The sequence below is a fragment of the Monodelphis domestica genome, chromosome 3 (genome assembly GCF_027887165.1).
Source record: "Monodelphis domestica isolate mMonDom1 chromosome 3, mMonDom1.pri, whole genome shotgun sequence".
Classification (NCBI taxonomy): domain Eukaryota; kingdom Metazoa; phylum Chordata; class Mammalia; order Didelphimorphia; family Didelphidae; genus Monodelphis; species Monodelphis domestica.
Window position 1 is genome coordinate 516,373,312 of NC_077229.1, and position 72,089 is coordinate 516,445,400.

The 72,089-nt window shown below is 36.5% G+C and overlaps 1 non-coding gene across 1 annotated transcript; it reads left to right on the top strand.

Moving 5' to 3' along the window:
- The first annotated feature begins 42,320 nt into the window (after nucleotides 1-42,320).
- On the top strand, nucleotides 42,321-42,422 carry LOC130458566 (U6 spliceosomal RNA). The gene has a single exon (XR_008917982.1). It is a non-coding gene; the product is annotated as a U6 spliceosomal RNA (small nuclear RNA).
- Nucleotides 42,423-72,089: the final 29,667 nt, after the last annotated feature.

A 72,089-nucleotide genomic window follows, 5' to 3' on the forward strand; every position in this document is an offset into this window, starting at 1 on the left:
GTTATGCCTCACTCTTCATGACCCCATTTAGGATTTTCTTGGCAAAGATACTGTAGTAGTTTACCCTTTCCTCCTCCAACTCATTTTACAGAAGAGGAAATTGAGGCAAAAAGGATTAAGTGATTTGCCCAAGGTCACATAGTTAACAAATATCTGCAGCCAGATTTGAACTTAGGTCTTTCTGATCTCAGGCTTGGCACTCTATCTAGTGAATCACCTAACTGCCAGATCTAAGTTTGGTTGGTGATAGTGAGTCATTGAAGATTTTTAAGTAGAGGGGAAGATTGATAATACTTAATGTATAAAAGAACATATGCTTGGAAGGGCAATGAAGAGTGGATTAGAGGAGAAGAGTGAAGTTCTGTTTGCACGATTACATTTATTCTTTTGGATTAGGGTTCTATCTCTGGGAACTCTTTAAAAATTTGAACCTTTTACTGACATGAAAGAAGCATTTCCAAGCTATTCGCTCCAACTAACATTAACAAGGACTTGTTTATGAGATTTACTGTCACTAGAAAATGACTCTGAAATAATGGGACACAAGATCTGGCAAATTTTGATGGTGGTAAGGGGAAAGTTGAAGGTAGGAATATAGATCATGGGGCATTAGCTTGGTAGATCAAGTCTCTAATGGGGTGCCGTGGAGAAGAATGTTCTCCTGGATAGTCTCAGAATAACATAAACTAATAATAATATATGGCACTTGAAGGTTTGGAAAGATCTTTTAATATGTTAACTCATGTGAGATAGCTTAAAGAAAAGGAATGCAGTGAAGAAGTGGGTTTGCATAGACGAAAGGGGAAATGGAAGGAATTCAGAAGATAATGAAGATGAATTTTAACTTCTGAAAATTGTTGTGTTGGGTTCAATTCAATTCAAGAAGTCAACAATTCCTGCCGAAAGGTGCCTATACCCTACTGGGGGTTTGGGAGAACGTTCCTGATCTGCTGGGTGACCCCCATCTGTTTCTAATTTTCACAAACCTCTTCATGCTCATGGAGAATTATTATACATCCTTCTAGGGAGAATGAAACCACGACTCCAGTACCTATGAATGGGGCCAACCTCTCTGAGTAACATTTCCTGCTTTATTAGAAGTCACTTCTTTGTCCATCAATTCCTTTTACCTGTAATCCAGGAAAAAAAGGTTCTACGTCATAGCATTATTGTTTTATTACTGAAATAAACGACTGGATCCTATGAGCAATGTGAAATGACCAAACCCATTGTTGGTGGCTCTTTCTAGTCTGAGTTTTGCACCCTCATTTCATTTCAGACTGTCTATGAAATAATCTCCTCATGGTTCAGGGCTCTCAAGGTTTCCTTTGCTCCCAACCATTTGTTTTCTATCGTTGCATAATGTTCTTGGGTTAGTGTTTTTTTGCTTAAAATATAAAATAGGTGTTCCTGCCTTCCTATTTCCTGGTAAAATGTTGCCAAAAAAACTAGTCCAAAGACCTTTGGACTACGTGTGTGTATGAAAGACATTTTTGACTTCAGAACTCCAGGGCAGCACAGCTTTTTAAGCTCAATTTTCCTAAAACTTCCTGGCAGACTTCAGAAATAATGACACACCAAGGCTGTGGTGGGGGCAGGGTGGCCCAGGGTGGTGCAGGCCTGGCAGCCTTGTTTCCATTTGAGACACTCCCTGTCTCAGTACAGCAAGTGCTGATGAAAAGCAATTTTCAATTGCATTTCTGTTTCCCTTGACCTGCAATGTGAATTTTTTTATTATTTAAAATCTCTTAAATATCTTTAATAATGACTGCAGAACAAATGGCCTCTATTATTTTCCTCATCTGTCACATGAGTGAATCGTACTAGATTACCTAGCCCCTTTTAGCTTTAAAGATCTATTTCTTTGGAAAGTTAGGTCTAACCTTCTACTCAACTGCAAAAGTGGGGTGCCATGGATGTGAAACATTGTATATATTTTCAGATATTTTTATGGTATTTTTGCTGATTTTTTTCTCTTCTTTTTCTTCAGAAAAAGTCTTTGTTTTAGGGATGATTTTCTGGCAGAAGGAGGAAGATGTGGGGAAATTTAGACCATATAAAAACATAACATATCAAGAAAATAAATTTTCCAAAAAAAGTTATTCAAGTAAGCTTCAAAGAACATTTTAGATAAAAACTCCTGGTGTCTTTTAACACGACTGTATCATGGGACACATTGGCAAAACCCCCAAATTCCCATTTTTTTCTAATATATACAGAAGCACAGATATTTATGGTAGGTAGACACATATCATTGCTGTATTATTCCCTATTCTTCCAGGGCATAAATTATTCTCTCAGAATAAGATACTATGAATACCTTGAGTACCTGGTCCATGTCAACTTGGCCCAGTTTCCTCTTTTTGTATAATTTCCTTCCTTATGTGCCACTCCACCTTCAACTTCAGATGCTCATGCCATTGAAATTATACCAGGTCATTTGTAATCTGAAACTCTGTTTGTAGTGAAGAAAACAAAACCTCGTCCACATACAAGTGTGTATATAATGCTCTGAGGCAGTTTAAACTCTTAAAGATGGGAATTGTTCCAAGCCTTGTTTCAAAGACAGTGCCTTGAATAGAATATGTGCTCACGAAATATTAGTTGCATTCAATTCCACAAAATGACAGTGGCATGGGACCTAGGGTTCCCTTCTGAACATCCCAAACTCCAGAAGTGTTCCAGGTCAAAAAGGACATAGGAAATGCCTTTCTGATTCCTGAGAGGAACCCCCCCACCCCTTGGACTTTCCCCTAGATCTTCAAATAACATAGATATGCACCTCTCAGTTCCACCTTGATAAACATTGGGTGGTACCTAATCTAATCATCCCCTAAATTCCACAGATCACCCCCAATCCAATGAATTACCTCATTTCTGATTCAACCCCCCCCTTCACTCCTTTCTTATTCTGTAACCCCTGTTGTCAAAGGGGTATAAATCCCCCAGACTCTACCTCCTCCCCAAGACAGTGTTTCACTTGCACAGTAACTCCCGGCCATTCAATATTGCTTCCAAACGAATTTCTTTCTTTTTTTTTAAGCTAATTTTTGGACTCTTGCATTCTTGCAAAAGGACAGAGATAAGAATTGTCAGTAAAAATCAGATCCTGTTCCCTTATTGCAGAGGCCTTGTAAAGGTCAGGCTTAATAATAGATATTAAATGTCCAGGGGTTAAGACTGGGATGGTTGCAGGGGTTTTAATGGCATCTCAGTGACTGATGAGTGCTTTCACCCTAGAAACAACTAGAGAAGTGACAACATTACAAATGCAAGGTCCACGTGTCCCATAGGGGAGTAGTCAAAACTGGAGTGGATGACAATCTCCCTGAAGCCTCAGGTTTTGAGTAAGCCTCAGAGGCACTGAGACCACAGACTGGAGGCCTGGAGTTCTCTCCTCTTCAGGACACACCCAACAGTCAGAGGGACCTGCTTTGGTTACTGTTTCTCCAAGTAGAATCAGAGAATTATCTGTCCAGCAGGCTGGATGTGCATGATTAAAAAACAGGAAAATACAAGAAGTGTAAGAAAAAGGATAGTTATGGTTAAAGCAAGGAAGATTTAAGATAACAAGGAGGAAGGGGGAAGGAGACTACTTGTTCCAGAGTGTCCTTAGGTTTGTTTTTTCAGAAAAGGAATTTGAGGTCTTCCAGTGGCTCACAGGAATAAGTGGCTTCTATTCCCCTTTCACCACCTGTTTCTTGAAAGATAAAGGTTTAATACAATAGATACAAGTCCATGTATTCTGCCCCTTTAATTTCACAGCTGTGGAGGTGGATAGAATGACTTCATGGGGCCCCTCTCATTGAGGTGTTAGCTCCACATTTTCAGGTATACCAAACCTCCTGTTTGGGAAACAGTTTAACCTGGAGGAGGGGATCCTGAATTGAATGTTAGTTCTGAGGAGGTTTGGGGAGAGGAAGACTGTAGTTGAAGCTCAGCTGGTAGGGGAACTGTTATCTCCCCTCTCCTCTAGAAGGCAAAATTCCCATTGAGTGCTGAATCATCCAAAATGTCCTCTTGAGGGCTTTTCTCAGTAGGGATCAGCAAGGATGCAGTAATCTACACGTGGCAAGCACTCCTAATATCAGGATTCAGACTGAGTTTAATAAATGCTGAAATATAGAGTTGTCCTGTCCTTTTCTCTTTCCTCATGCAAAACAAGTCCAATTGTCGGACAGAATTATAATTTAGGGTGCCATGGAGGCCATGCCTCTTGCTTTTCAAGGGTGTAACATGGCCATTTAACATTACAAAAAGAAATTAGTTTCACTTTTTTTTCAAGTTGTATAGATCCAATTTTCCCCAATTTTCAGATATATGCTCCAAAGGGGAATCTTGGGGGTACACTCTGTCTCTTACCCATTTTGATGCAGAATGCAGAATGGCCAATTCCACAACAAGGGTCAACAACTGTGTGTCCACAGAGGTTGCCCAACCTACCTTTTGCAAGGATGCAAGACATTGTCTTGCTGTCCTCCTGAGAAGCAACTCTACCACCCATGCTGTTCGCCCTAGGAGACAGGCTTCCACCTATGCTGCCTCCTGGTCAGATTCAATATTACTTTTCAAATTAATAAATTTCTCTTTATTTTTAAGCCAAGTTTCGGAGTCTTCTTACAAAAGGTACCCTTCCCAAACGCCAGAGGTTCACTTCTGAACCCCACAACAGAATTTTAGCCGGCACTTAAAGGAAACCAGGGAAGTCTCTTATTCTTTCTTATCCAGCATCCTAGAAATGTGCTTCCTGACACTGTTGCAGCTCCAACATGTATGGGACAGGGGATTTTAAGCCTGTTTTGTGCCTTTAAACCCTTTTGACAATTTAATGAAGTCTATGAACCTTTTGTCAAAATAATGTTTTTTCAATGTATACATGAGGATAGCAGGGAGGGAGTGGTGATAGAAGTGGGGGTCCCACATGTATAGTGAGGCCCATCTGTGTCAAGGGATGCCATCATTGGGTGTGGCTCAAAAGGTAGGAAGAATAAAAATCTCTGCTTTCTTCTCTTTACTATTCACCAAAGGAGAGGTCCATTCCTGTTGTGAGGGGAAGGAGGAGTTTGGGGCCAGAGATCACTTTGCTCTCCTGAAAGAAAGGCAGCTGGGTGGTGCAATGGATAGAATGATGAGTCCAGAGTCGGGAAGGCCTGAGTTAAAATCTGGCTTCAGATACTAGTTATGTAACCCTGATGAAAATTACTTAACCCTGTTTGCCTCAGTTTCCTCATCTGTAAAATAAGCTGGAGAAGGAAATGTCAAGCTAGTTCAGTATCTTTGCTAAGAAAGCCTAGTATGGAGTCACAAAGTCAGACATGACAGAAAAGATTGAACAGACAACACCAGGCCAGAAGTATATCTTTCTGCTCCCTTAAATATTTTCTGTCTAGGGGATATTATTGGGTTCCATCTAACTTTTGATTGCTTTGTCATTTTGGGGGGAAGAGGGAGCTCAAGTGCTATATCCATGATTTCACTGCTTTCCCCAACTGATAGCTGTTCCACAAAGAAGATACACAGTGAAGACCAAAGAAGCCCATTTATCCAAATTGTAGCAAAGTAGAAACCAGAGAAGGTACACATAGGAGAATATATAACAGAGAATACAAAATGAAGGAGCTCTTCCTTTGGGAGCAAGCTTACTCAGCTCAGTCAAGAGAGACTCCTAGATCTCACTTAAGGGGAAAATTCTCAAAAGTCTCTAGAATAGTAAACTGGGAATAGAGTCATGATTAAGATTGTGTACTCCTCTCTTATTTTACCAAAGTCAATTCCTTTAGGAACCTAATTTGGAGTGGGTCCCTTCCATCTCCTCTCTGGGAGCTAGAATCCTACTCCCTAATCTTGAAGAAGACTCTGACTTGGAGAATCCCCAAAGGAGGACCATCGGGAACTCTTGTCAACTGTGTCTCATCCCTCATGTAGGGCAGGATGTTCAGGGTATTCATTTCCACCAATAAGAAGACAGTGGACTTTGGGGCAGGGGTTACTGATAAAAACTATGCATTGAATTACAAAGGAAAGCATTTATATTGAAATAGCCAAATATTAAATGAAGAAACAAACAAGATGATGGCCCTCAGGTTGAGAACTCTTAGCCTAGAGTCATTGCAGAGCTCTCTTTACGTTTTCTTCCCTTCAAATGCTTCTTTGTCCAACCACGTGATGAGGACTGTTCCTTACTTAAAGGGTTGAGAATAGGAATGGGAATAATAAAAGACTTAGAGCTAAAAAGAAATTTAGAAATCATCTTGCTACTCCTTTATATCACAAATGAGGAAACTGAGACCTAAAGATGTAAAGAGTCTTGACCAAGATGACATAAATAATAAGTAGTAAAGTTAAAATTTACATATAGATCCTGTGACACCTAATCTAATACTCTTTCCACTGTATCATACATATTAATTCCCTTCCGTATCACTGAAAAGGAAAAAAAAAATTTACAGCCCTTACTCAAATGAGATGCTCAAGTGTTTTTTTTTTAAAGTTTTAAAAATTTGTTCAAATTTTTGTCATATCCATTCCATTGCTCACAAGATGGAAAATATAGGATGGGGGTGGGAGTGGTAAAGATTCTTAGAGATTAATGTGGAAGAGGTAGGGATTCTTTATTAGCTCTCAATGTCCTTAATTAAAGTAACTAGAAATGGAATAGCTATTAGGCATTCCAGAAAATAAACTGTTTTTCATCTTTAGAACTAGATCTTTTACCAGGGATAATTATCTAACTTTTTTTAACACTTATTTACATCTTAATTTTTTTGTTACTTATATTAGTATTCCAGATAAGATTACATTGCTATTTTTATAACAGGAAAAAACATATGGAAATTGATGCATAATAAAATGCAAACACCATGGAATTTCATTTCTTAGATACTTAAAAACAAATGTTTTATAAGATTTTTAGCAGTATTAAGAAGAATATTCTCTCATGAACTAATGCAAAAAGAAATATTCATGTTTGACAAAAGAGCTGGACTGAGTTTGTTTTTGGGAGAATGTCAAAGTAAAGTCACATTTTTTGTGTGACGAGGATGATTGCTAATTCAGTATTATGTTGGACTTGAACATCCATATAGTCCTTGGTTACTGATTTTGGAAGAAGTTGACACGCCAAATCACCCATAAAGAAGAGCACTCTAATGTGTTTGGTCATGAACCAATGCTGTTATCCTAAGTTAGCAAATTTATTCAATACACGAATAGCAGCTATAATGCTAATATGCAATTGAAGCTTTAATAATTAAGGAGACTTCAATACCTTAAAAAAGAGTGTCAACTGTTAAAGAAATGAGTCCTGAAGCAATCAGAGTCAAGGCTGGGTAGTCACTGATGCAAGAAAAAGAAAACAGGAAACCAAAGTCAGTGATCCTACCCTGGAAAAACCTGTCTGGATCCAGGACCCAGTTATGTCATGGTTTTTTAAGAACGAAAACTGTCTGTCACAAAATCTCATGGTACATTTTATAGTATTACTGAAAGGAAAAAAAATAAAGTGAGAATGTTATAAGAAAAAAAGTCTTCAACCTCAACTGAACCCAGTTTTAGGAAGTATTTTAGGATTTTTTTTTTCAGATTGCTCCTGCCATTGTTAAGTATGAAACTGGCATTTTATTATTATGAAAAGAAAGGGAAGGCAAGTATTTGGTTCTCTGAGTTCTTACATAATTCAGAAATTCGTGTCTTACCAACACTGAATACATGAAGGAATTAACATTTTCCTCTTTCACGGTAATAAAGGTCAGTTTTTGTGGTCAAATATTACATTTCTATTCCATGAATCTTTTAAGAATGAAAAACTTGTGTGGTTTCTAATAACATTCATGTTTGTAAATGATTTTAAACCACATCAAAATTCTTCTAAGAGCTACAGGGATGGGACTGGTGGAGAATGATTGCTACCACAAGTCTAAACTGATATGGTCAGCTATAATACTATGTCTATATAGTAAAGCAATTTGAGCAATCAGTACTTGGAGCCCTCTGCCATCACATTGCTTTGTAGATAGATTGTAGCAAATAGATTTGATGGAAAGTTAGCAGTTTGAAACAATCTTGTAGTCGTTTTGTTGCATATAGATAAGTATCTGGGGGCCTTTTAAGGAGAAGGAACGAAAGATAAAATATTGTTGCTTGGCAAAATTTATGTGCTCGGTGCTTGTAAGACTTTTGTCTTTTTGAATGATATGAAGTTCTATTTGTGAAGTTTTCATTGAATAGGAAATATTCCCCCAATGGTTTGTGTTTTTGGACTTACTATGTTTTGGGGTATTTTATTTAATTGCTTCTGATTCCTGCTAGAAAAACGAATGGAAATAGTTTATAATAAATAATATGATATGATGTAATATAATATAATATGATATGATATGACATGACATGACGTAACATAACATAACATAACATAATATGACATAACATAACACAACACAACACAACACAACATAACATAACATAACATAACACAACACAACACAACACAACACAACATAACATAATATAACATAATATAACATAATATAATAAATATAATATAATATAATAAATATAATAAATATAATATAATAAATATAATAAATATAATATAATATAATATAATATAACATAACATAACATAACATAACATAATATAATATAACACAACATAACATAACATAACATAACATAATATAACATAATAAAAACTATAATGGCAGTGATGATAGTATATCTAAAATCTTAAATGCATATCAAAGAACAATAGAGACAAGACTATTCTTTTTTTTTAAATTTTATAGTATTTTATTTGATCATTTCCATGCATTTTTCATTAAAGACAAAGATCATTTTCTTTTCCTCCCTCCCACCCCCTGTGGCCGACGTGTGATTCCACTGGTATCATATGTGTTCTTGAGACAAGACTATTCTTGAGTCCAGAGGTAACACTGAACTAATGGATGAAGGCCATTTTTACAAATGGAATGACCCATCAAATAAATATCCATCAGAAATCAAAGCTCCCTGGGAAGAATGCATCTGAAATAATTAACAGCTACTCAGTGTCTATCAACATACACTTTCAGATCTGTCAAATGGATGAAAACAAATTTGGAAATGATTTACATTTAAAAAAATTAAAAGTGTGGAGCAGTGGCCAAAGCAGGAGTTCCAGCTTCGCCTATAGCAGGCTTAAATGTGGAATGGGTGCCCTATATTTGACACAACCATATTTAACAATGTATAGAATACTCCACTTGTAAGACATATGAGGGGCAGCCCCAATTCCATGAAGAATGATGACTTTATGGGAGGCTTATCTTTCACTAGGCTTATGTTAAATCCTTAAGGGTTTATCTCTCGTCTAAGTATATGTATATATGTGTGTTAATGTATATAAACAGAGATATATGTGATATATGTGTGTATATACACATACCAAATACAAGTATGCCATATATACATATGTAATGAGCATATAGTAAGGTATAAATATATATGTATTTAGCCATCTTGCTTCTATTGCTTTTGGAACTTCCATATGAGATCAGAGTTTAGTGTGGGAGTGGATTAAAATTGTATGTTTTCTTCTGTCTTTCCCTCCTTTAACCAAGGAGAAAGCACTCTGACACTATTATTAGTTAAATCATCTCTTCCAAGTACTACCATCCTGCCATGCCATATGCCATCAGAATCTTAGATAAGAGGAGCAGTAGAGCGGATGTCTAGAAATCAAATATGACTCTATGCTAGAAGGACGGGACTCTTCTGGTTTCCTCTTCCCAATCTGAAGGAGAGATCCCCAAACTAGTGAGTTTTGGGATAGCATCTCTTTGAATATACCATCTCTATAACAATGCAATGTAGGTAGGCAGCCCTAGAAGCTAAGGAGCATTAATCTAGTTCTATACAGCAATCAGGAAACACAAATTATTGACTGGTTAGCTACAAAATGATGCACATTTCATTGTCGTAAAAATGAAAGAGTATTGACAAATGTACCCAAAGATCCTAGTGAACAGATTTTATACACACATATATAATCGATATCTACATGTATACATATATACACATATGTGTGCATACATATATACATAAATATTTTGGGAAGGACTAGAGATCACTTTACTAAGAAATAGTAAAAGCTGATATTAGTTAAGCACTCCTGAAGCGAGAGAATTTAATCAAAGGTGTTTTGTCTTTGTAAAAAGTTACTTATTTATGCCTGTACTACAAATGTAGACCTCAAAATATCCTTGAAAATTCAACAGATAAACTATACTGGACTGGGTCTTTTTTAGAGAACTATCACCCACTATTATTGACTGGGGACAATATTGATCCATATACATTTTTTAAAAAATAGCTGTCATAACAAATACTTATAATCTTCAAGTTATGGAGGGGAAAACAAATAAAGTATTTATCATAGCAACCTAACAAGAGGTATCAAAATCATTCAGGAACAGGAGGAGGCACCTATCATCCCTGTCATCCTATCTGCTATTAGATTTGCCCTTCAAATATTTGCAGTGAGCCTATAGAGGTTTATATCTCAATATTTGTATTCAGTGATTCAATTTTTTTTTATCCACAGTAGAAAAATACAGGGAACAAAGAATACTGAAGGCTAATACAGCAAGAGAGTGACTTATCCTTCACTCTGTTGCATTATGGGAAATGAATTGGGAAAGGAAAGTATCCAGACTATATGTTATCACTAGTGTTGCCTTGTCCCATTAGTAAACTAGTCCTAATAAAAGAAAATTCAAAAACAGGAAGAAACATCAGAAATGAAATCTCAGTAAACAAACAAATTTGCCTCATTTATAACTAATTACATTTGCAGAGTTTAAGGGAAACTCCTATTCCTATTCAGAAAACTATTTGAAAGTCATTAAAAGTCACCCATGTGATTCTGTCCTTAAATAACCTTCTATTTCAAGGGACTTTGAATTGCTTAGAATTATCATATACTGATAAAAAAAAAAGGAAATAAAGGATAACGATGAAATTTGACCAGTCAAGCTATTAATATTTTGTGGAAATTAGCAGATTAAAATCTGTGAAGCTGGTTGAAACAGAAACCCAGACAGAGGGTATTGATTCAAGGAGGTCCATGTTGTAAGGTAAACTGTTCTTTCTAGACAGCATTTTAGCCCATTTCCTTTGCTGATCATCTCAACAGAACCTATTGGTCACTTAACTGATTTCCACAGATATATAGGGTCATAAATCTAGAAACTAAGGGGATTTAAAGAAGTCTACTCTTTACAGAGGAGGAAAGTGAGGTATTCAGAGAATAATAGGCTTGTTCAGGGTTTCATATCTATTATCTATCTAAGACTGGGTTTGAGCCAATGTCTTATTCCTGGTTCAGTACTCCATGTGTCATATCACACTGCTCCCCTTCAGGAGGCCTATTCTGCTTTCTCAGGTTTTCTCTTGGCACTTCACAGTCTTTGCACTGAAATGTTTGTAGACTTTTGGAGGAATTCTGGGTAAGTATGGATGAGCTGCTCAGAGTCAAAAACAACAAAAAATGGCCCAGTGCAGAATTTAACACCGAGGACCTTTTGAGAGTGTTAGCTATGTGCTAAACTAGAATTTTAATTCTCATCCATCTGGAGTAAATACTTGCAAAATGCAGGAATAAATCTTTAGGAGACATCTGTTTCCTGTTCATTGTGCACATCATGGTGCAAGCTTTTGGAATGAAAAATGACGTTTGGTAACCTCAAGAAATGACAATAGCAATTAGGATGATTTTTTTCAGCTCTTACCTCAAATGTGGGAACTGATTACTTATCTTGAAAGCTTTATTGTGTGTGTGTGTGTGTGTGTGTGTGTGTGTGTGTGTGTGTGTGTGTGTAAATACCTCACAAATACTACTTTCAATAGCAATAAGTAGTTAGCAAAGGTCTGGTTGACTTTAAAAAAATCTTACATTTTTTGCATTCTTAATCAGGCTGTTTTCGTTAATTTTATGATGCTGTCAGAAATTGATAGATGAATGTATGTAGAGTGCATGTTATCCCAGTGCTAAGGATTTTTTTTTTGCCTCATCATCTATTTTAAGTACCAGAATACACCAACTAAAAAATATAAACAATTTGATAATAATCATATATTTTGAGCAAGATTTAACTTGGAAGGTTTGGGGAGTTAGTCTATGGGCAGCTTACTTTTGCATTCCACTCAAAAATATTCCTATGTACTATGCTGAAAATTAGAATTAGCTTTAGTGAAAATGAGAAAAAAACTGTAGGAAATCGCAATCATTATTGTATTGTTTGAAATGTATTTATAGATTTCAAGCTCAGTTATCTATTTCCTCTCTCCCTCCCCATCCCCCACTTTATAAAGATAATGAAACCCAGAGAGAGTGTCTAAACTCACACAGATAAAAAGCAGAGCTGAGATTTGAATGTAGGTATTATGACTCCAAATCCAATTTTATTGACTGTGCCAAGCTTATTGCTTTAAAACATGGGTAGATGTCAATTATTTTGAAATTTTTGCTTTTATAAAGTGAGAATCTTATATACTAATCAATATGTACCTTCATGGATTGAATGGGCATGAAACCAGAGGACCTGCACCTATATAGCGTGAGAATATCTCTGTTCAAATCCAGATTCTGACACTTTAAATGTCTGTGTGACCTTGCGGAAGACATTTATTCTCTATGGTCCTAAATTTGTTCATTGGTAAAATAAGGGATTTAAATTAGATGACTTTTAAGGGATTTTCCAGCTCTAATCCATGATCCTATTTAAGTAGAAGTCATAATTGTTTTAGAGAAACAGATTATAAATAAAAGCTGTCATTTGTGTGACTCTTGAAAGTCTTTACAAAGTCCTTCACATACACTGAGTCTAGACATAACCCTGTAAGATAGGTGCTACAATGAATTTTTAAAAATTATATCTTATGAGATCAAGACAAACATTTTGAGTAAATGTTTTGATAAAACATTTCATAAGACAGACCAGTCTCACTTCCTGAGAAACAAATCACATTGCCAAGACTATCATGTATAATTAGACTAAAATGAAGGCAATTATATCAATTATTAATAAATATTGAGAGGGGGAAGCTAGAGTGCCAGGTCTGAAGTCAGGAGGACCTGGGTTCAAATGTGGCCTCAGACACTTCCTAAGTACATGCAAGGCACTCCTAAATGTTCGCTGCAGACAAGGTGCTGAACTATAGTGATAGAGAGAACTTTGGCTATACCCACCAAAACATAAGATATTATTAATACCAAGAACAACCATTATTATCATTAATCAATCTACTTCTCCCATCTCTTAAAGACTGCATAAATTCAGCTCCATGGGTATCCATGGACCAAGGATATGATCAACACAAACTATTCACCACTGAATTCTAATTTTTAACAGTGTTGACTCATGTAGCTTCATGGGTGGAAGAATATTGATTAATCTTATTACCACCTGTGCATGCATCTAGAGTGACTTGCTACCTGCCAACGTATTTAAAACCAGCCAACATTTAGGTTGTTGTTGATGTTCAGTCATGTCTTCTTTGTGATCCCATTGGAGATTTTCTTGGCAGACACTGGAGTGGTTTGCCATTTCCTCTTCCAGCTCATTTTACAGATGAGGAAATTGAAGCAAATAGGGTTAAGTGGCTTGCTCTGGGTCACACAACTAATTAGGTGCTTGAAACTGGATTTGAACTCAGGAAGATAAATCTTCTTGACTCAAAGTGTGGCATTCTATAGATTGTACTGCTTGGCTGCCCAACAGTTATTTAAGGAAATAAAGTATTGACGGAGAAATGTTGCTATGAGTTCACCAAAAGAAGGCTAAAAGGAACTTGATTATCCTCATGCTGAAGGAGATTTCCATCAGATCCTGTGACTGGCTTACTCTGTTTATCAGAAGTTATCCTGGAAAGGAAGGTTAAAGTGAGATCAGATCTCATATCCAAGCCCCTCTACTTTTTTTTTCAAGACAAATGAAAGAAGATCATGACAGATTATCATGATGGAATAGAGATATGATGCTTTCCTCCTAGCTACTGAATCTACTGGTCAGAAAAAAAGGTAAAGTTATAAATCTGAGTTTCTTTTTTTAAAAACCTTTATCTTTTGCTTTAGAATAAAAACTATGTATTGGTTTCAAGGCAGAAGAGCAGTAAGGGCTAGGCAATGGTCATTAAGTGACTTGCCCAGAGTCACAGAGCTCTGAAGTGTCTATGGTCAGATTTGAACCTGGGACCTCCCATCTCTAGGCCTGGCTGTCAATCCACTGAGCTACATAGCTGCCTTGCTGAGTTTCTTTTGATTAGACTGATGAAAACCTGAATAAACAGAGGAGGAATAACTGAGTAAAGGATTTAAATTTATTTAGAATAGTTTCCCGTGGTTACATGATTCATGATCATGCCCTCCCTTCTCCCAACTTCCCTCCTCCTTTACAGAGCTGACAAGCAATTCCACTGGGTTATACATGTATCATTGTTCAAAACCTATTTCCATGTTATTCATATTTGCAATAGAGTGATCATTTAACATCAAAACCCCAGTAACATCTCCATAGGACCATGTGATTGATCATATGTTTTTTCTTTTGTGTTTCTACTCCCACAATTCTTTCTCTGCATGTGGATAGTGGTTTTTCTCGTAGATTCCTCCAAGTTGTTCAGGATCACTGCATTTCCACTAATGGAGAAGTCAGTTACATTTGATTGTGCTACAATGTATCAGTCTCTGTGTACAATGTTCTCCTGGTTCTGCTCCTCTCACTCTGCATCAATTCCTGGAGGTTGTTCCAGTTCACATGGAATCCCTCCAGTTCATTATTCCTTTCAGCCCAATAGTATTCCATCACCATTAGACACCACAATTTGTTCAGCCATTCCCAATCAATGGACACTCCCTCATTTTCCTTTTTTTTTTTGCCACCACAGAGAGTGCAGCTATGAATATTCTTGTACATGTTATTTTCCTTATTATCTCTTTGGGGTACAAACCCATTGGTATGGCCGGATCAAAGGGCAGCAGGCATTCATTTAAAGTCCATTGCACATAGTTCCAAATTGCCCTCCAGAATGGTTGGTCCAATTCACAACTCCACCAGCAGTGTATTAGGGTCCCAATTTTGCCACATCCCCTCTAGCATTTATCACTTTCCTTTGAGCAAAGGATTTAAGCAGAAATGATGTTGCAATCAGAAAGATGAGCTCAACATGGAGAAATTTTTCTGTGTTTAAAGTTATTTGAGAAATGTGCCTGACCTGCCTCATAATGAATGCAGGTGAGGTCTTGAGTCATTTAAAGGAGGTAGTCATGTGAAAATTTAAAATGTTTGGTCTGAAATAACCTTTAATTCTGCTTATCAAAAAAAAAAGATAGGTTATATTTACAAAAGCAGATAATGTTCAGTAACCTGAGAAAAAGACTGCAGAAATGAGAATGCAGGGAGGAGTTAAGGTAGGAGGCTCAATAACAACATAAACCAGAGCCTTTCTTTTCCTCCCTTGGAACATTTTTTCTTTTCCTTTAGGACTAGGGGGGCAATTTAACATAGTCAAGTGGTCTTTGGTTCTAGAGTTAGAAGTTTTGAATCCTTCCTCTGACTCTTATGGCCTGTGTGAGAACCAACTTCCTTAGGCCTCAGTTTCTTTATCTGTAAAATAAGAGAATTGGACTAAATAAGATCCCTTCCAATTCTAGATCTATGATCTTATGAACTTTCAATGTTAGAGGACCCTTTCATTCCAATGATTTTAAAAATATTGTTTTGTGATGTTAAAAAAGGGAAAGAACTATCCATGTATGTGGTACAAAGATGTCAGAAAAAGCCATGACCTGTTCAGAAACTTTTGTACAGCCTTGCAACAACAGAAAAAAAGCTCAGCCTTGTAAACAAGGATTTCTGGAAGTTCAATATACAAAGTTCTCCACCCTTCTTCCTGTCATACAGGATGTAGTCGTTTTTGTTGCAAAATAGTTTGATACTGAATAACTGGGTATCACTAAATGTGTTGTCCTTTATTCAGATCATTCTGGAGAGCTAATCTATCTCTTTGTCAATAAACATTTATTAATTGTTCACTCTGTGCCAGGCACTGTGCCAACAACTGTGGATACAACAAAAAGCTGAAAAACATTTCTTAATCTCAAGAACCTCACATTCTAACAGGGGAGACAACATTCAAATAAGTATGAACAAAAAATCCTATATGCAGAATACATTTGAAATAATCAATAGAAATGAGTTTAATGACTAATTCAATAATCTTTAAAAAGTGGAATGTAGGGGGCAGCTGGGTATCTCAGTGGATTGAGAGCCTGGCCTAGAGATGGGAAGTCCTAGGTTCAAATCTGACCTCAGACACTTCCCAGCTGTGTGACCCTGGGCAAGTCACTAACTTCTATTGCCTAGCCCGTACCACTCTTCTGCCTTGGAACCAATACATAGTATATGGAAGGTAAAGGTTTTAAAAAAACTGGAATGTAATGTTAACAAGTTATGTAAAATAGAGAGATGTGATAACATTTTTTAATGAAATTTTCTGGAAATTTAAGAAAAATTTCCAGGAAATATTCTTATGTCATACACCAGGTGTCAAGTTTGAAGAAACTTTTTCCTCATAGGATTTATATCTTAAATCTATGAAAAATACTTTTTCTGAAAAATTATATCTTAATTTTTTTCTCTCTAAAAAGCACGTTTCAGTTTTATAAACTTTTAAAATGCCTCTGTTTTTTCTTAGTATGTAAAAATTCTTTTATATAATATATATTTTATATAATATATATAATATATATAATCACTACTGTAAAATTTTCTGTCATGAAAATGTATCTAAGCCATAGTAATGTACTTCAACAATGTTTGATGCAACCTCTCTTACAGGGTTATTGTATCAAATGATATTTATATGCATCACTCTACAAACATTAAAGCACTATATTAATTCTAGTTATTATTATGCAAAATAGAGATACAACAAAATAATGTAGTTAGGCCCTTAGAGTTACTTGTAGTGAAATATAACCTGAATTCCTAAATACAGAGGAACTTATAATGCTTGGATTTGGGGGGGTTATGGCTTTATAGACTAACAGAAGAGTCACAAGATACTAACCTATAAGATACTTCAGAGGAAATCTAGTCCAATCCCAATAAAAATCTTCAAAATGGTTGATCCAGCCTTGGCTTGATGATCTCTGCCTTCTGAGCAGCCCATTTCACTTTTGGATAGATCTGATTTTTAGGAATATTTTCCTTATAGTTGACCCTCAAACCTCCCCAGAACTTCTGTGCATCACGAGAAATTCTGCTTTCTGGAACCAAAGAGAAAAAGTTTCATTTTTGCTATACAAAGTGGAAATAACCATGTGCCTATGAGTCTTCTCACACCACAGTCTCAGGAGAATCAAAAGACTGGTTAAATCAGAGGACAATGGAGAGATGCCTAGCAGGTGCAAGCCAGTTGAGTGCACTACTAATGATATCTTGTCATCAAGAAGTGGTGAAAAAGATGCCATGCAAGAAGAGAGGCCAAGCCTGAGCACTACACAAGGATTGATGGCAATATAAAAAAATCTCTAGGAAGGCCTCCAGCACAAGGATCAGATTCTCTGTAGAAGATTTATGAGAGAAAGTAGATAAAAAATGGATAAGCCAAGAAGGCATTTTGTGATAGGTACCTTTGGAGGCATCTATCTATCTATCCATCCATCCATCCATCCATCCATCCATCCATCTATCTATCTATCCATCTATCTATCTATGTCTGTCCGTCCATCTGTCCATCTGTCTGTCTATATCTATCTATCTATCTATCTATCTATCTATCTATCTATCTATCTATGTATCTATGTATGTATGTATGTATCTATCTATCTATCTTATCTATCTATCCATCCATCCTTCTCTCTCTATCCATCCACCTCTCTCTCTCTCTCTCTCTCTCTCTCTCTCTCTCTCTCTCTCTCTCTCTCTCTCTCCTCTCTCTCCCTCCCTCTCTCTCTGTCTCTCTGTCTCTGTCTCTGTCTCTCTCTCTCTCTGTCTTTCTCTCTCTCTCTCTCTCCCTATCATTAGAAATAATAATTATCTCCTATGTTTTTTGTCTGTCTATCTATCTAATCTATGAACCCCTGTAAAGGACATGCCAACCAAGGCATTTTGGGGGTAGAAATGGTAGCCACAGAAGTAGCATTATTTTTTTTCCAAAAAATCAAGAAAAAACACTGAAGAGTCCCATTCAGTCATGAGATGCCATATTTGGAGTCTCAATTCAGAAAAGTTGTTAGTTTCTGATTTCTTGTTGAATATAAAATGAAGCTAGAAAAAAATCAACTGGGCCATGCCAGATTGCATTCATTAAGATGCCAGGCAAATTCCTGAAAGCAGAATTGTCCAGGGAGATAATTTTTAAAAGCAGAGGAGGAAATAATTCAGGACATTTTGTAGAACCATTGAGAGGATATTTTAATCTCTGCTTCCAAGTTATATGTATTCAACTTTTCTGATTAGAAAGGGTAATCAAGGAAAGGTAAATGTTTTTCAAGGTTTAAGTATAGGAATGGAGTTGGTTTCTGCTTGTGTCTGGGTTAAATTTTTAGTATTCAATGCTAAATCAGTGCATAAAATGCACTAAAACAATGCATAAAATGCAATTGTGCATAGTAAACTCTTGAATGGAGCATGTTGCATTTTTAAATGGCCATTGATGGAGAGTTCCTTGAGGGTGTAAGATTTAGAATTGGTTTGACTAAATATATGAATTAAAATAGTTGAATTGTGGTTGCTGTTTATAAAAATAATTAAATTCTCCAATCAAAATGACTGTAAGCAGCTTTGATTTACAACTGGATAGAGATATGAAATACAGGAACTATTTCATAACAATACACAGAGCCTAATACACAGATGACACACAATGAATATTAATTGATTAATTGACCTACTACACCAAAGAAATCCAAACTAATAACAACCTTATTATCATCTAAATATCCTCTAATGGAAAAACATAATACCCTCTACTCTTCTCCTGAAAACAGGGGACAAAGTTAGTTGTATTTCCACAGTAGGTAGTACAAACAAGAAATGGGAGATAAAAACTGTAGGATACTATTCTTGCAAAGGACAAAAAGGACTGAGAGAGGTACAGTCCATAGTTCAACCCAGAGCTGGAGAATAGAAATTGGTTAACTTTGACCAAAGAACCAAAACCCTAAGGGTCAGAGCTTTGGTAGAGATGTTATGGATCAAAATGGTATTGATGACACTGGCACCTGGGAAGAAAACATCTAGTGCTTTAAGCAAGTGAAACAAAAGCAAGTATGATTTTCCTTCTGGTTTTTGCTTGTGACATAAAATTAGTTGCACCCTGCAACTTAATGTGTGGCACAATAATGGACAGTTTTAGGGAAAGAGTGCTGGAAGAATAAATGGGAGAAGGAGGTGTAGGTAAGCTGTTATCAATGAAATCTTGTGCATCAGAAGTGACTTAAGAGATATCATCAAGGACATATATTAGCCCCAAATGAGGTAGGCTGGTCTTCCAGTAAAAGGGAAAGTAAAGGTCAACCAACCAAAAGACAGTCAGAATGGATGCACTGATATCCATGAAAACTATTAAAATTAGAGGTATCAGGAAAATTTCTTGCACGGTTGATTGATATTTTATGGAGGATTTATGGAAACATATGCATGTGAATTGCACAAGATAAGAAGATATGATTGGATGCTTATTTGTACTAGTGAAAAGTATCAGTTTTATACCAGAGAACCTGCATGAATTAGATCATGGATCTGCAAAAGCATAGGGGACCTTCAAGTTTAGGAATGAGTCACATAAATAATCATTTGATACTGATCAATGAATGATATTCATGCAGAGATCTTTCTCTATGCAATAGCTGTAAATAAGAGCACAAGCTCATGAAATATTGAATGAATACAATAGAATATAATTTGGGGGCAGCTAGATGGTACAATAGAATAAAGACCAGATCTAGAGTCAGGAATATTCCTCTCATCAGTTCAAATCTGGCCTCAGAAAGTTACTAACTATGTGGTCCTGGGCAAATCAGTTTGCCTCAGTTTCCTCATCTGTCAAATGATCTGGAGAAGGAAATGGCAAATTCCTCTAGTCTCTTTGCCAAGAAAACCCCAAAAGAGGTCACAAAGAAGCAAAATGCCTGAAAAATGACTAAATAACCACAACTATAATTTTAGTAGCCTTCATTATCTGAATAATTATATAAACATTCTCAGTTTTGTCTTGATCCTTAGTACCTACAGGAATAGTTGTTACATGTTAACATTAAAAAATTTCCTTTTTTTTTTAATTTCAGAGGAGATATATGAAGTTTTTATCCCACCTCTGACCAAATCAGATCCAATATCAGTGGGATACACCATCTTTTCAAAATGAAAGTGAAGTTATATATATTTCTTAATTGGACGTGAGAAAGACAGACATTTGAAAAAATGATTAAATTATATGGGTTGCTACAACTCAGTTGAAGCTTTTCAAATAACCTTTTCCTGAACTTTAAAAAATAATGTACATTTTGGAGGAAATATATTCCACATGTTTTGATTTATTTATACTTATACTTTCAACCCTTTGTTTGAAGAGAGAGACGATGTTTGAGAAATCTTTAGGGATTTTAAAAATGAAGCCTTAAAAATTAAACAGGAAGTCAGATTTTTGTCATGGGTAAATGAATATGAAAACACTAAAGTTTTTAGTTTGTTTCCAAAGATTAAATTTGTGATTTTAGAGTGGGTGTTAAGCTTGGCAAGATGAGCCCTTCCTTTTCTAAGATTTAGCCCATTCATTGTTGGATTCCATTTCCAATGTAATGAATGCAGGATAATGTTAGGATATTTTTCAGTAAAGCAGTTTAATTATATTGTGTTAATAAAAAGCATGAAGGATGAAAATATATCAGTTTGACCACGAATTCACCTACCTATATATCTATATTCCAGAAAGTTCTAATATAGCCAACAACTGGTTTAGTCAGATTAATTTAAACAATGTTCTCCTAATCATAATCCATTTAGTTAACTTTATCTAATGATAATTATATATGCAAATAATTATACATATAATTATAATATAATATAATATATAATATAATAAAAATTAACTTTATCTAATAATAATAATATCTAATGTATGCCAAGTAATCAAATTTTCCAAGTCAATGTCCTTGAGATCAAAAAGGGGATATAGCTGTTTGGGCCTCCCTATGATTGATGCACCCCCATCTTCCTCCAATATCCCCTTCCCTCTCAATCGCTGTGAATCTACCTAAAAATAATATTTAGCTATAAGGAAAAATATCCAGAATTCCGACGTCCTGATCAAAGACAGCATACACTGATGGTACTGCTTTTGCTTGCCCATGGTACCGAAGGGCTGAGGAGTTATCTATTTGCATGTCTGTAAGGAACAAACTTCTTAGACTTGTCATTCTTTAAGTACTTGTGTTTCCTCTTGATATCTCACCCATCATCTCCTCACAAAGATCCTGCTGTGCTTGTTTGTTGATCATGGAAAAAAAATCAATTCAGTATAACAAAATATTGTCTTATAAACTTTCTTACATCAAGTTTTCTCCTCTGTATAAATCAAGATCATTTGAGATTTCTTGGAAGATATAACAACAGATATTACTGTTTGATGACTCTTGGATGAAAAGCATTAGTGAAGGCACTAAACAGTGAGAAATATGCTTGTCAAATATATCCACTGTGTTAGAGATCCAACACATAGTCCATGTTAAAAAGGGATTTCCTAGTTTTGATTGATATGTTGATTGTATCAAACTCTAGTCCATTGCAAAACCTTCTGAAATATATTTGTTATCACTCAAGAGTTTGGTCTCTGCATCCATACAGGAAAGACCAAATGGATGAAAAAAATCTATTACTCAGATTTCAGCCTGCATTTGAATGGACACTCCAAATAGCCCATCTAAAAACATGTAAACCTGGGAAAGAAGTACACAATGAATTAGGCCTCAAACCAAAAAAATTGAGAATGGACTAGATTATTTTTAAAGAATTGAAAAGATCTTTTACTGACTCTAAGCTCTGCATAAAAGCATAAGTCCACATCTTTTGATTACTAATGTTTTCCAATATTGCTATATGTCAGCAAGGTGTGGAACAACATTGCCTCCCAAGAACCAAAGATGAGTATCACACAAAGGACAATGGAGAGATTCATGATTGGTGTGAACAAACTATAACACATTGTCAATAAGAAATTCCAAAATACAGGAGAATAGAGCATCATCAAGGAATTGTTTGATAGAAAAATAAAATGGCCTTATCATGTAGCAAGAGCACAAAGGATGCTAGATAGTCATAGTACATCACTGGTAGACTTGTCTCAAGTATGTTGGGAGGATGTTCTATTGAAAACTTTTGGGAGAACATGGATTAAAGTTGCTGAGAATGCATAGTTATGGATGTGTTATTATGTTGTAAGGGGAACTTCTGAATTGATGGATCATGATCCTTTGGAGTAAAATTAAAGTATGGGATACACAAAATATCCAGGTTCATTTGGAAGACATATTTTTGAGACCACGAAAATATTCCATCATTTTCATTTTCAGGAGAGAATACAGTGAACTTTAACTCAGACTTCCTAGCAGAGTTGCCTACTGATGCCAGATGAGGAACCCTAATTAAGACCTAAAAAATTGCTGTAATCTTTTGGAAGGTTCCTGGGATCATACTGGGAATACAATGAGGCTTAAATTTTTTATTTAATTAATTAATTTTGAATATTTTTCCATGGTTCCATGATTCATTTTCTTTCTCTTCCCTCCTTCCAACCCTCTCCCATAGTCAATGTGCAATGGGAATACAATTAGGGAATGTATGACATTTCATTCTTGCCTTTTAAATGTAAGGAAAAAAAAAAGATTTAGATTTAGCACCTCATCAAGGTCTCTTGTCCACCCAGAGGATATTGGAATGGGTCCAAATCTATGAAACCAGATTTTTTCAGAGGTGCTGAAGTTTAGGGATATAAAATGAAGATAATATGACTAAGCTGTACTCATTGGAAGGAAATCAGTGACTAATGAATCTTTCAATATTTTTCAAATACTCTATTTTGTATCATTCAAGGAAGTCCCAAATGGGCAAACCCACAAGATTACTTTAGGCTTTTCAGTTTGCTAACTGCAATATAGCATTGATGCTACGTTTGCTTTATAAGCATATAGCAGCTTATAAATAAAATAAAACGTTGTACTCTGTTACATTATTATGAAATGATGATGACTCTGAATTCTCAAAGCGAATTAGAGGGCAAACTCTGGAACTTTAAACTCTACTAAATTGGAAAGGTTTTGAATATGGGTCCAGTGACAGACTGGATGTCTTTTATCTGAGAGTTAACACATAAGTTCAAAGACGTTCATCATCAGTTTGGCAACTAGATGATGAATTTTTCAGTCATGGCAACTCTTGAAGTCTAAATCACCCACATTTGAACTGATAAAAGCAGTATTGAAATAGCATATGATTTTAAAATACTAGCTCAATTATTGTGTTTCCTGGAGTGGGTATGTGACTGATGCTTGGGGTGGTAGGTAAGGACGAAGGTAAGTTGCTTTCTGCCTTGGTCAGAGGTTGAGTAGCCCCTTTCCCTTTTCTCTTCTCTCCTTCTCTCCCTATCCTTTTCCCTACTCCCAGTGTGATTAAACCTCCATAAACTCCATTCTGACTTGAGTGTTTCATTTTTAGGAATTTCATAAGTAAATTCCTTGGCGGCCATTGTTTAATATTACATAAATCCTGTAGCCACATTCTTAACCATTACAATATTATAACCTCTCCCCAAAAGCCTAAAATTTCCACCATTACATCACTCAGTCAACCAGTCAACAAGTATTTATTAAGTGCCGGACCCTGGAAGAGGTCCTGGGAATACAAATACAAAGACTGGAACAATCCCTGCTTTCAAGAAACATATATTCTAAGGGGGATAGAGGAGTGGAGAAGGAATGAGCACATCACATTATATTCATGTCTTTGTTCAATTGGGAATTTGATGTCAAAATTATTGCAAATATCATGAATTTTGTAGAAGTAATTCACTTAATTATAAAGTTATAAGCCTTTGACTTTAAGTAAGTATTTATAGTGTTTTATAACCTCTCACAAATAGTATCCCAAAAGTCTTAGTTCAGTTTTAAGCCATTAAAAATGAAAACTACTTTAAAACTTTGGAATCCTCCTCTATTAGCATACCACATCAGGTCCTTGTTTCATTACTATAATTTTGTATAACAAAGCAATTTAATAACAGATTTTGCTATTATGATAATTATTTTATAAATCAAGCCAATGGTATTGCTGGAGGAGAATGAAATGATAGTAACAATATCATAGATTATTAGATCTGAAAGGGACCTTAACTGTCATCTGATGAAAGCTGAAGAAATTCATGTTTATGTAAAGCTCAATCTTTCCCTCTCTCTCTGTCTCTCTGTCTCTGTCTCTGTCTCTCTCTTTTCAGACAGCACAGTTGGAAATGAATCATATTTTCCATTTCTCACCATAATTCTTCTTTAGAGCAAGAATTTCAGTGTCCAATGCGTCCTACGAAAAACCAGCCTTTACAAACTCTAGCCTCTTTTTAACTTTCTACTTTTGAAGGTCACTAACTATTTTAGCAGTCACTAAGTAGCCTTGAGGTTGGAAAAGGATAGAACAGAAATCACGAGTCAAATTGTGGAACATTTCAAAGGTCAAAGCAGTACGTTACACTAGTGCCTTTCAGGAAATGAGAAGAAATGAAAATTCCTGCTATACAAAATAAAGATTGTAATGAAGATAGGATGCAATAGCCAAAGAGCTCATGACCTGAAGACTAAGTTATAATGCAAAGTGGAATAGTGGAAAGAGTGCTGATCATGCTCTCATTCTATTACTTCTTATCTTGGTGACTTGAGCTCTTCTTCTGTTCTGGGCTTTTTAGTTCCTCATCTACTAAATGAGGGACTGCAAGAGATGACTTCCAAGGTCTCTTCCAGTTCTAAATCAGAGATTCCAAAGTTAAATTATTCTGCTTCTGTCTTCCATCTTCCTAAAAAAATTGCAAATCTATAAGCTACATTTCAGACTTGGGTTAATGTTCAGTCAGGTACTAAGCTTTTAAAATAGCCCCCTGGAATGATGCATATCAATTAGGTGCTCAGAAGTAATGCCCAAACTTTCTAACTAGTCACTGTAGATTTCTCTAACAGTCTAACTAGTTTTTTGATTTTTTTTTTTTACTATCTTGGACCTTATTCAGAAATCTCAGAGAACCTTTATCAACCACAGAACTACCACAGGTGTGAATTACAGGACCTAACCTTCTACTATGCTAAAGTATTTACTTATGCCTGACCTTTTTCAGAGATCTAAGGAAAAGGATTTGTTTTGAAAGCTAATTAGCATTAATTAACCAAATTCACCATTAATCAACCTCTTCTCATTGAATATGCTACATTAGCAATCTCACAAAGAATGTGCTATCTTTTGATTATGCCAACCCTGTGAGCAGCAATATGATCACCTGGATGCTATATCTGTCGGCCTGGATAAAGCCAAAACTTTTTTTTTAAATGTCTTTCTTTTTTCAACCAGTAGAAAATTTACCTTTTCTTTCTCTCAATTCTATCCTCTGCTCTTCCACTGAGAAAAAAGAAAGAACTCCGAAACTCCTATTACAAATATGTACAGTCAAACAAAAAGGCAATTTCCATATTGACCATACCCCTCCCCAAAGTCTCATTCTGTACTATGAGTCCTTTGCCTTTCTTTTTTTTAAGCATTATTTTAATTTGTCATTTCTGAGCATTATTCATTGGAGACAAAGATCATTTTCTACCCCCCCCCCCACCTATCCCATAGCTGACGCGTGATTCCACTGGGTATCACAAGTATTCTTGATTCAAACCCATTTCTGTGTTGTTGGTATTTGCACTAGAGTGTTCATTTACAGTCTCTCTTCAGTCATATCCCCTCAACCCCTGTAGTCTAGCAGTTGGGTTTCCTCGGTGTTTTTACTTCCACAGGTTGTCCTCTGCTTGTTTTCTCCTAGATCCCTACAGAATGCTCAGGGACATTGCATTGTCCCTAGTGGAGGAGTCCATCACCTTCGATTGTATCACAGTGTATCAGTCTCTGTGTACAATGTTCTCCTGGTTCTGCTCCTTTCGCTCTGCATCACTTCCTGGAGGTTGTTCCAGTCTCCATGGAATTCCTCCACTTTATTATTCCTTTTAGCACAATAGTATTCCATCACCAACAGATACCACAATTTGTTCAGCCATTCTCTTCATTTTCCAATTTTTTTGCCACCACAAACAGCATGGCTATGAATATTCTTGTACATGTCTTTTTTCTTATTATCTCTTTGGGGTACAAACCCAGCAGTGCTATGGCTGGATCAAAGGGCAGACAGTCTTTTATCATCCTTTGGGCATAGTTCCAAATTGCCCTCCAGAATGGTTGGATCAGCTCACAACCCCACCAGCAGTGAATTAGTGTCCCTACTTTGCCACATCCCCTCCAGTATTCATTACTTTCCTTTGCTGTCATGTTAGCCAATCTACTAGGTGTGAGGTGATACCTCAGAGTTGGTCCTTTGCCTTTCTATCAGATGGTAGGAACATGTTTCATCATTAGTCCTTTGGCATCAGGATTGACTTTACACTGATCAAAATTCCCAAGTATTTCAAAGTTGTTTGACTTCACAATGTCATTGCCTTTGTATATTTTTTCTCTCATAGTTCTATTCACTTCAATCTTCATCGATTCTTAGAAGTCTTTCCAGGTTCCTATAAAACCATCCACTTTTTTATTCCTTATAGTGCTATAGGATTCCATTGCATTTATATCCTATGATTTGTGCAACCATTCCCAATTGATGGACACTCCCTTGGTTTCCAATTCTTTGCCACTACAAGAAGAGCTATAAATATTTGTACATTCTTACATTTTGTTTTGCTTAGAGCCATTCCCTCTCTTAATCTACCTTCTTTCTATTTTCTCCTTCCCCTCCTTCCCTCCTATTTCTCCTTTAAATGAAATGTATTTCTGTCCTCAATAATTCTTAAACCTTTTAACTAGTCTAGATGAGAATGAAGTTCAAGTTTTAAAAAGCCACTCCTTTTATTATTTTCTCTTTGCTGTTGTAGATTCCTACTTGTGCATCCTGATTATCTGAGATAATTTCCTCTTTTCTCCATTTACTTCTCCTCAAGCATATTCCTTGTCCTTTCTTTTTCATTCTTCCCTTCAAGTCATCAAAATGAAACAAAACCACTCTTTGGCCTTTTGCCTACCCATATTCGCTCTAAGACTCCTAAGCATAATGGAGTTCAGAAGGGATATTTGTATCATCTCCCCATGTCTGAATGTAAGCAATTTATCTTTGTTAAATCCCTTATGATTGTTCATTCATGTTTACCTTTTTAAATTTCTCTTAACTCTTATTTGCACTTTATTGCTTCTACAGAGAAATATTCATAAAGGCAAAAATACAAATAAAACTTCTATAGTTCATTGGTGATATCTGGCTCATTAATTCCCCCAAGAAAGGCTGATATCATCTCTGTGGTTGCCTTTGGTAAAAACAGTTGACTTTCATCACAAGTATATATTCATATATATTATTGAAGCTTAAATTAAAACTACCCTGACTTTAGAGATACTCCATAGTTATTACATATTACATATTCATACAGACCAGACATTAAGCAAACATATATACTGATACATTTGCACATGTACACACATAGGCACTTATCTACAGAGCTGAGGGAGCATCTGCTTTCTATATTTTTAGATAGAATTGATAGTCAAGCTTGTTTCCTGTAGTCATTTGGGGATAGGTGTCTCCTCTGTCCTGGATCTCTGTCTTTCCATTGGTTGGTTTATTGCTTCCTGTTAACCTGCAGACCTATCCACGAAGACCATTTTTACCTAGTCAAGGCAAACAGTGACTGTGTCTCTGGAATATCACATAGGGACCCTGCAAGATATGTCCACGTTTGTCCTAGAACAGTGATCCCTCGAGTGGAAAGCATTCTATAACACTACTGGAATATCCAAATCATGAGAAAGTATGGTGCCTAATCTGGCTGAAGGGGGAAGATATAGCAGTGCAAAAGCTATTTTATGAGAAGACCAGGTGCAGGGTGGTTCCAAAATGGCAGAGTAGAGGAAACACTCAGCTGAACTCTCCCAATAGTCCCCTTCAAGCAACTTTACAATAATGTCTCAAATCAACAAAAGGTCAGAGTGAGATTGTCTTCCAGACCAAGAAAACTTAGGAGATCAGAAAGAGAGATCTTTAACATAGGGATGAAGTTGGCTTGGAGCACCCTTGGATGCAATACCAATGGAGGGACTCAGTAGTGGCTGCCGAAGGAGCAGCTTTGGGAACTCTCAAGCCAGAGATAAGGGGAAATAGCAATTGTCAGAAAGAGATTACAGGGGATCCCTGTATTAGCACTGTATGCAGGACTGGTTGTCTGGCAGTGCCTCCACCTATACCTACTTCTGCATCTCAGTTCAAGGGTGAAAAGGAACTTACGTGGAAAGAGGGCTTTAGGGGAGCAGCAGAATAGGGATATATATACACACACATATATAAATATAAATAGTGAATCCCTAAAGATGTTTCCAATAAATTAATAAACATGAAAAAAAATTTAATGGTCAATGAATTTAATTTTGTTAGGTACATTTTTTAAAGCATTCATAGAACAAGGGCTTTGAGGAGAGTATCACCTCCAGTTCCAAGGACCCTTTCTAGATCACTGATCAGGAAGGAGAACAGTGACCACATCTCTCCCCATATTATACTACCTGGGAAACAGTGAAAAGTTCCAAACCTGCACAGCTAGATCTGAAAATAGCAATGTGAAAAAGTCTTAAGCCTGGAACTACGGACCCTTCTTGACCATACAGAGTGAAAAGAACCCAACCTGAAGATAAAGATCAAAGTCAAGAAACAGGCTGGAAAAAAATGAATAAACAATAACAAAAAAAGAACCTTAGTTAAAAAGCTACTATGATGAACAACAAAAAAAAAAGAACTTTATTTGAAAAGAAATTCTCATTTTTTTCTTTGTGGTGATAGGGAAGATCAACATGTTAAAACAATTTCAAGCAAATCCTCAAAAAAATTATGTGAATTGGGTACAAGTCCAACAAAAATTCCTGGTAGAGCTAAAAAATAATTTTCAGAATCAAAATGGTAGAAGATGAATTAGGTAAAGAAATAAAAGCAAAATTAAAAAAAATCATGAAAGGATAATTAACAGCTGATTTATAATTGTATTAATATAACCCCTGTATTTGTCTCAATAGGTAGACTTACTGGTGTAATAAGGGATTTTCTCTCTTCCACAACATTACACTGGGTAGTTTTTATTTTTTTGCTATTCTTCTCTGTTTTTTTTTATATCTTTTTTTTTTAAATATATTTTATTTGATCATTTCCAAGCATTATTCGTTAAAGACATAGATCATTTTCTTTTCCTCCCCCCCACCCCCCATAGCCGACGCGTAAGTCCACTGGGCATTAGATGTTTTCTTGATTTGAACCCATTGCTTTGTTGATAGTATTTGCATTAGAGTGTTCATTTAAAGTCTATCCTCTGTCATGTCCCCTCAACCTCTGTATTCAGGCAGTTGCTTTTTCTCGGTGTTTCCACTCCCATAGTTTATCCTTTGCTTATGAATGGTGTTTTTTTTCTCCTGGATCCCTGAAAGTTGTTCAGGGACATTACACCGCCCCTAATGGAGAAGTCCATTACGTTCGATTATACCACAGTGTATTAGTCTCTGTGTACAATGTTCTCCTGGTTCTGCTCCTCTCGCTCTGCATCACTTCCTGGAGGTTGTTCCAGTCTCCATGGAACTTCTCCACTTTATTATTCCTTTGAGCACAATAGTATTCCATCACCAACATATACCACAGTTTGTTCAGCCATTCCCCAATTGATGGGCATCCCCTCGTTTTCCAGTTTTGGGCCACCACAAAGAGCGCAGCTATGAATATTTTTGTACAAGTCTTTGTGTCCATTATCTCTTTGGGGTACAGACCCAGCAGTGCTATGGCTGGGTCAAAGGGTAGATATTCTTTTGTCGCCCTTTGGGCATAGTTCCAAATTGCCCTCCAGAATGGTTGGATCAGTTCACAACTCCACCAGCAATGAATTAATGTCCCTACTTTGCCACATCCCCTCCAGCATTCATTACTTTCCTTTGCTGTTATGTTAGCCAATCTGCTAGGTGTGAGGTGATACCTCAGAGTTGTTTTGATTTGCATCTCTCTGATTATAAGAGATGTAGAACACTTCTTCATGTGCTTGTTAATAGTTTTGATTTCTTTATCTGAGAACTGCCTATCCATTTCCCTTGCCCATTTATCAATTGGAGAATGGCTTGATTTTTTGTACAATTGATTTAGCTCATTATAAATATGAGTAATTAAACCTTTGTCAGAGGTTTCTATGAAGATTTTTTCCCAATTTGTTGTTTCCCTTCTGATTTTAGTTATATTGGTTTTGTTTGTACAAAAGCTTTTTAGTTTGATGTAGTCAAAATTATTTATTTTACATTTTGTGATTCTTTCTATATCTTGCTTGGTTTTAAAGCCTTTCCCCTCCCAAAGGTCTGACATGTATACTATTCTGTGTTTACCCAATTTACTTATGGTTTCCTTCTTTATGTTTAAGTCACTCACCCATTTTGAATTTATCTTGGTGTAGGGTGTGAGGTGTTGATCTATTCCTAGTCTCTCCCACACTGTCTTCCAATTTTCCCAGCAGTTTTTATCGAATAGTGGATTTTTGTCCCAAAAGCTGGGATCTTTGGGTTTATCGTATACTGTCTTGCTGAGGTCGTTTTCCCCCAGTCTATTCCACTGATCTTCCTTTCTGTTTCTTAGCCAGTACCAAATTGTTTTGATGACTGCTGCTTTGTAATATAGTTTGAGGTCTGGGACTGCAAGGCCCCCATCATATGTGTTTTTTTTCATTATTTCCCTGGATATCCTTGATCTTTTGTTCTTCCAAATGAACTTTGTTATGGTTTTTTCTAAATCAGTGAAGAAGTATTTTGGTAGTTCAATGGGTATGGCACTAAATAGATAAATAAGTTTGGGTAGGATGGTCATTTTTATTATATTGGCTCATCCTATCCATGAGCAGTTAATGTTTTTCCAATTGTTCAAGTCTAGTTTTAGTTGTGTGGCGAGTGTTTTGTAGTTGTGTTCATATAGTTCCTGTGTTTGTCTTGGGAGATAGATTCCTAGGTATTTTATTTTGTCTAAGGTGATTTTGAATGGGATTTCTCTTTCTAGTTCTTGCTGCTGAGCTGTGTTGGAGATATATAGAAAAGCTGATGATTTATGTGGGTTTATTTTGTATCCTGCAACTTTGCTAAAGTTGTTGATTATTTCAATTAGCTTTTTGGTTGAATCTCTAGGATTCTTTAAGTAGACCATCATGTCATCCGCAAAGAGTGATAACTTGGTCTCCTCCTTGCCTATTCTGATGCCTTCAATTTCTTTATCTTCTCTAATTGCTACTGCTAGTGTTTCTAGTACAATGTCAAATAGTAGAGGTGATAATGGGCATCCTTGTTTCACTCCTGATCTTATTGGGAATGCATCTAGTTTATCCCCATTGCAGATGATATTAGCTGTTGGTTTTAGATATATACTGTTTATTATTTTTAGGAATGACCCTTCTATTCCTATGCTTTCTAGTGTTTTTAATAGGAATGGGTGTTGTATTTTATCAAAGGCTTTTTCTGCATCTATTGAAATAATCATGTGGTTCTTGCTAGTTTGCTTGTTGATGTGGTCAATTATGTGGATGGTTTTCCTAATGTTGAACCAGCCCTGCATCCCTGGTATGAATCCTACTTGATCATGGTGAATGATCCTTCTGATCACTTGCTGGAGTCTTTTTGCTAGTATCCTATTTAAAATTTTTGCATCTATATTCATTAGGGAGATTGGTCTATAGTTTTCTTTCTCTGTTTTTGACCTGCCTGGTTTTGGAATCAGTACCATGTTTGTGTCGTAAAAGGAGTTTGGTAGAACTCCCTCTTTGCTTATTATGTCAAATAGTTTGTATAGTATTGGGGTTAACTGTTCTCTGAATGTTTGATAGAATTCACAGGTGAATCCATCAGGCCCTGGGGATTTTTTCTTAGGAAGTTCTTTGATGGCTTGATGGATTTCAATTTCTGATATGGGATTATTTAAGAATTCTATTTCCTCTTCTGTTAGTCTAGGCAGTTTGTATTTTTGTATATATTCATCCATTTCTCCTAAATTGGTGTATTTATTGCCATATAATTGGGCAAAGTAATTTCTAATGATTGCCTTAATTTCCTCCTCATTGGAGGTGCTGTCCCCCTTTTCATCTTTAATGCTGTGAATTTGCTTTTCTTCCTTCCTTTTTTTAATTAGATTGACCAGTACTTTGTCTATTTTGTTTGTTTTTTCAAAGTACCAGCTTCTTGTCTTATTTATTAAATCAATAGTTCTATCACTTTCGATTTTATTAATTTCTCCCTTAATTTTTAGGATTTCTAATTTGGTTTTCTGCTGGGGGTTTTTAATTTGATCGCTTTCGAGTTTTTTCAATTGCATTTCCAATTGATTGATCTCTGCTCTCTCTTGTTTGTTAATATGAGCTTTCAGGGATATGAATTTGCCTCTGATTACCGCTTTGGCTGCATCCCAAAAGGTTTGAAAGGATGTTTCGCCATTGTCATTTTCCTTGATGAAATTATTAATTGTTTCTATGATTTCTTCTTTAGCTAAACGGTTTTGGAGTATCATATTGTTTAATTTCCAATTGGTTTTAGATTTGGTTTTCCATGTACCATTACTAATCATTATTTTTATTGCCTTGTGATCTGAGAAGGCTGCATTCATTATTTCTGCTTTTTTGCATTTGTGTGCTATGTTTCTGTGACCTAATGTATGGTCAATTTTTGTGAATGTGCCATGTGGTGCTGAGAAGAAGGTGTATTCCTTTTTATCCCTATTTATTTTTCTCCATATGTCTATTAATTCTAATTTTTCTAAGATTTCATTCACTTCTTTTACCTCTTTCTTATTTATTTTTTGATTTGGTTTATCTAAATTTGATAATGGTTGGTTTAAGTCTCCCACTAGTATGGTTTTATTGTCTATTTCTTCCTTCAATTCTCCTAGTTTCTCCATTAGAAATTTGGGTGCTATATTATTTGGTGCATACATGTTGATTAATGATATTTCCTCATTGTCTAGAGTCCCTTTTAACAAAATATAATTACCTTCCCTATCCCTTTTGATCAGGTCTATTTTTGCATTGGCTTTATCAGATATCATGATTACCACTCCTGCCTTCTTTCTATCAGTTGAGGCCCAGAAGGTCTTACTCCATCCTTTAATTCTGACCTTGTGGGTGTCAACCCGCCTCATGTGTGTTTCTTGAAGACAACATACGGTAGGGTTTTGGATTCTAATCCATTCAGCTATTCGTCTACGTTTTATGGGTGAGTTCATCCCATTCACGTTCAAAGTTATGATTGTCATTTGTGGACTCCCTGGCATTTTGATTGCCTTCCCTAATTCTAACCTTTTCTTCTTCGGCTCTACCTTTTAGTCCAGTGATTTACTTTGAATCAGTCCCCCTTGTCCCCTCCCTTGATGTTTCCCTTTTTAGTCCCTCCCTTTTTGTTCCCTCCCCCTCCCCCCTCTCTTTCCCTCCCTTTTTGTTCTCCCTCTCCCCCTCCCCCCCTTGGTTTTCCCTTCTCCTTACCCTTGTTGGGTAAGATAGAATTCAAGATCCCAATGGATCTGGATGTTTTTCCCTCTCAGAGTTGATTTCCCTGAGATTGAGGTTTAAGTAAACCCCCCCCCCTCTCTTCCTCTCCTTCTTATAGGAGTTTTCTTCCCCTCCCCTTCCCCTGTGAATCTTTGTGTGAGAACCATTATTCTATTTGGTCTTTCTTTACCCCCTATTTATACATTACATTTTCCCCACATATTAGTATACATAGGTTGATATAAATGTAGTCCTTATAGAAGAGAGTTTGAGTAAAAGAAGATAACATTTTTCCCCTTTCCTTAATATTTACCTTTTCAGGTATTCCTTGCTCTTTGATTTTCGGTATCAAACTTTCCACAGAGCTCTGGTCTTTTCTTTGCAAAAAGTTGGAAGTCTTCTATTTTGTTGAATGCCCATACTTTCCCTTGGAAGTATATAGTCAGTTTTGCTGGGTAGCTGATTCTTGGTTGGAGACCCAGCTCTCTTGCCTTTCTGAAGATCATGTTCCATGCCTTACGATCATTCAGCGTAGAACTTGCAAGGTCTTGTGTGACCCTGATTGGCATTCCTTTATATCTAAATTGTCTTTTTCTGGCTTCCTGTAGGATTTTTTCTTTTGTTTGATAGCTTTGGAATTTGGCAATTACATTCCTGGGAGTTGTCTTTTGGGGGTTTAGTGTAGAAGGTGTTCTGTGAGCTCTGTCAGTGGATGTATTGCCCCCTTGTTCTAGAATCTCTGGGCAATTTTCTTTGATTATATCTTGTATCACCATGTCCAGTTTGGTGTTTATTTCTGGCTTTTCTGGGAGTCCAATTATTCTTAAATTTTCTCTTCTCCCCCTGTTTTCCAGATCTATCACCTTGTCGGTGAGATATTTTATGTTCTCTTCTAATTTCTTGGTGTTTTGGCTTTGCTTTATTAGTTCTTGCTTTAAAGCCTGGTTTTCTTTTACAGTTTGGTCAAACTGGTTTTGTAGATGCGTGAATTTCTTTTGCATCATTTCCCACTTTTCCTCCCTGAAGGCTTCCATCTTTTTGGTCCTTTCTGATTCAAATTCTTCATGGGTTTGTGGAGAGTTTCTATTTCCTTTGGAAGATTTTGGAGAATTTTCTTGTATATCTTCTTCTATCTGCTCTGTATTTTGTATTTTGGCTCCATAGAATGTGTCCAGAGTCGCCCCTTTCTTCTTATTTTTCTTGGTATTTTGGGGCTTCTGTGCTTCTGTGGAGTTTGTCATCTCTGAACGTGGAGGATTGGCTTTTCTTGTCTTTGTCTGGTGATCAGAGGCTTTAGTCCTGGGCAGATGTTGGTTCTATGAGCGTTCCCTGGGTTAAACTGAATATGCCTCACTGGAACTGGAATGGAAGGGTCGGACCACGAGGCCACACTCTCCCCCTGGCTCGATTTCCGGAAGTTGCCTTCAGAATCCCTGGCCGTGAGGCTGTTTCGTTGGCCTGTGGGGGGATGGGCTGCCGCTTCCCCAAGCTCCGAGAGCACAGACTTTCACTGAGACTTGGATAGCAGGATCCAGCCCGTGAGGCTGTCTTGCCCGCCCTGAGGGTTGCTGTTGTTTTGACCAGCTCTCTGCAGCGGAGGCCCCAGGCAGTAACTTTCACCCGGACCGACCGGCTCTTTGCAGCGGAGGCCCCAGGCAGTAACTTTCACCCGGACCTACCGGCTCTTTGCAGCTGAAGCCCCAGGCAGTAACTTTCACCCGGACTGGGACTTGGGTAGAAGACCCTGAGGGTTGTTGTTCCTCAGACCCTGCTCTCTGAGCCCGGCGCGGCTGCCACTTCCGGGAGCCTTGGACTCTGCGCTCCTACCCCTGAGGTCCAAGGGATCTCGGGTTCTGGCTTTTAAGGGGAGCCGTACCTTTTGAACTGGGTCCAGGTCCAGGAGGAGGGTTCCCAGGGTCTGTGCTGTTGATCGTTTTGAATTTCGGCGCCTTAGGAGCTTCTAGTTTGAGATCGGTCGGGAAGGGTTTTCCGGAGATCTGAACTTCAGCTTTCTCTACGCCGCCATCTTAACCGGAAGTCTATTCTTCTCTGTTATCTCCCCCCTCTCCCCAACTAATGAAAATATCTATATTTTCTGCTTTCACAGATTCCTCTAAATTTTTGCTCTGAAAAAACAAATTCTACCAGTTATTTTTTTATTCTTACATGGAGGGTGAGTGGAGAAGGGAGAAGAGATAAGCTTTCATACTTGATGCTTGGTTAATATATATGCTTTATAAAATATGTTGAATTTATGGTTACCGTGGAATAACACTGGATATCATGCCCTTTCAGATTAGATAGCCATTTCTCTAGTATTTCTTGGACTGCCAATACCACTGACTTTTGGTTGATCTTTCTTGCCAACCTTCTCTTCCTCCCTCTCTCCCTGACCCCTCTAATCTTGAGTTGAAAGGAACCTTAGAGGCTATTGACCCCAAACCATGGCTTGAACAAGAATCCTCTTTATAATATCTCTGCCAAGTGTTTACTGGCAGTGTGTGTGTGTGTGTGTGTGTGTGTGTGTGTGTGTGTGTGTGTGTGTGTGTGTTTATGTTTAGGTAACACTTGTGATGGAGTTCCATATATCATTTTTTCCTTGATTTTCACCATATTTTAGTCCTTCATTAATGATACTTCCTCTTATAGCAAAGCCAACTCCTAACTCTTGTACTCTGGTCTGGATTGTTACTAAACCACCTCATACATTGGCTTATCCCTGCTGGGGAACTATGAAAATGATTGATTTCCTGAAAGATGCCACCTCTTATGGGTATCTTTAGTGAAATCTCTTCCACAGTCCCATCTATTTTCCCATCCACACTTCACCAGGGGCACGACATATGAGTATACTCTTCCTTTTAAAAAATTTATGTATTTTCCCATGGTTACATGACTCATGTTCTTTCCTTTCCCTCCCCCCTCCCAGAGCTGACAAGCAATTCCATTGTGTTATATATGTATTATCAATGAATATACTCTTCCATGTTGGATTAGTGACAGCATCGATAGTTTTAGATGTATGGATGCTGCCAACAGGTCCTTATGTCTTTGGAGTTGGCTAGTATTTAATGTACTCATTAAAAAAAATTCAACAAATATAGTGAAAACTAGGATTATTATAACTTTTAGGCAATTGTGTAGTTGTAAAGATGTAGTACTATGGCATATTACTTGGGGAAATTTGCTTCTAGTCAACTCTTAACCTGAATATCAAGGGGGCTTTAAATCTATGTGTAGTTGATTCTCATAATATTTTTAACTAGATATTACTGAATTTCCAAGTAGGCATATACATCAGCAGATCAACAGTTATTACTGTTCTCCTTGTTGATTTTTTTTGGTACTTATAAAGTTTGAGCCTTAGTCCAACTCCCTGAAACTTTGATGTCTTCTCCTTTAGATACTCCATGGATCAGTTTCCTCATAATTGTACTCTATCTATGTTTACTTGGTCTGATCTAACTGCTTTACCTGTCATTGTTTTTTTCTGAGATCATTTCAAGATCTCTATAAGGAAATCCAGGTCTACAAGGTGAGATTATCTATTGTCCTATTTGGTTATAAATATTTGTTTTATATATGTGAATCTTGTTATTTGGAGGACTTTTCTATTTTTTTTTCCCTGTTTGTTGTCCTCTTCACATTTTTATCCCTAGATTTACTTGGGAATGATTTTGCTTATTTGGGTCTTTTGCTATACTTAAAAGTTCTTATTCTTCTGTTTATAAAGTGATACTTCTCATAATTTCTGCTCTTAGTAAAATTTGAGCAGTGAATTTAGACTCAACTCCTATTACCTTTGCTTTTTTCTCCACTCTACAAATAAGTCAAGCGATTCCTGACCAAAGTGCTTTTCTGGGTCCTTTGTTATGGCAATTGATTGATTTCAGTTAAGCTTCTATATGAAATTACTGTCATCATTGCCTATCTTTTTTAGTCCTTACATTACCCATTTTTTGTTCTATGTAACTTATTGGAATACCTCAAGAATGAGTTGTTTTAATTACGTGCCATATATTTTTTCTCATTTTTAGTTTTTGTTGTTATTGTTTAGTCATTTTCAGTGATGTTCAATTTTTTGTGATCCAATTTGGGATATTTTTTTTGGCAAATATAATGAAATGTTTTGCCATTTATTTCTTTAGCTCATTTTACAGATGAAGAACTGAGGTAAACAGGGTGAAATGACTTGCACAGGGTCACACAGATAATATCTGCGGTCAGATTTGAATTCAGGGAAGATGAGTCTTTCTCTATCCACTGGGCCATCTAAGTGTCCATGTCTTTGGCTTTTTGCCAATTTTGATAATTATTCTATCAAGTTAATAGTCATGTGATGAAGTAATAAGTAAGGATATAAATAAACAAACAAACAAATAAATAAGGACAAAGAAGTGGATTACCAGAATATGCCACTGATGTTTTTGTGATTTCAGGAGAAATGAAGGAAGGTCTCTGTGTTTCCTGGGGTGATTTGTGATAGGACATGCATAAAGGTATGGGTGGTGTATGCTCTTCATCCACATTGATGAGATAACATCCATGATAAGATATTTGTAACAATGATTATCTATTTACAAAGTGGAATTTGAGAGACCACACAAGCACAGAATTTTCTTAACTTATGTTATATGGTAGTTGAATTAAATATTATTCAGTTAAAGTTGGTATTAGCAGTGTTGGTCCTACATTAGGTATATAAGAAATAAATGATATTTGATTGATTGATTTCAGTTAAGCTTCTATATGAAATTACTGTCATGTAAATAAATGATATAATTTTATTTCTCATTTACCTAATGCCAGTCTTCCAAATCACCATTTTCTCTTCCTTTTTGGTAGGATATTTATGCTTCTTAGGTCTATTTAAAAATGGTTAGGGTTATTATTTCTAGTAAGTCACTATTAAAATGCACTTGTGGCTAGAATACAAAAAAGGCTAGATGAAGAGGGTTATGTGTTATAGCTTTCCCATCATCATATTAGCTCCCATTAGCACATTTGAATGCAGCAATTTATTAGGTTAAACCATCTCCTTCTTCCTTCTCTCCTAGATGGGATCAAAAAGTAGAACTCCAAAAAAACAAATAAGTCTTGCTTGGTGGGAGTGAGGGACTTAGAAAAGTTCATAATATGGGTTCTACGTGGCTCAGGCAGACCCAGGAGAAGTGCTGTAATGGTGGGATCCTAGGATGTTCACGGTATAGCATGGAATCACCATGCACTTGGATGTGAAGGAGAATACCTGGGGAAGATAAGATAGTAAAGACATTTTTGACAATTTGCCAAATTGTATTAAATGTAAGTATAATCTATTACATATGTAAAACTAAAGGTTTGTCCTTAAAATTAAAAAAAAAGTGGATTAAAATCATCTCTCTGGCATTTTTTTGCTCTCTTAGGAAATGAATTGGATTGATTTTATTATTTGATTCTCATTATAAATTTTTTAAAACGTCCTTATATTTAACCTCGAACAATAAGTTTAGTTGTTACTTTGGGACGTGGCTCCAGTCTATGGGAGTGGTGGTAATGTGAGATGATTAATTTCATTCCTTTATTTTGAATGCAACTGGGCTGCTGGTTTTTATGAGTGGTTCTTCTCATTGAAAATGGCATCTTCTGTTTTAACACTCAATTTATTCTTTGGCAGGCAGCTAGTGAGAACCACAGTGGCATTCGAAGTGATGTGAGCTGTAGTTACCATATTTATGTATGAAATTATAAGGGTAGACTGGATATTGTTAGGGAGGACTAAAGGAATGAAAGCCACATTTGACACATCTATATCTATATCTATGTCTACATGTATATATGTATACATGCTTATCTCTATCTATCTATCTATCTATCTATCTATCTATCTATCTATCTATCTATCTATCTATGTATCTATCCATCCATCCATCCATCTATCCATCCATCTATCCATCTGTCTATCTTTCTGTCTGTCTATCTATCTATCTATCTATCTATCTATCTATCTATCTCTCCTTCTATCTATCTATCTATCTCTCCTTCTATCTATTATATCTATCTATCTATCTCTCCTTCTATCTATCTATCTATCTCTCCTTCTATCTATTATATCTATCTATCTATCTCTCCTTCTATCTATCTATCTATCTATCTATCTATCTATCTATCTATCTATCTATCTATCTATCTATCTATCTATCTATCTATCTATCTATCTATCTATCTCTCCTATCTATCTATCTCTCCATCTATCCATCCATCTATCTATCTATCTATCTATCTATCTATCTATCTATCTATCTATCTATCTATCTATCTATCTATCTATCTATCTATCTATCTATCCTTCTATCTATCTATCTCTCCTTCTATCTATCTATCTATCTATCTCTCCTATCTATCTATCTATCTATCTATCTATCTATCCATCCATTCATGTCACTGAAAGTGTTAAAATAAGAGATCCTCTTTAAGACTGTATGGGGGAAGGAATAATGTAGAGGGAAGAACAAAGTAATCTGACATTCTTAAAAGAGCAGACTAATCTTGAGCACAACCACGTATTGCTTCTCTGTTGGCAATGCAAAAGTGGAGCATGGAAGCTGTTATGAAAATTGAGAGTCTATTATAAATATGTTTTCAAGTTTGTAAGTAGTCTTTAACTGGAAAACTGATCTGTAGTAGGTAATATCCAGAGATTGACCCTTAGCTAAATAAATTTCACCAGCATACTGTGCTTTAGAGTTTTATTAGGCAAGCCAGGAACCCCAGGACAGTAAGGTAAACAGAATGTTCAGTATATAAATAAGAAGATTCAAGAACAGAGTCAAATTAAAACAGATATTGAGCTGTATATTTTCTTTTGAGATTTTAATTATTTGGTGTCTATTAAAATGTCTATTTCTAAATATTTCTGTATGATATTAATATTTTAAAGATTCTACAGTGACTTGTATAAATGGAAATTGCAATTTGGCTTAAGACACTTTCCTAGCTGTATGATCCTGGGCAAGTCATTAACCCGCAATGCCTAGCCTTCCATCTTAGAATTTGGAATTGATTCTAAGGTGGGAGATAAGGATTTTTAAAAAATGGAAATTGCAGAAAGGTAGAGATTTTGACTCGGTAAAGAAAAATTTCCTCCTAATTAGAGCTATCCTAAAGTGGAGTGGGCTGCTTTGAGAGGCAGTAGGGCTCATGTTACAAGACATCATCCAGCACAGTCTGATGATCATCTCCTGGAGAGAATGTAGAAGGGATGTTGTTCAGGTGTGAATTAGATTAAATGGTTTCACGTGAAGCTTAGACTAGAGGGGGGTCCTTCTCAAATGCCTAAATCGAGCTTTTAAAAAAGAAACAATGAAACAACAAGAATAACACACACACATATGTACTTGGGTGATACATGTACACATACAGACATAAACATATATTTAAAAAGATCCCTTCCTGTCTCTCTAGGTGAAAAAGATTCAGAGTTGGTAGGCAACCAACCAAGCCCTACCAGGGAACCTGAAGTCCAAAGATATCCTAGACTCCAAGATGGAAGGTAAGGTTTTAATTTAAAAAAGAAAATAAGGGAAAATACAATACAACGTGCATAATATTATTTTTTTTTGTTTTCTAAAGCAATATGAAAGCTGTGGGGATCCATTCTTATTTGACTTTGACATCATCCCTTCCCGCCACACCACGTCCTTTCAAGGTACAGACTTTATGGGTCCAGAGCCTTCCCAATTTTTGCTGTATCAGAAATGGGACTCTGACGCTATTACTGTCCACAAAGTGCCCTTCTTTCTGGACCTGCTGACTTCTGCCAGATTTGGCCCTCAGACCATGGTTTGCTGAACCCTGCAAAGGCTGGGCTTCAGAATCAGCACAAAGTTTGGGAAGTCTCCCTTCAAATTTTCTAGATGGAAATTACAGAAGGAAAATGGGCTTTGCATTACTAGAAAAGTAACTTCTTCTCAGACCCGCAGCATCTACATAACTCAGTAGTAGAAAGCGATGCAGTCTAGATATTTTATTCCCCCATGTTGTGGCTTTTGTCCTTTATTGTTGCTTCAGCTGTGGCAGGATTCAACATCTCTTCAATAGTTTATAGTCAAAAAGCATTTATTAAGTACCTACTATGGTCCCGTCAATGTGCTAAATGCTAGGGATACAAATTGTAAAAATACAGCCCTTTCCCTAAATGGGCTTATAATTTAATGGAGGAAGTTTGCATACAAAAGAAAACTGAAAAGGAAAAGGGGATCCCCAGGACCAGGTCATATTGGAAAATTCCAAAGACATTTTAAAAGAGTGCAGAGGAGTGAGAAATGAGATGCTAGAGGAAATATCTCTTTGGTCTACTCTCCTTAAATGGAGGTTGAAGAGCTCTCCAAGAGCTAGAAAGTTCCTGGGATTCTCAGATTCTGGAATTCTTCAGCTAGGAGTTGCTTCAGAGGCAACCCTAAGGTGAATGCTGCTTAAGCATTTCCCTTCCTCTTGCTTGCTTTGGCAGCATATTTATTAAAATTGGAACGATACAGGGAAGATTAGCATGGCCCTGCACAAGGATGACATGCAAATTTGTGAAGCATTCCATATTTAAAAAAATAAATAAAATAATTTCCCTCTCCCACTAAAAGATTGAATTCTGGCATCATGCTAGCTAGGAAATCCCCTGTCCTCTCTCCAGGATGCTGAAGTTCAGGAACTTTTGAGACTCTTTCGGAAATAGCATTTATGGGGGGCAGCTGTATAGCTCAGTGGATTGAGAGTCAGACCCAGAGATGGGAGGTCCTGGGTTCAAATCTGGACTCAGACACTTACCAGCTGTGTGACTCTGGGCAAGTCACTTAACCCCCATTGCCTAGCCCTTACCACTCTTCTGCCTTAGAACCAATATTCAGTATTGATTGTAGGATGAAAGGTAAGGGTGATATTAAAAGAGAGAGAGAGAAATAGCATTTATGTGTAGGGATAGTGGTAGTGGGAGGGTGTCAAAAATGTCCATCAGTCAGATCTATGATTTTTTGATCAGGTACCTCTGAAACTGAGAGGTTTCACATGGTTTTTCAAGGCTGGAGCTAGAAATTTAGGATCCAGAAACTCTCCTTTCGGGACACATGAATGTGACTAAATGCAACTCCTTTATGCTTTCCTTCTTCCTTCTTCCCTTTCCCCTCACACAGTCATTCTAGTCTCCTGGCAGGGAAACATCCATGTGTCAGAGGTCTATTTTTAGTTCTATTCCTTCAGGATCTTTCAAACAAAAGTGAAAAGGTAACTGTGACTTTGAAGCCTCTCCTCTTTTGTTTATAGACCCTACACAATGTAGTGGCTCCTTTGGGGATAGTCTGAGCCAAGGAATTCATTCTCAAGTCATCTGCAGTTAAGAATGAGTCACAATGGTATATCTGCACCACGTCACCCCATAGAAAGTCACCATCAATAGTCCCCAATAAAGGCTCACCTTCATGTAAGCTCAAAGAACCCCTCTAATCAACCCAGCAATCAATGAACAAATATTTATTAAATACCTATTCTATGTCAGGTACTGTGCCAGATGATGGAGATAAAAAGACTAAGAATGAAACAATTCCTAATTGCGAGGAGCTTCTGATGGGTTCTTGCATAGGGCATGGTCATCCATTCATTCCTTGTTTCCTGTTTATAATAGTATTCTGAAATAGTTTGTTTTTTCCTTAAAGGAGCAGAAATTTCAGGAATACCACTTGTGTTTTAGCACAACTGGGAATAACAAGGTGATGCAGTGGATAAAATCCTAGGCTTGGAATCAGGAAGATTCATTTTCATGAGTTCAAAGCTGACCTTAGACACTTACTGGCTATGTGACCGTGGTCAAGTCTCATAGCCTTGTTTGCCTCAGTTTCTTATCTGTAAAATCAGTGGGAGAAGGAAATGGCAAATCATTCTGGTGTCTTGCCAAGAAAACTCCAAAAAACTACCAAAAGTCAGGCATGACTGAAAGTCACTGAAGAATAATAACTTGGCACCACCTGGTTAGTTGTGTTCCTTCCTGACTCCCTACCCATTCCCTTGGATAATATAGGAGTGAATATCCCAACATTCCCTAAATTTACAACACTTCTAAGTGATCATTCTTGCTCTACTAATGAATGGAAAATCATTCAAGTGTCTACTATGTGTCAGGCTCAGGGCATACAAACATAAAATTGAGGCATTTCCTTACCTCAAAGATCTTAATAGGTAGAGACAGCATTCATAAGGGAATATTAGCCAGGGAAGTATAATAAGTAAAAATTAATCTTGGAGACCAAATTGATAAGTATTTATTAGAAAAGAGAAAGAAAGAGAGCAATAAGGTTGCCAGCCCAAGTAGCAAAGTCCCCAGTTGCCACCATATTGCTTCTGCTTTATTAGGACCTAGATTCCCAATGAGCCCTGGTCCACTTCACAAGTAGCTAAAGGAGAGGACTTGAGTTCATGAAGGGACTGGAGCCAAAGAGAAGAAGGCCCCAGTTTCTGGATTCCTAGCCTGGCCTGGCCTCCAGAAGCAGACCAGTGCTACATTGAGGTCCCTCTTACCAGAGATGGCTTACATAGATAAAAGCCATGACTGCACTCCATCCAGCAAGGCATCTTCTTCCACAACCCCCTCAAATGGCAGACAGTTCCTCTACTTTATGCAGTGGCTTTTTAAGCTTAGTCTAAACCAGTGATGGTGAAACTTTTAGAGATAAGAGTGCTGTGCCTACCCACCCCCATAGACTGTGTGTTGTTCCCCTACCCATCACTGAGTGCCAGGCATGCCCTCCCACCTCTCCCTTCAGACCATGCTGGGTAGAGAGGAAGCACTTCCATTGGACTGCTAGGTGGAAGAGTGGGCAAAGTGAGGGATGTCCTCAGCAAGTGTAGAGAGGGGGAAGAGAGTGGTTCAAGCACTCTGCCCCCCTCCAGGGCTGCCACCTGTGCACTGTCCACCAAACTCCCCCTCCCCATGCACTCCCATTGGGCTTTTGGGCAGAGGGGTGGGTTATGTGAAAAAAATGTCATCAGGCACAGTTGAGGTGAGGGAAGGGAACATCTTTGGCACCTATGCCATAGGTTTGCCATAACTTGCCTAAACCCTTCCCCTAAGATTTTCTAATTGGCCAGGGTTTCATTTTGGTTCCTACTCTTGTCATATCCCTTGACTTCTGCTGCTCAGGAATCTCTCCTGCCATGCTGGCAAATTAAAATACATGACTCTGTGATACCCCATTAGGTGAGTCTTCAGGGATTGGGGATCCCACCAAATAGTTAATTTACACATAAGGGAAAGCTGAACTTATCTCATGGCAATGGACAAAAGTATTTCTGTTTCATTTTTCAAAGCCTTACCCAAGTAATAACCCAACTTCCTATGAGGATTCACATACACTAGCACTACCTTATAAAGATTCTGCATCCTGAATTTGTAAGAGGAGCACTTATTTTCCTTGTAGATTAGGGAAGGTCTCGGAAAACAAACTATTTAAATTTGAGAGGCTATAAAAAAGTGGGCTGCAGCAATCTAAGGGTTTAGGAGTGTATATTCAGATGTGCAATCATACCAAAGATTGTCATTGTTTTTAGGTATTTTCTCAGTGAACTGATTTTAATAGTATAACCAGCATTATACAGGGATCTTTGATATCTTAAAACAAACAAAAAAAAATATCCTAATATTAAAAAAAGTTCAAAGATCACATCTTCAAGAAATAGAATATTGTCACCTGTCTCATCAAAGACAACTGTTTCAGGTTTTTTTTGAAGGTTATTATTTTCATCTCTATATTTGACAAAAGGTATAAGTGGAGGATGTTTCATGTGGTCTTAACTTTTTTTCTTATTATTTTTAATTTCAAAGTTTCCAAATCTTTTTTAAAAATCTGGAAATCATGGAAGCAGGCACACTGACCTGTGTTTTTTTGTGTTAACACAGTGTTTTGGTTAAAGTGCTCTATCTCTTTATCTTCCCCTAGGGCAGTTGTGCTTTTTCTTCTTTGAAGCCAGGGCTTTTCAATTCTCAAGATTATAAAAGCATCCAGGCTTTTGTTTCTGCTTCCAATCACATTGGGTGATAAGGTAATGAGGATTGACACCATTGCTAGTTGTCAAGATTTACCCTCTTGATCATTTTTTCTCAATGGTTGCTTGGAGTGATCTTACAAATACTCCATTTTTTTCACACTTCCTATTCCATTGTATCACATGCTATATACTAGTATCCCATGTCATCCTATGTCATGCCATGCCATTCTAGGCTGTCCCATGCCATACTATACTATCTTATACTGTCCCATCCTATGCTATCCTATTCCAATGCATTCTATTTTCTATTTATCACATCTCAACGTTTACTAACTGTATTGCTCTATCTTATCCTATCTGATCCAATCCTAGCTTTTCCTAGTCTAACCCTTTCTAGTCTAGCTAGTGCTTAATGAAAATAAAACTTCAGGGGTGCTTGATGGCTCAGTATATTGAGAACCAGGCCTAGAGCCAAGAGGTCCTCGGTTCAAATCTGACCTCAGGCATTTCCTAACTGTGTGATCCTGGGCAAGTCATTTAACCCTCATTACTTAGTCTGTTTGGCTCTTCTGCCTTGGAACCAATTCACAGCATTGATTTTAAGATGGAAAATAAGGGCTTAAAAATACATATTAAAAAAGAGAAAAAACTTCATTGGTTCTTGTGAGCTCTTCCAAGAAGAAAAAAATACATTTCTTTGGTGACCAACTACATAAAAATGAATGAGAAAAACAAAAGCCATGCAACATGCTTCAATACATTTCTGTGGTGTTTTGAATAAGCTAATTTGTAAAGGAGAACAGAGGTTAGCAAGACTCTCAGGGTCACTAATTTTCAAAATGTTCTGTAACACATGAGCTATAAAAATGGTTAATAAGTACAAAATCTGAACTCTCCATCCAGAGGTTATTTTAATAGGAAAATAAAATACTTGGATACTCAGTATCATGATTATGTATGCCCTTTATTGACTATAGTTATCAATCTGTGATAAGAGATGGGGAGGAAAGAAATAACCATTTATAGTGGGTCTGCTATGTTCTAGGGACTGTGCTAAGTACTTTTACATATATTATCTTCTTTGAGCCTCATAAGAAGCCTAATGTAGGTGCTGTTATTATCCTCACTTTACAGTTGAGGAAACTGAGGATAAATGACTTATCCAGGGTCACACAACTAATATGTGTCTACTGCTGGATTGACCTCAGGTGTTCCTGTCTCCAGGCCGAGTGCTCTGTCCACTCCATCACCTAGTTGCCTAATCAGAGGGAGTAGAGATGCAAAGGAATCATTAAAGATTTTGCATAATTTCCTTAACTCCTTTTTTAATCAGTAGCTTTAAGCCTCAAGCGTCTCCACACTAGATCCTGCAGCCTACTGCTAACAAGTCTTGAGTTTCATGTCTTTTTCCTTCTTGTCAGTTCTCCTCAAGAGAGATATTCAAAATCCCCTGAGAAAATGAGTTCATGATAACTTGATGGCAAAAATGCTTTCAGAAATTTAGAATACAAAAGTGCCTATATACTATAATTCTGATGTGGAAACTTGGCAGATTTTCTTTTTTTTCAAAGTTTTTTTATTTTTTTAAATTTTATTTAATTAGTCAATTTAGAACATTATTACTTGGTTACAAGAATCATGTTCTTTCCCTCACCTCCCCCACCCCTTCCTGTAGTCACCATTCCATTCCAGTGGGTTTTACATGTGTCCTTGATCGGAACCTATTTCCATGTTGTTGATGTTTGCACTGGGATGATCATTTAGAGTCTACATCCCCAACCATATCCCCCTCAACCAATGTAATCAGGCAGTTGTTTTTCTTCAGTGTTTCTACTCCCAGTTTTTCCTCTGAATGTGGATAGTGTTCTTTCTCATAAATCCCTCTGAGTTGTTCTAGATCACTGCATTGCCACTAATGGAGAAGTCTATTACATTTGATCGTGCTACAATGTATCAGTCTCTGTGTACAGTGTTCTTCTGGTTTTGCTCCTCTCACTCTGCATCAATTCCTGGAGGTCATTCCAGTTCACATGGAAGATTGTAAGGATAATTTAGGGTTGTGACCTAATCTAAATTTAATTTTTGGTCACCAGGGAATATCCCAAATAAAATACCCAAGTCAGCTGGAAATTTATGGTGATCTTAATTGATATAGAGGAAAAAAATTAAGGAGAAGGGACAGGGAAAAGGTGTAGGATTTCTCCTGCCTGGCCTGAACCAGGGGGAAGATTAGAGGCTTTCTCAAAGAGGATAGTATTTGGAAGGTAAAGGAGAAAGTATCAGCCTATACTCCAAGAGATCTCAGCTAAGATGCCTAAACCTTAACTAGCTACTCAGCTTCTCCCAGTAGAATATCAAGGAAAACTCACTGCCAAATTGGACAATAGCTGCAGCCACACCAAGATACCAAGACACCCAGCATGCTGCTGCCAGCCACCTCTCTACCATCCCAGAGGCTGGAGAGAGGAAGTGATGTGAAATATATAGACAGTTTTACATCATTTTCCTGTTTCTCACCTGTACCAATGGTAGCTTAAGCTTGACTTAGGACAGCCCAGGGGTCTGATTTGTTTCTGATTTGTCATTTGCTAGCACATGTCTGTCATAGGCCATCCTCCTAAATGCTTAATCCTTATGTATGGGTGTAGACATTCTTGATTTTGTTAGACTAAGTAGGGTGGTGTAATCTAAAGTTCACAATTCCTCCAGTTCATTATTCCTTTGAGCACAATAGTATTCCATCACCACCAGATACCACAATTTGTTCAGCCATTCCACAATCTAAAGGTATCTTCTCATTTTCCAACTTTTTGCCACCACAAAGAGTGCAGCTATGAATATTCTTGTATCGATCTTTTTCCTTATTATCTCTTTGGGATATAAACCCAGCAGTGCTATGACTGGATCAAAGAGCAGATAGGCTTTTAGTGCCCTTTGGGCATAGTTCCATTTTGCCCTCCAGAATGGTTGGATCAATTCACAACTCTACCAGCAATGCATTACTGTCCCTACTTTGCCACATCCCCTTCAGTATTCAATATTTTCCTTTGCTGTCATGTTAGCCAATCTGCTAGGTGTGAGGTGATATCTCAGAGTTGTTTTGATTTGCATCTCTCTGATTATAAGAGATTTAGAACACTTTTTCATGTGCTTATTAATAGTTTTGATTTCTTTCACTGTAAATTTCCTATTCATGTCCCTTGCCCATTTATCAGTTGGAGAATGGCTTGATTTTTTGTACAATTGATTTAGCTCCTTATAAATTTGAGTAACTAGACCTTTTTCAGGGGTTTTTGTTATGAAGATTTTTTTCCCCAATTTGTTGCTTCCCTTCTAATTTTGGTTACTTTGGTTTTGTTTGTACAAAACCTTTTTGATTTAATGTAATCAAAATTATTTATTTTACATTTTGTGATTTTTTCTAACTCTTGCTTGATCTTAAAGTTTTTCCTTTCCCAAAGATTTGACATGTATACTATTCTGTGTTCACCTAATTTACTTATAGTTTCCTTCTTTATATTCAAGACATTCACCCATTCTGTGTTAACATCCAAACCTAATCTCTCCCATACTATCTTCCAATTTTCCCAGCAGTTTTTATCAAATAGTGGATTTTGGTCCCAAAAGCTGGGATCTGTCTTGCTGAGGTCACTTTCCCCCAGTCTATTCCACTGATCTTCCTTTCTGTTTCTTAGCCAGTACTACATTGTTTTGATGACCACTGCTTTATTGTATAGTTTGAGATCTGGGATTATTGGCAGATTTTCTAGAAAATAAATTTGGGCATTATTTCTCTTCTTGTTCATTACCATGAATAGCATTCCCATGGAGCATTTCCAATACTGAGGATGACAACTAGTACTTGAAAATCCAGTTCATTTGACCTCTTTGTTTCTCATTTCTCCCTAATTTAAAGATTTTTGTCTTCTCGTGTTGGATGAGTCCAATCTAGAACTTTATATAGTTTTTGGTTTTAGTCTATTGAGTTTTAACTTTTGAAGAAAAATTGTCCCATGAATATTTTTGAATGATGTGAGAAGTCCAATATCTCTTACATCTCGTTCTATCTCTTTTCAGAAAACTCTAATCAGCCATGGGCAAGGCAGGTTTTTGGACAGCTTTCATATATGTATATAAATGGAGACGGAAAACCTTTGGTTCCCCACCGCTAGTTAAACTTCATAGGAAACATCACTAGCAATGCATTTGAAATCACTAACCTCATAAACATATGTGGCCACATACTAAAATGTCCTAACTTCTATATCAGTTGGCAGACTTTGGTGTGCATAGATAGGGCTTCTATTACTCATCTTGGCCCCAGTTTGCTTTGTTTCATCTTTTTAATCTTGATAAAATCCAGTATATTCTTTTTTTACATTCATGTACATTTTATATAAGTGAAGAAAATGAGGCATTCTGGTTGACTAGACAGAATAGAAACTTCTAGATATCATTTCAGAACTTCTGGGTTTTTAATTTTATATTGTTAAGGAAGGGATTGAGAAGGAATATTTGGGTAAAAAAACTCTGCCAATATCGATAGTTCTTAATTAATGAACCCCCAAAACCTGTCATACATATATAAGTCATCATATTGCTTAGACTGCATTAATAAAGCAATAACAGCTTAGAGAGTAAATGTTCAGAAATATAGTTTAAAATAATTATATTTGATCAAATAATTTTTAAAATGTTTCAAAATTTCAGCACATTAAATTTAGGGGAGTTTATATTTTTAAATCTAGTATATTTCTTTGTTTCTTCCTCTAAGAACTTTCAAAATTTATTACACACTGTTTAAAAAGTAGACATTGTATGCTGAAATATGTTCCTTTTCTCCTATAATTTTATCTATAATACTTTTATATCTCACATCCAATCCCACACTTAAGAGAGATTATATTATACTAATAGATGATGTGAATATCTAATTGCAATAACAGCTGGTATTTGTTGAATGCTTTTCAGTTGACAAAGCACTTGACATACTATGACTCATCCTTACATTACTTCTCTCCTGTAGTTGTGGGAAGTATTAGCCTTAGTATTCCCATTTGTCAGAGATGTAAACTGAGAGCTCAGAGAAGCTGAGCTTGTCCAAAGCCACACAGTTTATGGAGTTGGGATTCAAACCCAAATTTTCTGATTCGGAAACCAAGATGTTTTTCTATTGTACCCAGCTGCTGTGGATAAGTTTAGTACTCAATCAATAGTCAACGTACACTTTCAGAAACCCCGAGTAAAGGAAACACTTCAAGGTCTAAATCCATATTTAGAATAAGTATAGAAAAAAGTTTTACTTGTGGTTACTATGTTTTTTCTTAAAGGTAATATTTAAGATCTAATTATTTCTATTAGCTCCAATCCTTTTTCAATTTTGATCCCATTTGAGATTACCCAAAGACTTGATGAATTGCAGAACTGTGTAACTTAAGGAGGGAATATAAGCTAATTGTATTTTAAGCAGAAATGGGCTATGTTTGCCTTCCTGAGCAGTTTGCAAGAAGCAGGAAATGCTACACATTTATATCAGCTTGCCTGGGCTTCATCATCTGGCAGAGGCAAGGTAAATAGCAGCTGTCAGAGATAAGTAGTGCTAATAACAAAGTATTGAAGTTCTCCTTCACTGTAAGTGCACACACATGCATTCACCATCAGAGCAAGCTCTGTTCAAAACTATGGTGAGGGGGATGCTAGAGGTGGAAACGAACTTAGGAACATGTGGTGGTTGTTCAGTCATCTCAGCCATGTCCAACTCTTTGTGACCACTTTTGATTGCTGGAGTGGTTTGCCATTTCCTTTTCCAGCTTATTTTACAGATGAGGAAACTGAGACCAACAGAGTTAAGTGACTGATGCAGAATCACACAGCTATTATTGACTGAGCCCAGATTTGAACCATATTGGGGTGGTCCACTTTCAATTTAGTTTCATTCATTTAAGGTATTTATATCCCTAGTCCCTGGCACTTAAGTAGGCACTTAAGTAGTCTACTTTCAATTTAGTTTCATTCATTTAGGGTATTTATATCCCTAGTCCCTGGCACTTAAGTAGGCACTTAAGTAGTCTACTTTCAATTTAGTTTCATTCATTTAGGGTATTTATATCCCTAGTCCCTGGCACTTAAGTAGGCACTTAAGTAGTCTACTTTCAATTTAGTTTCATTCATTTAGGGTATTTATATCCCTAGTCCCTGGCACTTAAGTAGGCACTTAAGAAATGCTTGTTAATTGGTCAAAGAAGATTAAGATGTAAACTCTACTTTTATGGAATTTAAAACTGTCATAATAGCTTACTTTTTTTATAAAGTACTTTTTTCACACAACCTTGTGAAGAAATAGAAGAAATGTTTTTACCACCTTTTTTATAGCTGAGAAAACTGGTTTAGAGAAGAGAGTGACATCCACTTGTTATTGCTGAGTCATTTCAGTCATATCCAAATCTTCAGGACCCTATTTGGGTTTTTCTTGCAAAGATACTGGAGTGGTTTTCCATTTCATTTGATAGATGAGGAAGCTGAGGCAAACAGGGTTAAGTGACTTGCCCAGGGTCACACAGTAGGTATCTGAGACCGGATTTGAAGTAGTCATTGTGATTACAATCTGCAAAATGAGACCTTGCATTTATGTTCTGATGTAATTCAATGATCAATGTTAAGAACCTACTATGTGCATTTAATCATCCTAGGTGATGGACACTGAAATGAAAAAAAAAATTCCTTTACTCATAGAACTTACATTCTTTGTTCAAAGTTTAGTAATTTTTCCACTATATCAGAATGTTTCACTCTTCAAAATCCCCTTTATTTTTCTGAGTGCACTGACAACCCTGGCAAACAATAGTTAATGTCTAACTTCCCTAGTATTTCCCTTGGATTGTCCTTGTCTGACCTTTCCTGTCTATTCTATCTCATTTCCTTAGTACTCTCAAAAAGGGAAGGAGATCTCTACTTCTTTCTCCTCAAAAACTCTCACCCCGCTCTCTCCTGACTTTATCCTGCTTGCCTGAAGTATATGCAGAGATCAGGGCTCTCAGCTTCATGCATTGGCTCAGAACCAATATTGGGTGTTATCTTCTAGGCCAATGCGGATGGATGATGCTCTTGGGAACCTTGAGTGTTTTGAGTTCACAACTGGGGCTGAGTGAAATTGTAAATTCCCTGAGTTCAGGGACCAACGCTTTAAACTTTTGTATTCCTCGTAGAATTTAGTAAAGTGCCGACTACATACAACAAGTTCAATAAAGACTTGTAGACTGATTGTTGGGTGGTTCCCACACCTGGGCTACTGGCCGCCCTTCTGTTCCTGGAACATAACAGTCCCAGCTCGGGTTATTTTCACTGGCTGTCTTCCATTCCTGGAACTCTCTTCCTTTGTATCTCCACCTCCTGGTTTCTCTGGCTTCCTTCATGTCTCAGCTGCAAGAAGTCTTTCTCCAGTCCTTCATCTGAGACTATTGCTAATGCATGCTGGAAATATCTGGTTTGTACAGGTTTTCTCCCCATTAGACTGTAAGCTCCTTCAGAGCAGAGGCTGTCTTTTCTCTTTCTTTGTATCCTGACTGACTTGTTGCTTGGAGCTCTATGACTTGATGGCAAAATGAAGTGAGTCTAACCTGGAGAATAAGGACAACATCACAAAGAAAGACAACGTTGAAAGAGACCTTAGAGCTCTGTCAAAGGCAATCATAAGCCATGGATCCAGGGAACTTGAAGATGAATCGAGCCACCTACCTCCTCCAGAAGGGGGATGGAAATAACATACAGAAGGAGACACTTTTGGTCATGATTGATGTAGGAATTCATTTTGCTGTTATGAGGATTTCCTTTCTCTCTCTTAAAAAAAATTGTACAATGAGATAAAGGAAGGGAGAAGAGAATAAAAGTCTATGAAATTAAACAAAAAAGGGGGAAATCTTGATTATTTGAATTCTATTGGTTACATAACTTTCACGATCTATGAGAATTCTGATTTTATCCCTTATCTTCTAGAGAAGATAAAAGAGTCAACAGAAAGGCAATTGAATGCAAGGTTATTTAGAGGGAGTTGTTTCCCCCCCACCATTTCCCTTTATTGACTGGCCTTGGGTTTGGGTTATGGAAATTCTGTTCTCTCACCTTCTCCCCTTTGCATTCTTAGTAGTGCTATAATTAAAGGGGAAAAGACTGACGATTTTGGTAGCCTTGAGGTGACTTTATATTCTAAGAGATTTTTTTTTGTCTTTAGGAAAGAGAAATCATTTTTATTTCTCACTAGAAAAGAGAATTCATTTTGAAACTGCTAAATGGAAGTTCACAAAATTAAGACAATGATGAGGTAAAATGAATTATTTTGTAGATTATTCCCAATTGTTGCTATCAGTTCGGGGAAAAAAAAAACACTTTTTGGTGTCATTTTCTGGAAGAAAGCTGAACAATTTGGTGAGTGGGAAAAGATCAGAAAAGTAGAGTTTGAGAAACTTTATCTTTTCCAGGACCGAATAACTCCATAAGGATTCCTGATGAATTTTTCATGTGTTGGCAGTGATAATGATGTGTCTTAGAGTGTCAAGATCATTGATAAGAAAGGAAGGCCAGAAAAGGCAAAAATAAAAAAGAATACCTCTCTATTAATAAATATTAGGAGAAACATTCTAGGCATCATAGAGAAGAGGCTGTTACTGACGGATATTCAACTCTATTTTTCCTAGCACGATTTACCATAAAATGTAAGGGCAACTAGGTGGCACAGTGGAAGTATGCTGGGCTTGACGTGAGGAAGACTCATCTTCCTGAGTTCACAACTAGCCTCAGAAACTTATGAGGTGAGTGACACTGAACCCTTGTGCCTCAGTTTCTCATCTGTATGATGAACTGTAGAAAGAAATGGCAAACCATTCTAGTATTTCTGCTAAGAAAACACTGAGAAAGGTCACAAAGAATCAGAGCTGACTTAAACAACTGAACCATATTACGAAATGTGCTTGTCATACTTTCTGTTTCTAGGGAAAATTGATATAGTAAGATGAAGGCCAGTCAAAGAAGGCAGACGCCAAAGGGGTAGAAGAGTGTTACTCTATTTTTCAGGGTTGGGGGGGACATAAAATTGTGTCCATAAGCCAAAAAAATGGTAATATAATTTTTTTTTTTTACAATATGCAATGTGTTTTAGTGGGAAAAGAGCAGATTTCAGAGTCAGTAAAACCTGGGACCTACCTCTGATTTATAATGGCTCAGTGACTTTGATCAAGTAAGGCACCACCTCTTAGTGCCCTAGGAAACTTTCTAAGATTAAGGTGCAAGGAAAGTGACCAGCTGTTTTGGTAAAGTTCCTCATCAGAAAATTTCCTATACTGATAAAATCCCAAGTCCAGTTAAAAAAATACAAATTGTTCCCAATATTTGCATTTATGTTATTAGGATTGAATAGATTTGGGGTTAGTTTTGGGTTTAATAAGCTAAGGACAGAGTGAAGGAAGTGTCAGAACACTTTTAAGGCCCAGCTTGGAATCTTGGGCAAAGTTCTTATAGGGAAAGCTAAGGAGTGGTTGGACTTGCAACTGCTAAGGGTCTCTTGGAGGGAAGCTTTTCTTAGAGAGGCTGGGTGGATCCTGTTCTCTGGATCTACTTTGGAAAACTGGGAAAACTGAGAGTGGCAGTTGAAGGAGGAAGCAGGTTGGAGTACCAGAAATAAATTGTGACGAAGATCAAGAGAAAGAAGATGAGATACTGTATTTTATTATTATTATTATATTATGTATTTTTCTACTTCTGTGTGGCTAAAGGTAGAGGTAGGCTTTTTGAGGCCTACCAAGGCCTCAAATATATATTATATATATTATAATATTATAATATTATGTATTTTTCTACTTCTGTGTGGCTAAAGGTAGCTGTAGGCTTTTTGAGGCCTACCAAGGCCTCAAATATATATTATATATATTATAATATTATTCTATTATGTATTTTTCTACTTCTGTGTGGCTAAAGGTAGAGGTAGGCTTTTTGAGGCCTACAAGGACTCAAATATATATTATAATATTTTAATATTATGTATTTTTCTACTTCTGTGTGGCTAAAGGTAGAGGTAGGCTTTTTGAGGCCTACCAAGGCCTCAAATATATATTATATATATTATAATATTATGTATTTTTCTACTTCTGTGTGGCTAAAGGTAGAGGTAGGCTTTTTGAGGCCTACCAAGGCCTCAAATATATATTATATATATTATAATATTATGTATTTTTCTACTTCTGTGTGGCTAAAGGTAGAGGTAGGCTTTTTGAGGCCTACCAAGGCCTCAAATATATATTATATATATTATAATATTATAATATTATGTATTTTTCTACTTCTGTGTGGCTAAAGGTAGCGGTAGGCTTTTTGAGGCCTACCAAGGCCTCAAATATATATTATATGTATTATAATATTATAATATTATGTATTTTTCTACTTCTGTGTGGCTAAAGGTAGAGGTAGGCTTTTTGAGGCCTACCAAGGCCTCAAATATATATTATAATATTATAATATTATGTATTTTTCTACTTCTGGGTGGCTAAAGGTAGAGGTAGGCTTTTTGAGGCCTACCAAGGCCTCAAATATATATTATATATATTATAATATTATGTATTTTTCTACTTCTGTGTGGCTAAAGGTAGAGGTAGGCTTTTTGAGGCCTACCAAGGCCTCAAATATATATTATATATATTATAATATTATAATATTATGTATTTTTCTACTTCTGTGTGGCTAAAGGTAGCGGTAGGCTTTTTGAGGCCTACCAAGGCCTCAAATATATATTATATATATTATAATATTATGTATTTTTCTACTTCTGTGTGGCTAAAGGTAGAGGTAGGCTTTTTGAGGCCTACCAAGGCCTCAAATATATATTATATATATTATAATATTATTCTATTATGTATTTTTCTACTTCTGTGTGGCTAAAGGTAGAGGTAGGCTTTTTGAGGCCTACCAAGGCCTCAAATATATATTATATATATTATAATATTATTATGTTATGTATTTTTCTACTTCTGTGTGGCTAAAGGTAGAGGTAGGCTTTTTGAGGCCTACCAAGGCCTCAAATATATATTATAATATTATTCTATTATGTATTTTTCTACTTCTGTGTGGCTAAAGGTAGAGGTAGGCTTTTTGAGGCCTATCAAGGCCCAGAAGCCTGACCTAGTGACCTAGCCTGACTACGCAGAGAAAGTACTGGCAGGTGAAGGAGTGAGCTGAATTAATACAAGGAGGCAGTGAATTTAACATATATGTACATATATGGATGCTAATTAGCATAGATTATTTAGTATAGAGTTTGGATTTAGTGATTAAGGAGATCAGAGAAGACTGGTCTTCAGGCAGAAGCAACCCCTTGTGGGGTTATAGTTTGGAAGTGGGATAAGGGATCCTATCCTCAACCTTTGATAGATATCCTTACCTTTCCTAAACCTTTAATACTTATTAAATAGAGCTTTTCGTTTTTATAAGCTGCTTCAAAGAATTGTGACTTTCAGCCATTTTTTTTAACTAGGCCCAAACTTGTTGCCTCAGCTCAGTATGCATGCGTATATGTTCACATACACACACATTAATAATTCAATAAATATTTATTGAGCGTCTATCACATGCTGGGTTTTTAGATCAAGTGAGATAATACCTGTGCAAGGTGTGCAAAGATAGATAACTGTTATTTATTATATGGGGGATGACTCATTTTTGTAAAACCAACCTTATTTCGGGGAAATGATGTTGTAAATCATGCAAGAGCACCGAGTGCAGAGAAGTGAAGTTGAGGATCACTCGAAGGGAAACAAAAAGGAGTACGGTGGGCATGAGCAGATTGTAACACATTCAAATGATGGATTATTGCAGGAGAAGCAGTTTAATGGATGTCATCAGTGAAAAGTTATGTCTAGGAAAAAAAGATGGACCAGTTGCATGGTGAGAATGAGGGATAAATGATGGACAACTAACAGACTATATTGGTGTCCATGTAATACAGAGAGAACAAAAGGAATACCAGGAAATGTCGTCATGAAGAATGAGCAGACATGAATGGGTTGCTATCTTTATTATTAGAGGGAATAATTACCTTGATGAGATAAAGGCAAAACCCATCCTGGCTTTCACATGGAAGGAAGAGTCAAGTCAATTTAAAGTAGAGAAAATAGGAACTCATGTTTGAATTTAAGAATTATGACAAAAGATTCATATTCAAAAGGATTCCAGGGGCAGCTAGGTGGCTCAGTGGATAAAGAGCCAGTCCTGGAATCAGGAGGTTCTGAGTTCAAATATGACCTCAGACAATTCCCAGCTGTGTGACCTTGGGCCATTCATTTTAACACCAACTACCTAGCCCTTACTGATCTTCTGCCTTAGGCCAGTACTGATGCTAAGATGGAAGGTAAGAGTTTAAAAACAAACAGACGGATTCTATAAGAACAGTCAACTTAGCCCTCTTTCTTTAGGAATTTATTAGTCCTATTTTATCAATGAAGAGACTGAGGTTCTGAGAAATGAAATAACTTTTCCATAGCCACATACCTATGGAAGAACGGAAACTTTTTTTCTATATTAGGCTGCACCCTATTTGTTCTCCACAGTGCTTTGCTGCGTCGCCCTCTCAGCCGTTGAACCTTCTTGTTGGTTTCTTCCGTCTGTTCCACCGAAGCAGTCTTCACATGCTTTGTGCCAGGCTTCCAACGCCGAGAGAGTGGGACTGTCTCTGTGCATCGACTTTTCCACTTAAATTTGTTCTGGTATTTTTAGACCTATCAAACCTATTTTTAGGGTTCTTCCATTAAAGGTCTACTCTAGTAGAGTATTTATATATATACTTTATATATTTTTGCAATATATAAGTCACAGGATAGAAAATTCAGAATGGAAGGGACCTAGGAGATAATCTACTTCTTAATACCTATTTAATACCTTAAATTCTTTGCATTTCCATTTTTGATAACACTTTCAATATTATTTTAGTATGTAAGTCATAGGATAGCGACAGATAAGAAAAGTGGAGTGCAGAGGTGTAAGTAAGAAGCAGAGATAGTAAGAAGCAGAGACCTTTGAGGGGGGGCTTCATTTCCCAAACCCTATGTCATTAGAACACACAGTCTGATAGGTCCTTCCCAGTGGAAAAAGCAATGAGTAGAAAAGATAGAAGACATTCAACTATGAGGACTAAAGAGCCTAGTAAAAATATTAAAAGTGTATTACTGGGGGTGGAGTCAAGAGGGTGGCACATAAGCAGGGAAAGTTCAGACCTCTGAAAACCCTTCCTTATCAATTACAAAGGAAATGCTCCTAAGGAACTGAAAACCAAACCTAACAAGACAGAGTCAAGGACTCAACTTAAAAGGTACACCCCCCCCCCAAAAGCCTGAATTCTGGAACACTCGGGTTTAAGGGAAAGGAAGAAGGAAGGTCCTGCCTCCCCCCCCCCCCCCCAGAGCACTAAGCCTCCAGTGGCAGCTGGAAACTCTATGCAGGCAAGGGTGAAGGTCTGGAGAGAGTACCTTGTGGGCAAAGCTGTGTCAGGCTCAGAGCTTTGAACACAGGCGGTGGGGAAACAGTTGGAGAAGAAATTTAGAGTGCACAGTAGGCAACCTAGTTGCAGCAGCAACAGTGGAAATATTAAAGAGAAAGGAAATTGTCAAGACTGACAGTTGGTGGGGGAAGGGGCAACTGGGATTGGGGGTTGGTCTTGTGACTAGCACTTCCTTCCTGGCATGGGGAGTATCTTGTTCTTCACAGTCTCTGGAGGGTGGTGCTGATATTTTGTTCAGCCCGAAGATACCGGCCCAATCAGCTCTAAAAGTCAGAACTGTTCTTGTTGTCTCCTGCTAAGATTTTGGAATTGACAAAGCTAGCACAGATATAGCAGAGCGGGAGTGGGAGAAACCCTCCACCCACCTGTGAGTCCTGGCCTCAACTCCAAAGCTGAGAAAGACTCCACCCTTATTTAGGGACATCCCTCTTCCCTTTTCCCTGATACCTCTCCAATCAGAACTGGTTATTAAAATTTATCTCATTTGGAATATCGCAGTCAGATAAGTGGACTATCTTTTCTGGGTCATCCAATTACAAATGGTCCTTATCAGACCCCTGCTGGGAGACCAAAGTTGGGGGAAAGGCTTGTCCCTCAGGAGGGTCTGTGTTTAGCCTTCTCTTGGGCAACTTCGGCAGCAATCCAGAGAGAAGACATCCCACAGGCTGTCATAAGTGGCTCATTTCTCAGACACCCCATTTTGGTCAAAAATAGCCTCTCGGCAGGGGGCATCTCTCTCCTTTGCCTCACTGGTAGCCATATTCCCTCTCTCCCTTCAACTCCTCCATTCCCTGCTACAAACCTCCTGTATCCCCTGTTTTTTCAATCCCCCCATCTTTCCCTATAAATATTACAATATTAACAAGCAAACCAACAAAAATCACATGATTATCTCAATAGATGCCGAAAAAGCCTTTGACAAAATAAAATACATGTTCCTATTGAAAACACTAGAAAGCATAGGAATAGAAGGGCCTTTCCTAAAAATAATAAGCAATATATATCTAAAACCATCAGCCAACATCATCTGCAATGGGGATAAACTAGAAGCCTTCCCAATAAGATCAGGAGTGAAACAAGAATGCCCATTATCACCTCTATTATTTAATGAGGCAACGAGGAGACCAAGCTATCACTCTTTGAGGATGATATGATGGTCTACTTAGAGAATCCTAGAGAATCAACTAAAAAGCTAGTTGAAATAATCAACAACTTTAGCAAAGTTGCAGGATACAAAATAAACCCACATAAGTCATCAGCATTTCTTTATCTCTCCAACACATCTCAGCAACAAGAATTAGAAAGAAATTCCACTTAAAATCACCCTAGACAATATAAAATACTTAGGAATCTATCTGCTGAGACAAACACAGGAACTATATGGGGTTCTAGGTAGCACAGTGGATAGAACTGTGGGACTGGAGTTAGAAAGACACCTTCCCAAGTTCAAATCTGACCTCATATATTTACTAGTTATGCTACTCTGGGTAAGTCACTTAAGCCTGTTTGCCTCAGTTTCCTCATCTTTTAAATGCGTCGGAGAAGGAAATGGCAAACCACTTCAGTATCTTTGTTAAGAAAACCCCAAATGATGTCATGAAGAGTTGGACACGACTGAACAACATTGCCAGGCTAGTTCCTGAGCATGATTATTTATTTACTTCTTTGTTCACATCTCTCCCTCTTTCTCAATTTCTCTTTCTCTCTCTCCTCTGTTTATTCATAGTAACTTATGAATACTCTAAGGGTAAAGGAACTATCTGTGATCTCTGTCATTAGACTGATGCCCATACTGATAATATATCGTAGAAGTATTGAATTAAGATTCATCAGTTTTGGTTTTGAAAATGAAAATATCTACTTTTAGAACTAACTGAAGTAGGTAAAGGACATCACATTGCTAAGCACCAACATGTCCATCTGTTTTATTGTGTTTCACTCAAAACAAAATCTGGAGAAGTAAGTGAACTAATAAGTATCCTGATTCTTGTTCAGATGAAAATTCTAGTCCCAGGGGATTTAAATCTATATAAATCTTCTCACAACTGCCCAATTTTAATCAGCTGGAACCAATTTGTTAGACACTAGTCTCTGACATCTTGAAATGAAAAGATTTGCTTTTATAGGTGGAAACTTAATTTGCCTGAAAGTCTTGAGCCATATAAGCTGCCCCCCCACCCACGTTACTGTTCAGCAGTTGTTCGGGACCCTGCTGTGCCATTTGGATCATCTGTTCTCTACATGTGTTCAGCCCAGTGGACTTGTGCTGTGGTGAGCATTACGTCAGTGCTGGTTTACTGACTCCCTTCCAAACCCCTTTTTTCATGAATTTGTCCTGACATTTAATGTCAAGCACTGGTTGAAGCTAATTCAACAATTCAGATCAACAGATATTTATTAAGCATCTACTCCATGAATTGCTCTATAGGTAATAATGAGGAGAAAGCCAGAAGTTTCTCTGGAGCTGATAGTCTGTCTGCTGGGATTAGAGATTAATAAGCAATTACTTCTATTAGGTAAATGATGAAATTAGGACCTTTTGTTTCCCACTTCATTCACTTTTACGTAATAGTCCAGTTCTCTCTTTGCTAGAATATATAAAGTATTCTGTTATTTCTAACATGATGAGAAACTTTATCTGTCTATGTCATATATGTGTGTGTGTGTGTGTGTGTGTGTGTATAATGTAATCACACTGTCCTCAGTACTACTTAGAATATATCCACATAGGCTAGAGTTTAGAATATGTGACGTAGAGTAATGTGTAGCAAGCCTGGACTAGTAGGAAGGAGTCAAATTGTGAAAATATTTTAAAAGATGAACAGAGGAATTTATGATTTATCCTAGAGATAAGAATGAGCCAATTTTTAAAAACTGGCATGAACTAAAACATCAACAAGTATTAACAGTTGCTTATACAAGGAATAACAGAAAAAAGAGGAATATCTATGAAGCCATGAATTTCCCCTAAAGTTTATTAATTTATTTTAGAAATAACCTAAATGTTTTTAGATAATTATTTGAAATTTTTAACAAATTTACTTTAAAAAATAATAACAATAATAATAGCAAACACCAAACAAGAACATTTCTGTATACACATGCCACTTGCTTGAAAATATGCAATAAATTCTACATGTCATTTTCAAAATAATCCTTCTTGTCTTGCTTATTTCTGAATATATTTCTACTCTTTTCTGTGCATTAGACAAATTTGATAATGTTTTTTTTTTAGTTTGTTTTCTAGCATCACTATTACTAACTTCTGCCTTTTTGGACCTCCCCCCCCCCCAACTAAAAACCAGAGAGAGAAAAAAATTCATTTTGTAACAAATAGATATAGAGAAGTCCATATAAAAAATATGTCTCTGCAGCTTGTATCTTTTACCTCTCTGTTAGGTGGTAGTCACATGCTTCACCATAGATCCTGTGGAGAAACAGTTGGTCATTTGACTTTCACTGTTGTTGCCCTTGTGGGAAGAGTTCTTCTAGTTCTGTTTGCTTTATCTTAATTCATAAGAATCAAGCTTCTCTAAAATATTGTTTCTCTCTTCATATATGATACAATAATAGTCCATTATATTTATATTACACAATTTGTTTAACCTTTCCCCAGTTGTCTAAGAGGAAATCTGAGGCATTCTCTTAAATCTTAGTTTTTTAAAAAATTAAATTAAAAAAATTTTCACTTCCAAGTCTTCTCCTCCCTATCTTCCTTCTTATATTTTATTTCTTTTCTCTTTCTGCTTTACTTTATTTCTGACTTCAAGATAAGGAAATTTGTTTTGTTAATGATTATTCTAGTCCCTTACCTCCTTCTCATATATTTCCCTATTGTCCTCAATATTTTTCTATACAAAACCCTTTGTGTTTGCATGTTCTTTGTCTATTTCAGATAATAGTGATTTTTATATGATATCTTTTCTTTCCACCCTTTCCTCCATGTTTATATACTTTTTTCATTCAACTCAAGTATTGTCATATTAGCTCAGCTTACCCATGAGCAATGATTATTTTTCCAATTGTTTAGATCTTACGTTGTGTGAAATGTTTTGTAATTGTGTTCATGTATGTCCCACTTTTGTGTTGGCAAATTGATTCCCAAGTATTTTATTTTGTCTATAATGATTTTATTTTATTTATTTATTTTTAAATTCTTGCCTTCCATCTTAGAATCAATATTGTGTATTGGTTCTAAGGCAGAAGAGTGGTAAAGGCTAGACAATGGGGGTTAAATGACTTGCCCAGGTTTACATGGCTAGGAATTGTCTCAGGTCAGATTTGAACCCAGGATCTCCCATCTCTGGGCCTGGCTCTCAATCCACTGAGCCACCTAGCTGCCTCCAAGAATGATTTTAAATGGAGTTTCTCTTTTAACTCTTGCTGCTGAGTTTTATTGGAAAAATATAGAAATGCTGATGATTTGTGTGGGTTTATTTTGTATCTTGCAACTTTGCTAAAGTTATTAATTATTTCAAATAGTTTTTAGTTGATTTTCTAGAATTCTCTAAGTATACATTATATTAGCCACAAAGAATGATAATTTAGTTTCCTTATTGCCTATTTCAATTCCTTCAATTTCTTTTTCTTCTCTAATTGCTTTTCTAGAACAATATTAAACAATAGTGGTGATAATGGGTATCCTTTTTTCACTCCTGATCTTCCTGGGAAGGCTTCTAACTTAATCCCATTGCACATGTTACTTGCTGAAGGTTTGTCTCTTCACAGGTTTTAGGTAGATACCACTTACTATTTTAAGGAAAAACCATTCTATTCCTATGCTTTCTAGTGTTTTCCTTTTTTTAAACCCTTATCTTCCATCTTGGAATCAATACTGTGTACTGGTTCCAAGGTAGAAGAGTAGAAAGGGCTAGGTAATGGGGGTTAAGTGACTTGCCCAGGCTCACACAGCTGGTAAATGTCTGAGACCAGATTTGAACCTAGAATGTCCTGTCTCTCAATCCACTGAGCTACCCAACTGCCCCCTCATTCTAGTGTTTTCAATAGAAATAGGACTTGTGTTTTCTCAGAGGATTTTTCTGCATCTTTTGAGATAACCATGAGATTTCTTTTAGTTTGATTATGATATGGTCAGTTATGCTGACAGTTTTCCTAATATTAAAGCAGTTTTGCATTCCTGGTATAAATCCCACCTGGTCATAGTGAATAATCCTTCTGATATGTTGTTGTAGTCTCTTTGCTACTATCTTATTTAAGATTTTTACATCAATGCTCTTTAAGGTAATTGGTCTATAATTTTCTTTCTCTGTTTTTGGTCTCTCTGGCTTAGGTATCATTAGCCAAAATTATTTTTGTGTCATAAAAATAATTTGATAGATTTCCTTCTTTGCTTATTTTGACAAATAGTTTGTATTGTATTGGGATTAATTGTTCTTTAAATGTTTGATAGAATTCACTTGTGAATCCATCCATCTGGCTCTAGGAATTTTTTTCTTGGGCAGTTTGTTTATGACTTGTTCAATTTCTTTTTCTGAGATGAGATTATTTAAGTATTCTATTTCCTCTGTTGTTAATCTAGGCAATTTGCATTTTTCTAAATATTCATCCATTTTACCTAGACAATCAGATTTATTGTCTTATAACTGGGTAAAATAGCTCCTAATAATAGCCTTAATTTCCTCTTTATTAGAGGTAAAATCATTCTTTTCATTTTTAACCCTGGAAATTTGATTCTCTTTTTGCAATAAAATTATATAATGCTCTATTTTATTTGGTTTTTCTTCATAGAATTAGTTCCTACTCTTGTTTATTAGTTCAATCATTCATTTACTTTTAATTTTATTAATTTCTCATTTGATTTTTAGAACTTCCAATTTAGTCTTTAATTGGGGATTTTTAATTTGTTCTTTTCTAGTTTTTTTAGTTGCATGCTGAATTCATTGCTATGCTTTTTCTTTATTTTATTGAGATAAGCAATCAGGGATATAAAATTTCCCCTGAGTACTGCTTTAGCTTTATCCCATAAATTTTGATATGCTGCCTCCTCATTGTCATTCTCTTCAATGAAATCAGTAAATATTTCTATGATTTGTTTTTTGACCCACCCATTTTGAAGACTTAGATTATTTGGTTTCAAATTAATTTTTCATTTGCATTTCCATGAATCCTTATTGATTATAATTTTTATTGCATTATGATTTGAAAAAATTGCCTTTATTATTTCTGCTTTTCTGGATTTGGTTGTAAAATGTTGATGCCCTAGTAAATGGTCAATTTTTGTATATGTACCAAGTGCTGTTGCAAAGGTAAATTCCTTTTTATCCCTATTTAGTTTTCTCCAAATATCTATTAAATATGACTTTTCTAAAAAATCATTCACTTCTTTTACTTCCTTCTCATTTATTTTTGGTTAGATTTATCTAGTTCTGCTAGGGGAAGGTTAAGGTATTCCATTCCTGTAGTTTTGCTGTCTATTTCCTCCATAAGCTCCTTTAGTTGCTCCTTTAAAAACAGGATGTTATACCATTTAGTGCATATGCATTAAGTACTGTTATTACTTCATTGTCAATATTACCTTTGATCAAGATATAGTTACTTTCCTTATCTCTTTTCATCAAATTTATTTTTGCTTTAGCTTTGTCTGAGATCATGATTGCTACTCCTACTTTTTTTGTTTTACTTGAAGCCCAATAGATTCTGTTCCAGGCTCTAACCTTTATCCTGTATGTGTCTACCTGCCTCAAATGTGTTTCTTGTAAACAACATATGATAGGATTCTGTTTTTAATCCACTCTCTATCTGCTTCCATTTTATGGGTGATTTAATTCCATTTACACTTACAGTTATGATTACCATCTCTGTATTCTGCTCCATCTTGATTTCCTCTTTTAATTCTTCCCTTTCTCTTTGCAATTTCCCTCCACACCAGGGTTTTACTTTTAATCATTCCTCCTATTCCTCCTCCCTTATATTACTCCCCTTTTCACTACCACTCTTCTTATTCCCTATCTACTTTTCTTTGGGATCTTTCAATCAGCCTGCCCCTCAATTTCTACCTCCCTTCTATTACCTCCCCCACCTTTGTATTCTCCTTCTACTTCTCTATAGGGTAAAATAGGATTCTATACCTTAATGAATTTGGGTGTTCTTCCCTCTCTGAGCCAATTCCAATTAAAGTAAGATTAAGTATTACCTGTCACCATTTTCCCTCTACCCTCTATTGTAATAGTTTCCTACCCCTGACCCACTCCTCTTTATGTGCTATACTCTCTTCTCATTTCTCTTTAGTGCAATACACTTTTTTATTCCTTGATTTTTTTATATTTCATCCTAATTAGCTTACTACCACATCCTCTATGTGCTCTTCTTCTAACTATTATGATAATGAAAACAGTTTTTAAGAGTTACAGATATCATATTTAAATATTGAAATCTAAAGAATTTTACTTCATTGAAGCCCTTACATTTTTTTCTCTTTCTTATTTACCTTTTGATACTTCTTTTGAATTTTTTATTTGGACATCATTTTTTTCTGCTTAAGTCTTGTCTTTTCTTCAGAAATACTTCGAAATCTTCTATTTTATTGAATGACCTTACTTTCCCCTGAAAGAATATAGTCAGTTTTGAAGGGTAGGTGATTCTTGGTTGTAGATCCAATTCATTTGCTTTCTGGAATATCATATTGCAAGCCTTCTGGTCCTTCAACAGGGAAGCTGCCAGGTCCTGTTTAATACTGACTGGGGATCCATGATATTTTAATTGTTTCTCTCTGGCTATTTGCAGTATTTTATCCTTGTCCTAGGAGCTCTTGAATTGGCTATAACATTCCTGGGAGTTTTCATTTGGGGATTAAAAAAATTTCCCCCCTTTTTAAAATTTAGAATATTTTTCCAGGGTTACATGGTTCATTATCCACCCCACCCCCCTCCTCACTCCTTCTCTACCCCCTCCTGGAACTGAGAACATATCCATATTGAATTATGTGATCAATAATATGTTTTTTCTTCTGCATCTCTGTTCCCACAGTTCTTTCTCTGGATGTGGATAGCATTCTTTCTCTTAAGTTCTTCTGGATTGTCCTGGGTCATTGCATTGCTGCTAGTAGAAAAGTCTATTACATTTGATTCTGCCATAATGTGTCAGTCTCTGTGTACAATGTTTTCCTGGTTCTACTCCTTTCACTCTGCATCAATTCCTGGAAGTCTTTCTAGTTCATATGGAATTCCTCCAGTTCATTATTCCTTTTAGTTCAATCATATTCCATCACCATCATATACCACAATTTATTTAGCTTTCCCCAATTGATGGACACCCCCATTTGGGGATTTATTGCAGGAAGTGATTTATGAATTCTTTCCATTTCTATTTTACCCTTTTGTTCATGAATATCAGGGCAATTTTCTTTGATAATTTCTTGTAATATAATATCAAGGCTTTTTTTTTATCATGACTTTCAGGTAGTCCAATAATTCTTTAATTTTCTCTCCTGGATCTATTTTCCATGAGATACTTCACATTTTTTTCTATTTTTAAATTCTTTTGATTTTGTATTATTGCTTCTTGATGTGTCATGAAGTCATTAGCTTCTATTTGCCCAATTCTAATTTTTAAAGACCAAATTTCTTCCATGACACTTTGATCCTCCTTTTCTATTTGGTCCATTCTACTTTTCATGGAACTCTTTTTTTCATTGGATTTTTGTGCCTTTTTTTCCAGTTGATCCATTTTACTTTTTAAGCTGTTATTTTCTTTTTGTGTTACTTTCATTTCTTTCCCCCATTTTTCTTCCCATTTTTCTTTAAACTGCCTTATTTGATTTTTGAATTCCTTTTTGAGTTTTTCAATAGCTTGAAACCAATTCCTGTTTTTCTTTGAAGTTTTGCATGTGGTTGTTTGGATTTCACCACCCCCTGTTGATTCTGGGCTTTGCTCTTTGTCCCCATAGAAATTTTCTATGGTTAAATATATCTTTTGCTACTTGCTCATTTCCCTAGGCTTTTTTGCCTATAAATTGAGAGATTTGAACACTGATGATTTGGTCTCTGCTATGGCTTGTGGGCCTTGTCACTCAGAACTATTTTGCCCTAGAGTTAGGTCTTTACTGCAGGGAAGGCTTGAAAGGGCCCAGTGCTATGGATTTCTCGACCTCATTGTGGACTGGTGTCAGGATCTAGGACTTGAAGGGGTGAGTCTGGGGTCTGGGGTGCTCTGTTGTTGGTAGAGTAGGCAGGGTCCCAGAGTCCCAAATTTGGCCTATTCCCACAATAGAAACCCAGAGTAGTAGGTGGAGGGTGGTGGTGGTCAGTCTGCATTTCTCTGTGTGTAGTTTTGCTTCTGGTTCTCCTTTATCTCATGAAAAACTAGTGAAAATCAACTCTCTCTGTCCACCTTTCAAGTTGTATTCAGCAAGAGATCCCCCTCCTTCCATCTTTCTGTTGTTTTTTGACTCCTGCCATTTTGGGACACTTTTTTTTGGATGAGAATCTTTTAATTAAAAAAAAATGTATTTTTCCATGTTTACATATTTAATTTCCTTTCCCTCCATTCTTCCCTCCTAGATCCAATCAACACTTCCTCTGGGTTATACAATTGTTATCACTTTCTATATTATTCATTTTTGTAATAGAATAATCTTTTAAAACCAAACCCCCCAATCATATATCCATATAAACAAATGATGTCATTTGTTTTTCTTCTGTCTTTCTACTCTTGGGGCACTTTTAAAAGCTTGGTTTGGAAGGATTGTCAGAGAGCTTTCAGCTTTTGGGACTACTAAGCCACCATCTTAGCTCCAACTTTCCCACTACCAGGCCTATTTTTTTAAAATAATGTTTTTCAAGGATTCTGAATGATTCTAAAATAACTTTTCCTTGACCTATTTTCCAAAACAGTTTTAAAAAATATCTGGTATATTACATTCTTCTATTTTTAGAAATCTCTTTTATTTGTTCTTAATATTTCTTGCTGTCTCATGGATTCATTGATTTCTGCTTTTTTTTAGAGAATCCATTTCTTAGGAAAAAATTTCCACTTTTTCTTCTAAATTGTCTATACTCCTTTGAATTCTTTGCTTCAGAGCTTTTTATTTAATATTTTCTTTTTTCTTCACTTCTCATTGGTATTCACATAATCCTTTAAAAAAGACATTTTTCCTCCAAATGATTCTTAGCTTGAAGTAGTTATGGAGTTGCTCTCTCCCTTTAGAGGTATCTCTAGATTTGCAATAATTTTTAATACTTGTTATAATTTTCTTTGATTTATTCATCTCTCTACCTTTTGTTCCTAATTTGGGACTTCATTACAGGACTAGGCTTTGTTCTCTGCTGCACTTTTGGGCAGAGTGGTAAGCTCTACTTGATCTTGCCCTAGGTCCCTTGAGTTTTTGTGATGACTGCTATTTCTTGTTGTAACACTCCTCGTCTCCACACCTTTCAGGTTAGAGTGTTGAATTTTTAGGGACCTCTCTGTCTTAGCCTGACCTCTGTTGCTAAAGTAGTCATTGGTCTTTCCTCTGCCATTCAATAGGGCTTCCAAGGTTCTTATCCTGGCTCTTTCCTATCATCTTGGGGATTTTGCTGGCGTAACCTCTTCTTTTATTGCTTCTGGTCACAGAGACTTGCAGGCTCCAAATAACTTGTCTCTTGTGCTGGTGACTGATCTCTTCACTTGAAGGGCCCTCTTTTCTGTTGCTTGTGGGCTTCTGGTTGATGTTTTGAGAAGGTGGTGTAAAATTTAAAATTTTATCTTAATAGTAAAAATATTATATTTTAGGAGGTTTATTAAATCTTCATTAGAAATCAAGGAATAAAGAGGATACAAAATAAAAACCATGTTCCCATGGCTGGTTAGCCATTTTAAAAATGTCCACCTTACCACCATCACTACTGATTGCTGCATCATGTCAAAGAGAGGCTGAGCAGCACTGCCTCCTGGATATTTATTTCCTGTCTACAGGAAGTATGTAATGACAAAGAGTCATTGGGCTCTTGGGAAATGTACTTCCTCTTTAGGGTAACATATTTTCAATTATACAGTGGAAAAGTGACACTGGTTTCTTATTGAATTTCTTGATCTTTTTTTGTTTCTTTGGTTGAGTATGAACTTAAATGTTATACTGGAGTAGATTTGTAGCAACTGGATGATCTTTCTCCTGTATACAAGCAACTATCATGGTAGCAACAATTAAATTAAAATGTCTACTTGCAGATAATATAGAATTGCTTATTATTTTGAAGGTGTTTGCTATATCACTGAGAAATTAAGATCTTCCTCTTTTGTAGTGAAAAAGATGTACCAACAGGGTAATGGTACTTATTTGAAAGATATTAGGGAAGATTTGTAACTGTACAAATCAATTGGTAGCAATGCAATTTTAAGAGATATTTTTAATATAAATGATAGATTTTGAAATGACAGTTAAGAGTTAATTTTTGAAAAGGTAATATGGAAAATATGTTTGCAATAAAATAATTTGATAAGTACAAATTATTAAATACTTGTGTTGCACATGAAATAGAAAAAGCAAGATGCATTAATCAATCATTTTGTAAAGGTGAAAAATTTTATGAAATTATGTGGTCACTAATATTTATTATATCTTGAGTCAGATATTTATTTACAAGAATTTATAAATAGAGAGGAAACAATAAAGAAGATAAATTTGAGGGGGATAGAGAAGTTATTTATCCTATCAACCTAAATGTTTTGCCCTGTGTCTGTATAATGGAGGTAAGAGATTAATTATATCTCAACCGCAAGGCTGGTGGTGAGTAACCATGAGGCCTCCTCCAAGATGGAAGCTAGTCTCTTAGGAAAATAGGAAAGTAGTCAGCCTTTCACTCACCCAATGAAGTAGTTCAGGAATCAGAGTCTAAGTTGAAGCCAAGCTTCATGATCCAAGCCACAGTCTCCAGCAAATCTCCCTTGAATATTCTCCCCAGTTAGAAGACTATCTTCAGAAGACAATCTCTTCAGACTATCTTCTCAAAGATAATCTTCCCTGAGGGAGTTAGGGGCTTGCTTTTATGTTGACTTCTTCACTCCTCCCCTCTTCACAGGGGCCAATCACAGTTTCCAAATTGTCTAGCACTGCCCAGAGGGCACTGTCTGTGGGATCAACTTCTCACCTTGTGAAGGTCAATTTCTTATCAAAAGGGTTCACAGTTGCCTGATTAAACAGTTTTTGAGGGTGTGAATTCTTGTGTGAACTTAAAAGAATTCACAAGTTTCTGACCAACTGAGTTGAAAAAATGGGTGGAGCTCTCCAAGTATTTTGCTGGCTTCTTACCTAGTACTAAGTAGGGTGTTCAGTCTTTTGTTGATTCAATTTAAAAGGTAGACAAAGAGAACAAAGAATTCCCTTTCACAACTTGACTTGACTAAAAATATAATTTTCACTTTATTTTAAAGATTGAGATTTTTAGATATAGTAGGAAAGAAACTTATTTGGCATATACCAATATGGCCCATTTGGTTATCCTTCATCTGAACAAGAAGACATTTTTTTAAAATATATTTTATTTGATCATTTCCAAGCATTATTTATTAAAGACATAGATCATTTTCTTTTCTTCCCCCCCACCCCCCATAGCCAACGCGTAAATCCACTGGGCATTACATGTTTTCTTGATTTGAACCCATTGCTATGTTGATAATATTTGCATTAGAGTGTTCATTTAGAGTCTCTCCTCTGTCATGTCCCCTCAACCGCTATATTCAGGCAGTTGCTTTTCCTCGGTGTTTCCA